The following is a 71,678-nucleotide window of genomic DNA, read 5'->3' on the forward strand; positions in this document are numbered from 1 at the left end:
ATGTTCTTATATGTTTTTTTCAGGCATGTTTATTTTGTCAGTAGAGAACGTAGACACTACACAGCTTTTAGTCTGTGTAGACTAGCACTCCCCTGGGAAATCAAAACTGAACTGAGAGGTCTGTGCCTGTCAGGTAAGCCTAATATTTTGGCACTGGCCTGTGAGTTGACATGTCCAGTTTATTTGTATTAAACATGCATTGGTTGTAAATAATAAATTGACATAAATGTGTAGAAGTGAGAAAAATGACAAAAGAGGTCATCTTTTCATAAATATTTCAGGGTAGCCTCATCATGTTCCACCATCTTTAGTCCATTTGACTACATGGTAGCGTCAAAGCCCTTCAAGAAGTAAGTCTTGCTGAGATGTAGCCATGAGAGGAGAACAATAACTTTTGTTTGAGTGCTCAAAAGGACATTATTGTCACATTATTGTGTTGGTGGAGTGAGGAGCAAACAACACTATTTCTAGAAATGGTAAATGGACTCATTCTTATATAATGCTGCTCTACTTCAGTGTCCTCTATACAACATGTCTCATTCACACACAGTCATGCAAACACTTTTTTCTAAGCCCTCTAAATGACATTCACACTCCAACAAACACATCAGCAGCCGGTCGGTGTTCAGTATCTTGCCCAAGGATACTGTCAGAGGACATTATAACCTTTTACTCACTACTTGATTAGTCTTTTCACCAAGTACTTTTTTACTCTTATTTGAGTAACTTTTTTGAAGACTAATATTTTAATGTAATGCTACTCTTACTTGAGTACAATTTTTGGATACTCGACCAACCTCTGGATACTGTGGCATACAGACTGGAGCAGCCAGCGATCGAACCATCATCATTGTTATTAGTAGATGACCTCCTGCCACAACCACCGCAAAGAAACCCATCATCTATAGGTCTTATAGCATCAGCTGGACTTGAGACATGACGTATCAGGGAAACTGGATATGTGAAATCATTGAAAGTGCCTTAAACGTATTATTTATAATGTGCAGCGGGGACATCGATGTACATGTAGATGTCACAGTCAAGGTAACAGCCTTCATGTAACATTACAAAACACGTGAACAAGATACAGAAGTTCATTTAGCAACGAAAAGAAGAAAACAATGCAACACAAAATAAAGTTAATACATTTCAACATTTCCCAATTGCTAGCCTCGGCAGCCGGGGATCAGTCCACCAGGGCCTCCGCTCCTGGCCGCGCTCGGCACACAATGCACCTGACCCCTATGGCGCCTCCTGCGGGTGGTGGGCCTACAGGAGGATGGGCCCATGTACCTTTTTTGGGCTGCGCCCAGCCGGACCCCATGGACTTAGGCCCGGCCACCAGACTGTTGCCCTCGGGCACCCTCCCTGGGCCTGGCTCCAGGCTGGCGCTCCGGTAACCATATCCCAGGCAGGGTGAACTTAGCCTTTCACTCAGAGGGGTCTTCTGAATCGCTCTTTGTCATGAGCAATGTCTTTGCCATGGGAGAACCTACCAAGGGGCAAAAGCCCCCGGACAACATAGCCCCTGGGATCCCTGGGACACAGAAAACCCTCCACCACAATAAGGTAAGGTAAGAGATAGGGATAGGGTGAGGAGTTTAGCAATCCAGGAGGGGCTCAGAGTAGAGCCGCTGCTCCTCCACATCAAAAGGAGCCAGTTGAGGTGGTCAGGGCATGTGATAAGGATGCCTCCTGGGTGAGCTATTCCAGGCATGTCCCACCAGGAGGAGGCACAGGACATGCTTGAGAGATTATATCTCTTGGCTGGCCTAGGAACGCCTTGGTGTTCCCCCTGGACAAGCTGGACAAAGTGGCTGGGGAGAGGGAGGTCTGGGCTTCTCTGCTTAGGCTGCTGCCCCCGCGACCCGGCCCCAGAGAAGTGGTCAAGAAGAAGATGGATGGATGGATGGGCATTCGAACATTACTTCACCTGTTCAGATTCAGTTACATATGGAAAAGGAGTGGGAAGAAGTGACACTTATTTAACCCCACCCCTTCACCATGAGTTATCTCCCTGCTGTTACAGAATTTCTATTTACAGTTCTTTGAGTGCCATGTTTCTTTCTGCTGCAGCACATATCTAATGACAGACAGGCTGCTAATATCAAAGAGAGCTGGTTTAATTAACCACCTAAGTTACCATTAAGTAGACACCACAGTATTCACTGCTGTTGGCACATTGATGACATGCAATGCCAAACTTTCAGACGTGTTATAACAAGATGTTGCTGATTAAAAGTCAAGAGATTAGCAAATTAAAAGATTAACGTGTCACTAACCTGCCACGCCCTGTCAGGTTAGTGAGAGCGAGGCTAAGCAGCAGTCCAAAGCTCTTCAGTTTGACTGTGCAAGCAGACGCCTTGCAGTCATTTCTGCAGAACTTCCATACAAACACACTTGGGGTTTTTTCCTTCAAGCTGGCAGAGGCCATGGGACAAGAAGAAAGTCACAATGAGGAGATGGACTTGGCAAGGATTCATGAGCTGTGTGTCATTTTCATGAAGGAGTGTCCGAGTGGTGCCCTGCACCTGCATGAGTTCAAGAAGATCTTTGGAGTTCCAAGCAGCTCTGTAGAGGAGTCCCTTTTCATAGAAACAATATTCAACTCGTTCGACACAAACAAGGTAAAAAGACAGAACAATTTGTCTTTGTAAAAATAAATGTACAACTTCACTGTAAATGTACCTTTTTGTTATTTTTAAACAGGATAACACACTGGATTTCCTCGAGTATGTGGCAGCACTTCACTTGATCTTACGAGGTAATCTTGAAGATCGGCTCAAGTGGTCCTTCAAGATGTATGACAGTGATGGAAACGCCAGGCTGGACAGGACGGAGGTGAAACGGCTTGTCAGGGTAAGATAAACTGTGTGATTCAAAGTTTTCTTTTCATTTTGAACAGTATGTTAAGAGTGAAGATTTGTAGAAAAGGAGGATCATCTGTGTGTAATCTGTCTTAACTGTGAGAAGTTACCTGGTTTCATAACACAGATCTTTTCAAGACAGCTTAAAGTACTACTCCTGTGCACCAGATTAGGCCCAGGGGTCATGTAATGCAGCCTCACGGGACATTAGATGAACACATAATGAGGCCATTCTGGGAGGCTGCTGTTGTAATTTACTAGAAGCTTCTAAATTTGGAGACATAAATGCTGGTCATTTATGGTAAAAGAAAACTTTAAACACTTTTTATTGTTTTCTTCTTGAAATAACAAATCTTAGTAATTCTAAGTCATTCGTTTGTTAACTGATGTTAAAACAATCTTATTTGTGAGCAAACAGACCAAGTGTGTATACAGCTAGCCTTTTTTAGTGTTTGTGTGCGTGTGTGTGTGTGTGTGTGTGTGTGTGTGTGTCAGACCACAACACAATATGCTATCTGCACCTGGATCTTTTTTCAGCTATGCATCATATTTAGCAAATCACAAAGAAACAAAACGTTGGCAGAGTCGACCCTGTCAGAACAGAATAAACTTTCCTGTCAGCATATTGGAGGACAACACACTGTATATTTCGGAGATTAGATCTAAATTGAATGTGAGTGTGCTTGATCATCATTTCATGTGTCTCATGCAGATTCTTTACAAAATCAAACTCCACAAGACTCACATAAGCATGACTCCATCCCAAATCTGTGACCGAATCTTCCAGCTGGTTGACCAGAATAATGATGGTGAGTGTAAACCACTGCACTATGTTGTGAATATGCTGTGATTGTTCTGAATATCTTAGACATGAGACGTAACATGTCTCATGGTCTCATGTCACTGTAGTTTGTTCCTATACTGACTTCATATATGTTCTGTTTTCATTTCAATGCATCCAAAATAGTAAATCACCACAACCTAATATGAGTTTATCGTTAACTACCCACTTTTAGTTTTAAGTATTTAGATGTTCCAGTTGTCTCTTCTAAGGAGGAAGCAGGTGTAGTAAAATATGAATCTAATCATAAACTCTGAGGTGATGGAGTCTTGGAGCTTCTTCTGAGAGCCTCTTTAATCATCTCTGAGTATATCGTCATCACTGGAGCTCTGATACTTGGATTCACTGTGGCAAAAAGAGCAGAGCTTCAATCTTCATGCAGTGGACTGTGTAATATGAATGCATCATTGTGGGCCATATAAAGCAAGGATTTTTAAATGAGCTTTGTTCACTCTGTCACTGTCATAGACAGAATAAAGATCTGATTAAAAAATATGTACATTTCTTTATACTGCCATAATTTATATTAGATATTGAAATCTGAGTATTCAGCTCTAACCTGACAGGACAAACTGTAGGTGACAGACACTGAACATTAGCAACGAGAGAACATGGCTCGCTGATGGATCTGTGGTGGTGACTCAGACAGTAATACACTGAAAAAAATATGTTGTTGGATTTACTTAATTCAATGGTGGACATTTGTTGCACACAGATGTTTTGCTTTGGCAGCAACTTAAACAATTGAGTTAAATTAACACAATTTATTCATGTTCAATAAACCTGTGCAATTTGTGTTGATAAAATGTGACTTAAACATGTTTTGATGAAGTAATTTGAGCTCTTGGAATATTTTAATCCTTCACAATTTTCTCACGTTATCCCAACACGATTCAATAACTTTGACCCAATACTACTTGGTCACTTAAATACTACATGTTATCTTCAAATTACATTTTGCTATTATATTCTAGTATCAAATACACAATTTTCAAATGGAGGCCTTATAACAGATTGTATTGTTCTCTTCCAAGATGGTTGCTGGCACCAGTAACCTTTCAAAACAACATGTCTAATTTCACTGCAGTAGGTAAAGAATTAAACTGACATCTACTCCTCTACTGAATCTATATAAATCAACAGTTAAATAATGTCAGTTCTTCCGTGTTCTCTGGAATCAATCGCAGCAAAGAAATTAGACTGTTTCTTTTGAAAAATGTTGGGAAAGAACAATACAAAACATTCTATTTAAGGCCTCTGACATCAAGATTCAGTTAAACAACAATTATAACTAAACAATTTGAGGTAATGTTAGTTTCCATTAACATTAAATTAGGTTACTGAATTGGCAAACACCTTCCTATTAACACTACCCATTTTACCCCAATAACTAAAGAAATTAGCACTTGCAGGTCAAAAACTTTATTCAAGAGATGCAAAAATAACATTGATACAGTGACTGTCAAAAATTACAGCACTGATCATACTGTGACATCTTGGTTCAAAACAGCACACTTAGAAATATTCAACGTTCTTTACTTCAACTGAATGAAACTGAAAATACCATTTCACACGACCCATATGGGATATTTAGACTGTATAACTGTTCACGCTACATCTCTTCACTAGTAAAAGAAAGAAAAAATACAAAGAGAAATTTAAAAATGCTGCCAAACAGACAAACAGAACTTGTACAGAGCAAAAGGAAAAACAAACAACAACAAAAAACAGCTCGTCCTCATGGCAGTTGCAGAGTATATAAAAATGAACCCTGCGATCCGTTCCTGGAATTGAGCTTCAAAAATGCAGCAGAACAAGTGTGAGATTTAAATGTCTTCTCACCTAGAGCTGGTCACCTCACATGCATAACAGTGAGCTTCGTTGCAGGAGCAGTTTTGTCTTAGTTGTGAGCTTTTCTTGAGAGCTGAGTTGCATCCAACTCCATTACCACCCATTGAATCACCTCAAAAGTGTAGCAGAGTTGTGATGGGTAACTCATGTTGAAGGAATAAAAAAGGTCCAAACAGCATGGCTACTGCAAAGGTCACGTTATCCAGATCTTGAAGAACAACATCAGAAAAGTCATTGCCTGCCGCATCTCTGGAGACAGATGTTCATTGTGGTTTTCTCAATCTGTGCAGTGGCCTCAGTCAAGTCCTGGTTAAACACAAAACATTTCTTTAAGATTCCTTTTTAAACTCATCTCTTTTGAATCTACCAGTTCTAATGTTAGAGTAATTTAAACCAATGCAAGCAACATAGTAAATAGCTATAGCCAAAGAGTGGCCTGCCATGCTGCCATTCATGGTCTAACAGAGTTTCTAAGAGAGGGTGAAAAACATAATAATTTCAAATGCTTTACATTAGTTTTTGTTAGAAAGACACCGGCCCATCAGAAATCCAGGCTATGTCACTCAGAAGATGTTAGAATTTAGACTTTCAGCCCCACAATTTGGTTAGCTGTTGGTCAGTTGGTCTTTTTTTTTTTTTTTCTTTCAAACAAAAGCTAATGTAAATACTGGTGGGATTTTCCTTTGTTCATTAGAATGACAAATTTAAAGTTTTTTCACACTGATGTGACCCCTAATACAGGGGTGGGGGTGGGGCCTCAAGGGCCGGCGGCCGAGTTCACTACCAGGCCTCATGTGAACTTCAAATTATTAAAGAGGACTACTGGTCCTAACCAGTCCAATGAGGATCAAGTGGATAACTAAATGCATTTTTAAAGGTTGCAAATCCACAATCTACTCATAAAACACTCACCATGAACTCCTGCACCAAGATGTTGCAATTGTCTTTCACACAGATGCGGAGCACTTTGATGAGGGACTCCGAGCATTAATGTCATCCTTGACTATTATAACAAAGAAAACAGAGATTTGTGAACTTTTCAGTAGCACAGAAGAAAATGATCCCAGACAAAAACTCTTGACTTTTTAAACCAGTCAACATGCAACACCAGCATCTACAAAGCAATATCAAAAGTTCCTGTTTGACATCAACTTTATGGATATATAGTTTCCAGAACATTTATTTTTTAAAAAAGATAAATTTTTCTCAGTGGGCCAGTAAATGCATGACGAAAATTATGGCATCCTTTTAGTGGAATCATTACTCACAGGTAATAGTTGACTGTTTCAATGGATGTAGCATAAAAATTTTACTGACCTAATGCAATACATATACACTTTGTAGTTAAAGAATTTTAAAGTTCTTACTGTCATAATGGCAGCTACATCCTTTAGCTTTGTGCCCTGTTCCCCCGATCACTTTGCAAACACTTTCAGCAGACTGTCAGAGAGAAACTCAGCTCCGTCAGAAACCTTGACTGTAAAGGCATGGTTGGGATGCACTGGAATGCTGCATTTTATCTGAAATGACATAAAATTATTTTGAAATAACAGCAGGCACTGTGCTTGGTTAATCAGTAATGTTTTGTTGAATAAAAACTGTGTTTCCAGATCTTATGGGATTAAAAAAAATCCAAAGATGTTTGTTTCTGATTTGCAACCCAACAACCCACAAGTTACAACCTCATTTCAGTTCAAGTGTGCATTAATGCGAGTCCAGTAATCACCTTTCTGGCAATACATACAGGTATAAGTTAAACCTATGGCAGATTTTGGATTTCTCAGTTGTATTAATAGGGTGAGTATGCATGCACCTAATAATTATAAAAAACCCATTATAATTAAGTTACAGAAACGAAAATAGAATATACTTTCTTACCATAACACCTTGAACCCACAATCCATCAGCTGACTCCTGGTGAAATGCAGAATAGAGGTCGTCTCTCAATGTGCAGCAAAAAAAACAAAAACAAAAACAAAAGGACAGCAGGTGAGGCCAGGAGGGGTAGGGATGTAAGCTAGCATAATGCCGCTGATGATATTAGCTAAAGCTGTTCAATGTCCAAAATCTCACTAACACCATGGTGCAGTAAATACACAATGTAACTGAAGAGTCAGTTGGCAAATCTATTCACACAGAAAACCAAATTATGTTATGAGTGCCTCGTAATTAGGTTTAATGTGATATTACGGCTCTTGTGCCAAAGACAAATTCAAATGAAAAAGCGCCAATTCTTTGACAACAGATAAAACAGCAAATAAGCTAACGGCTCTTTTTTAGCATGTTACATGGCGACACTCTAGACGTTTAACTACATTTGGCTGAAATATGGTAAATATTAATTCAAAAAATCAAGACATACCAAAAACGTAGAGTTGGCTGCTCGACTTGACTGAGATGGATGCCTTTTTTAAACCACGATCCAAAGCCCGCGAGATGAAATCACGCGTGGTTTCACGAGATTTAACGTTGCTATCTTATTGACTTACTTCACCTGAACATGATATGAACAATTTAATACACCCTTTCTGCATATCATGTAGTTTTTACACTATATAGTTACATTTAACTTTAAAACATGAGGCAATTGTGTTAAATACATGCAAGATGCTTACATAAATCCAAGAGATGGCCAGTCCCTTTTTTTCAGTGTAGAGTCTGACGTGGATCCACCCTTAATAAGCTTGTTTTTAGTAACTAAAATCTGTTTTTATGTCAGAACATTTTATTGTTTCAGCAGTTGTTGTGAAGTTGTTCTTCTTAACTAGAAATAATTCTGCCATCGTGCACTCTCCTTGCCCTCTTTCAGTTTTTATTCCTGAGCTGTGCACTCATTCTTATAAATTCAAATAAAATACAGATTTTACTTTTTGATTCAACTTCAGATATCATGTCTGCTTCATTTGTCATTAAATAGCAAGGAGGCAGACCGTACCTGGTCATGAAAGTGGTTGTCGGTCAATTGTCCCATTCATTTTGAGCCTTTAAACTGGGGCACTGTTTCTAGAAAAAGCTGTAATTCTTAAACATTTAATGCAAAAAAAATAAATAAAATAAGACCCCTTGAATTAAAGCTGCAACTCAGTTACATTTTGATTATTTAATGTAAAATTGCCTGTAATGGTGTAACACTGCAAAAATGTGACTTTTCCCCAAACATCATAGAAGCCGTGGTATAAAGTCAACAGTGTGGATCGTGTTTTTGTGCCCAACATGTGAGATAACCTTGTTGGAGTTCATGGAGGGAGCTCAGAAGGACGAATGGGTCATGGACCTACTGAAGCTTGATGTCAACGCCACCGGCTGGGTCATTCAGAACTGCGGCAGACTGGAATCAGCCACATGATGTATTTGGAGGCCGACAGAGTGGTGCTATCTACATACCTGAGGTTTAAAAGTTTGCCTTTGTCTCCACGTTCATCTCCCTGAGGCTGTATACTCTTGATTTGGACATTATACATGAACCTCTTCTGTTGGTAGTGTTCAATCATCAGAGTAATGTAATGAAAGATACTTACAGTCATGTGAAAAAGACATTTCTGATAGGACTCTGTAGAGTTATAGAGTCATTGTTAGCCTGCGGGTCTTCTTTTCTTTTTTTTCCCGCCCGCTCATATGTAGTGTTGCTGTGTGCTGTTCTAAAGTGCATTTAAAACACAGGAGAGCATGGTTCCTGCTTCCTATCAGAGAGCAGCACGGCTCCTCCCAAAAACCCTCAGTGTCTATATGCATTTAAAATTGAGGGTAGGGCACCAGCGCCAGAGGTGGGTTGGAATACACCGACCATCCTCTGGATGCTGTAAAATGTGCCCACCCCCAAGGCCCTATATGTATGTGTTATGTGAGAGTGTGAGTAATGTGGATGTCTAGGTTGCAGAATAAAATTGAGGCACAGGCGGGTCTTCTTTTCACAGCAATAACTTCAAGGAATTATTCACTGTGTGAATTTATCAATCTATCCATTCTCTGTTGAGGGATTTTGACCAACACTTCTTTACAATAGTGTTGATTGAGGTTTGCAAGTAAATAATTTATGCACAGCAGTTCACTCAGACTGAGGTCTGAATTTTAACTGTGCTGAGTCAAAACTTTGACACCTTCTTTTTTAGCCTTTATGTGCTGGTGTGCTTGGATCCGTGTTCTGTTGTATGACCCAGTTTTAGCCAAGCTTTAGCTCTTGGATAGATGGCCTCACATTTGACACTAGAACACTTTGGAACACAGAGTTTTCCATGACTGCAAGTGATCCAAGCCCAAATCATCACCCCTCCACCACTGTGTGCTTGACAGTTGGTATAGACTGTTTCTGCTGTGCTGTTTCTTCTTCGGTGAGGTATGTTATGGTTAAACTTGTCCACTTTAGTGTCATATATGTAAAGGACATTCTGGAAGTCTTCTAGTTTGTTCAGATGCAACTTTTCCCACCTAAGAGTGCTGCCAGAAAGTCTAAGAACATTATTAAAGAAAAGACAATAACAGATAACAATAACACTGTATTATGTCATGCAGGAGTGTGCCAAAGGAGGCAGCGTAACACTGAATGTGAGCATGACTTTTGTTTCTTTGTTGCACTTGGAATCTTTGTCACGTGTAATAATGTATCCATTTAAACTTATTACAACAACTTCTTTTGCCCTTTTACAGCAAAATAAAACATATTTTGTTCACAGCAAGTTGTATTTCTGCCATTTTATCATTTGGCAAGAGAGACTAAAAGAAACTTTCTGATGAAACCAGGCAATACGGTAAAAAACTAACCAAAACAAGGAGCTGAGAGATACTAAAACTGGTATAATTATCTGTGGATTTGTCACTTTATGTACAAATTACACTACATACTGTACATGTGGGAGGACATAGGACAGGACAGGAGATTATTTTGCACCTGGTGCCATCAAACTATCTATCTATATATATATATATATATATATATATTTTTTTTTTACATCATGTTGCATTTTCTTCGTTTTTCATACTGTACTAGTTACTCACTCAGGTCAGCAGTTTGTACACATGTACACATCTACGCTGTGTACATGTGTGTGTTTGTACTCAATTTGTAACCAATGGTTAATAGCCAAAAGAGTTTTACTGATAAATGCAGAGTTAAGCAGATTAAAAAGGTTGCACACCTCTGTGGTCATTTTTAAAATAGCCAGTTGTATGTAGCATTGGATACGTTACAGCATACTGCCTACATTATATGTATGTTTATATGTAATGTAAACGTATTGTTCTTACTGTTAGTCGCAAAAAAACAAAAAATGATTATTAACAACACGCTCCCTTTAAGGGTTGCCATAGTGGATATCCTGCCAACATATCCTGTCCCTCCTCTTTTGTCATACCAAACCTCTGCATGTCCGTCTTTGCTATATCCATGAATCTTCTCTTTGGTCTTCCTTATTTCTTCTTAACTAGTTGCGCCATCCTTTGTCCAGTATGTCCACTATTACTCCTCTGCACCAAACCACCCTAACCTTACCTCTCTTGCTTTTTCTCCAAACCACGTGAATACCAAGGTTGAGCGGTTGGGGGGAGAAAGGCAAGGTGATGACAATTTGAATTTTGTTGTTTTGATTTCTTGAAATACAGAAAGAAATCTGTTGAAATACTTAGAGAAAGCAAAGAGTCATTTTAGTTTTTATCGTTTAAAAAAGGAGAAAAAAAGAAATATCAGATTGAAAGTGGTGCTTGATAAAACTATTGTGGTGACACACTGTTTGCCAACAAAATTAGGGTTCAGCAAAGGGCCGTTTAAACGAAAGCGGAAATGGTATGACGATTATTCTCTTGGTCGCTGGTTTCTCTTTGATAAGGATTGGAGAGTACAGCATGCCTATTCCAGTGTTTAAATTTAAATGTTTAGCTAATGGAAGACTTAACTCCTTTATTGTGGACAAATACATTATTTTTATATGCAATGTGTAACTCGTTAATAATTATACACAGATGGGTACCCTCCGGACTCCCGCAAAGATAACAGAAATGCGCATGCGCATTGTCATCCCAATTGTCTATTGACAAACGTGAGCAATCTGTCCCGTTTCACTTTAGTCGTCAAGAAGAATAAAAATGTAATATTGCAGGATTTGTTTAACGTGGCGATCTTTGAAGTGGATTCTTCATGACTTTGTGAACCCGGTGAGCTGTTGAAAGTAATGTTTTACCGGGTATAAGACGCATGACATAGCGAATTTCTCGTGCGGCCAAGATGAAATTCAGAGCTAACTATGTTAGCATGTAGCTGCATAGCTGACAAGATTAAGTTAGCTGGTTGGATTAGCGTTAGCTATAACTGGTCATTTAAAAAAAAAACCCGACCGACCTGCACGGGGCAGCCCCTAAAGACCTGCTGCTGAACGAAGTGCGAAGCGTTATGAGGTCGGATGACTTGTGGTACGGGACGGTCAGTTGTAAGAATTGCTGATCCCGGTTGCTAACTCAAGCTCGGCTAATGTCGAGCAAACGTTAGAGACGCTACATTTCTTATTTTTCCTCCTGTAACATGGCGATTCTATTATGAATTTAGTGTGTGTATAATTACCATATAAACGCGAGCTTGTGTTTCAACAATGTTTGCCTGCAGTAGCTTAAACCGTGCTCCTAATTTCCATATATTAGGCACACTAGGAGGATTTAAGGATAAAATACCACACATTCCCAGTCTGACCGGGAATGATTCTGCGTTATAGACTTCATGCAGACTTCAGTTGTTCTTCTTGCTTGTGGCTCATTGTTGCTTGAAACTTGTGTTTGTAGGTATAATTCGCAGAAACCTAAAAAGTCCTGAAATTCATGAAAAGCTACACTGTGGCATGAATCGGAAAACCAGTTTGACCTGATATTTCCACCTTGCGTCACGTGGGTTGGACGGTTCAGCGAGCTGAATGAATTTGGCTGATCATGCACCCTGTTGGTGCCCTATGTGAAGCACAGGGCCTCGAGTCGTGGTCAGTTTAAGCCTACATTTAGTCTTGCAGTGGTTTGAGTGGAAGATCAACACCTGTCGGTCTGGGTTTAAGGAAGGACATGCCTTTTGTTGCTCCAAATCAGCTGATGGCCTTTTGGAAAGTTAGAAAGTCTTTACAGTTATATTTAAATCTATCCTTGGTCACCATCCAAACAGCCCCTTGTCTGACTTGGCATAGCTTTATCCTGTTAGCTCAGGTGACCTGAAAACCTTCCTGCACTCCTCAGTCAATCTGATATTCTAGAGTGCTAGTAAATATTTTAAGAGCGGACATTGCGAGCACAGTCTTGTGTTGCCTGTAATGCTGTGACCGCTGACCTTCTAATTCATTTACATTATTATAGGCTTTTGTTGTCAATTATAAACATTTTTTTAGAGAACTTTAGGCTCAGATTAAATGGCGTTTCTGACATAAAGCCCGTTTCATAAGGGAAACCATCTCCACACCCTAGGCAGCAGCTGACTCACTTGCATCACCACAAGGCTTTAATAGTTCTTCTAAAGGTTTACTTAGTGAAATCTTATGACTTGTACTTCTTCCACGTAGTCCTTCCTGAACAAAGGCTGACTTTGAGTCACCCTGGCTCATCCTGAACTAAACAAAAGTGAGTCTGAAGAGGCAAAAGTGCACCACTGTAAGAGAGGTGACGAGTGAATGCAAAGAAATGGTTTTATCCTCATTAGACTGTTTTGTTTTGAGAGTTGTTGGATGCCAAAATCCTTGCTGATATGAAAGAAATGAGATAATTAGCCCAGCATATTGCTTTGGATGATTCACAGTTCCATCTAAGCATTATTTAGCTTCTGCTGAGCCTTAATGCAGGCCCTCATTTTATCCTATCTGAAACAAGATATACTGCTCCTTCCCGTTCACCCCTTCTTCTTCTACTCTTTGTAAACAGAAGTTTGAACAGCAGGTGGGTGGGGCTTTTAGGCTCACCATCAGAGCGGTGTGCCCGAGGTGACCATGGTACAAATATCTGTTCATTGCCGTTATACAGAACCAAGATAAAAAACCAAAACAAAACTGCCTCTTGGGAGTATTTGTACTTACACTGAGCAAATTGTTGAATATGAATATTCACCATAGCAGTGAAAAAAGATGGGATGTAGAGGTGTGTGCCGTAAGATGTGATGAATAATACATGCAGATTTTCTTCTTGTAACACACTGAAGAGAACTGAAAGAGGACACATTGTTACTCTGTGAATATTTACTTTTTGTGTTGATGTTTCAGGTCCAAGAGTAACCATGCTTAAATGGTTTTCTGGTGAAGAGGGAGAGCCCGGCTCTGGAGTAAGTACACATGTGCTCGTTTCCCATTCCTCGAAGGCTCAGTAATCACTGATTATCACCGATAACAAACTATATTCTGAAAGATTACACAAGCATTAAGCCCTTAAAGTGCTAGACTTTGGCACACTGGAACACTGGACTGTTTCCAGATTTTGCCTCCATCACCTTTTCAAAACCACAGCTGCTACAGAGTAACCTTTCTATGTACCTGACAGCATTTTTCACACTGTGATGAATCATTTCATGTCATTTCACGTGGTGTCATTATTATATAAAAGGCATTAAATTAGCTGAAAGGAAACCTGGTGTAAGCTATGCAGTGGGACTGCTGGCTTTGACTTGGCTGCCTGTGAGGGCGCGGAGTCACTGTTAAAGCTTAAAGCTCCTCACATCTGGATCCTCTTTGCTTTATAGCTCATATGTTGACATTCGGATTAGTTCTGACTAACTGATGTAATCAGTGTCAATTTGCAAATCATATTGTACATTTTCTGCACTCTATTATAATATTACAGTACTATTACTGCATTATCATTCTAATACTTCTCACTCATATATATGTTCAGTCTCTGCATACTCTACACAGTTTCTAAACAAAGCAGCATTTTGTGTTGCAAATAAACATGAGGGCACTCACTGCAACATTATCAGTGTTCCTTTCACTGACTCACCACCTCGTCCGTCTCTTCTCAGGGCTTGGGCTCTCCACCCAGCCATGCTGGTGGCGGAGAGATTCCTGTGGAAGAAATGGCAGAGAGGCTGACCCAGACTGAGCAGCTTGTCACTCAGCTGAAGGAGATGATTCGTGAAAAAGATGCAGCTCTTTGCTCCAAAGATGACCAGCTGAAGGTGGGGACAATTTCTTCTACAATATTAGTCCAATAAAGAGCTGTGCATCTGGTAGGACAGTGTTGTCCAGTTGTGCCAAACTGGGATCATATTTCTCTGATTAAACCATGAAAAACATGTGCTAGCTTTTGTTATCATACAGTCAGGTCCATTAGTATTTTGATAATTATATATTTCTTGAAATTTTGCCTAACATCATCAGAGTGGAATTTAAATTAAACCATCAATATATGATTGGAGTGCAAACTTTCAGCTTTATTCAAGGGTTTAACAAAAGTATTGCATTACTGTAGCAGTTATAGCTATTTAGTTATTTTTATACACATACATACATCCTCCATTTCACAGGTTTAAAAGTAATTGGACAATCTTATAAAATTTTTAATGCAAGGATTGCTTTTAATAGTTGGATTCACTCTGCCCAAGACCGAGTTACTGGGTTCCCAACCTGTTAGGCAGGCCTCAGCCTGTGGTGCCTGGATGAATATAGCCTAACCCCCTTGAACTTGTGCGTGAGGTTTAGCAATACCAGCTAGATATAGTTGGGGTCTCCCCAGCACATGGCTTGGAAACAGTCTTTCGGACGAGAGAGTCATTTCCTTACGTATTCAGGTCAGAGAACGGATCCTGACTGTCCTTTATGCTTATGCACCGAATTACACTGTTAGACAGTTGGGTGAAGAGAGGAGCTGAACTGTCGCCTGTTCACCACCTGGGGGTGATTTGGCAGAAGGTGCTGAAAAGGCTAGACACACCCAAACACATAGTGAGGGTGTACTGGGAGTAGAGCAGGGCGATATGACCAAAAATATTTATCACGATATACATTTGAAAACGATATAACTGACGATATAACTGACACTAGACAAAATACTTTATGACTCCACAACTTTATTAGTGCAAAAAAAAACCATCAATGTATTTTCACTTAAACAAGCAGCTGTTTTTTTTATGTCCATTAAAGTTATATAAAAATGTAACAGTGCAAATTCCTCGCTGACAGTTTAACCAAAAGGCATTTCCAGTGGAAACTGGCCAACATATCCTCAGCATAACCATGTATAATATCCACAACACTTAAAAAGAGGTTATACACACACAATACGGTAATATCATGTTGAGGTGCAGTACGTCTACGCCTACGATAGCATAATGCTCCAACAATCCATCGAGCGCTGCGGCTTCGTAGCTCAGCAAAGTCGCACTAAAACATTTGACAGATTTTCGAGCGCCGTGTACATAAAACCGTTTCGAGGTCAGTAAACACAACCAGAGTTCATACATAAGGCGCACGGGATTATAAGGGGCTCTGTCAACTTTCAGAAAATTCAAAGGATGATTTTAAGTGCGCCGTATTTTCCATACAACACGGTAATAACGACGGCCCGCTAGCATGCGCTACCAAAAATAGTGCTTTGTTGTGTATCTGACGGACGAAAGCTAAACCAGTTCCACTTTCACCCTTCTCATTCTCCGTCGCCGCCATGCTCTTTCCGCCATGTGTAAACAAAGGCATGTGCGTTTTACCCATATTCTATCGCGGTATTTCATTTTCTTATCGTTGCCCAACGTTATACCGGTATTACCGTGAACGGTATGATATGGCCCAGCCCTAGCTGGGAGCATGTTGCAGTGGCCTGGGTCCACATGAAGTTTAATTCCCACCTCCAGCAGAACTTTGACATCATTCTGAAGAAGGCTGGGCAGACAGGTGCCTGCTCAAATCTGCTGCTGCAAGGTAAGTGTGAAGCGTAGAGCTGCTATTCCTCTATATTGAGAGGTGGTTTGGGCATCTGACCTGATGCTTTCTGGGTGAGGTGTTTTGTACATGTTCTACTTGGAGGAGGCCCTCAGGTCAACCCCGTACACAGTGGAGAGATTCTCAGCCGGCCTGAAAAAGTCTGTGTTCCTCTGGATAGGCTAGTGGACATGTCTGGGCTTTGATGGATTGGCTGAATGTACCAGTTTATCGATTTAGTTTTTGCTTTCTCTTATTGAATCTTTACAATACAAGTTCAACCTTAGTGCTCAGTTCACTCAATTTCATATCTTTTATCTACTTACTTTCTCGTGGAATGATGAGGGAACAGATGTCTGTAAATCCTAAACTGTTGATACAAGACTTTGGTTAAACACCTCGAGTTGAAGCTGAAAATCTTGAGTTTCATCTTGGTTGTTTGATTAAAAATCCCCTGTGCACACAGAGGCAAATTTGCCATTGTCCAAACACTCAACTGTAACTGTATTAGAATCAGATTAGAAGCAAATTCTGAATGAATGTTTGCAAATTCCACCTCTAAAGGTACAATTGTTAGTTTTAAATAGAGACTGACACGTGCTATTTATAAATGGTGGCCTCAGCTGGGCTGTCAGTGTGTTCTTGAGTAGCGTGCAGATATAGCTAAAAATGTAAACATTGTTCAGTTTTTGATAGAAAATCAAGCAAAAAAAGGGGATGTGGGTACACAGATGGATACATTTTTCAAAGATTAAGTCTATGAGTAAGTTTTTCCAGTGTGCAGGACTCTGCATGGTGTTCCTTGATTTATAAGGACTGTGCTTAAATTATTCAATCCTATGAGTCATCACATAGATTGGGAAATGGAATATTGAGGCAGGCACAATTGGTCAAAACTGTTTTTAAAGCTGCTCTCTGACTTGGATCTTTCAGTGAGAAACATCAACTGTGTTAAATATTAAACAGTCAAGCCTTTCAACCCACAGTAAAGACAGGAATGTGTTTGATTTAGCAACCGCGCTACAGGAGAGTGCAAGCATTTCCTGCATTGTAAACCTTTGCTGTGCTTCCACACACACACACACACACACACACACACACACACACACACACACACACACACACACACACACACACACACACACACACACATCTAAAGCTGCCAAAGTTCACTTTTTATTAACGTGTCCTAAAATATTACAGTTAAACCATCTGGTCTGATGACGTAACGAAGCACTAAACTGGAGTTAAAGTTCTTCTTTGTGTTTTCAGGCTGAGAAGGAGGCCTGTGAAGCCAAACTGTCCAAACTGCGTCTGCAGAACAAGGCCAAGGTGACGTCTCTGACGGCACAGCTCGAGGAGCTGAAGAAGCAGCAGGGGCCGAGCACACCAACACACGGCAAAAAGGTGGAGATGTGCACACACATCCAGAACTGAAGGGTTAAACGTAGAAATGAATAAATACTAAACGTTTTCCAGCGATTCAGTGCACCATTGGCTTTATAAGCTCAGACACAGTCATGCCATGTGGATCCCATTTGAATCATGTTTCTGCTCTGTTTCCATTGGGGTTGTTAAAGTGCTTTCTTCATGTTTAGGGTTCATCAGAAGGAGGAGAGCAAGCCAGTCGAGGCAAGATTGTCCTGCTGAAGAAGAAGGTTGATGAACTAGAACAGCAGCTTGGACAAAGAGATGTGGAACTGGAAACCAAAGTAAAGCATACTTTGATTCTGATGCCTACCAGATAAAGGGAAATGAGATATTTCCCACTGATGTTACTTGGAGTATTGTTGGAACACACATATGTGCTAGTCTTGGCCTAACTAGCCTTACCCTGTGTCCCCACCACGTCCACTTAATTATTTGAAGTTATTTTTTTATAATTACATTTATCTTTCTTAATTTGAATTATAATCACAACAGAAGAACAGCAACGGCAGCTAATTTCAGCAGAGAACAAAGAAATGGCCGCAGGAAACGCAGCTCGTATCGACAGAGATGAATCCAGTACATTTATGGAAAAATGAATCCAGTTTACTCTACTTTTCCTGGCTCCATATTTTTTTCTTCATTTCTTCTTGTAGTTACAGAATAATCATCCTCTCCATGAATATGCGCACCCACAATGGTGCCACTGAGCAAACGGATGTATTCATTTCTTTTTCTGTTGTGACATATCCTGAGGTGTACGTAGGGCTGTGCGATATGACCAAAACCTCATATCCCGATATAAGAATTCTATCGTCCGATAACGATATAAATCACAAAAATGTAACATTTTCTGTCAATTCTGTGAATCTCGACTTGCGTGAAGTGTTTCCAGCTGCGCGTCATGTAGCTGGAGTCCAGTGTTTTAACCAATGCATGAAACGATACATTTTTAGATATAAGTTGTAACGGCTGCCGTTTTCTTTGTGAGTATTTATTACACGGCGTGCTGCGGGGGAAAGCCCGTTCTAATGTTTGAGTCTAAGGTTTATTTTTTAGCACCTGGCGGCTCTTTTTTACTTCTCATCCGTAAATAATCTGCTCTTTCACGTGACTCAGTTTAAGTCTCAACAGGATCTTGAGCTTTATTCTGAAAGGTTTATGTGGAACATAAACAAGCGGACACGCGGTGGTTTTACCGTCGTTGTTGCTAACGACAACGCATAAAAACAAACGCTTGTCCGTCCGTAGTGTGGTGATATTAAATATAAGAGAAAGAGAGAACTTTACTACAGTGACCATCAGAACCATGAAGAAATATTACCGTAAACAGTTTATTTTGCGACACCACGAAACAAACGATAGCGTAAAATCAAACGACAGACGTTTTTATATCGTCATCCAATATATATCGTTATATCGAACAGCCCTAGGTGTACGCTTACACTTTGAAATCTAATTTTTCTGACCAATACTTTGTGTAGATGAAGGAGTTGGAGTCTCAGCGGCAGCGTGGTGAAGAAATGGACGCTATGCTGACAGAGAAGGACAAGAAACTGGCAGAAAAAGAGGCCTACATTGTCCACCTGCAAACAGCGCTGGCTGGAGATCAGCCCATCACACCTGCACCACCACAGAAGGTCATAAATGCTTTGAGCATGTAGAATCATCTCACTGCTTTTTTCTAAATATTGCACGTGTTAATAATAGGCAGACAAAGTTAGAAAAGTAGAAGAAAATGGATTACAGCTGAGTCACAACAGGCGATGTCTTGCATTTTCTCAGAGATGTGGTCACTGTCACTCATGTGTTCTGTCCCCCCAGGCTGAGGACGGCGGGGCGATGCAGGAGCTGCAGTTGCTGGTACAGAGCTTGACTAAGAAAGTGGGGGAAGCAGAGGAGCGCTACAGTTTGCTGCAGGAGCAGACAGACAGCCTCAAAGACCTGCTGGCTACAGAGAAGGAGCAGTACAGCCAAAAGGAGAGCATGTACAAGCAGAATGTAGGTTTTCAAAGAGGACAATACAGCTTCTTTTGTAGAATTTAGCTGTCTCGGGTTCACAATGAGTCGTGTGCTTGTTTATAGATCCAGACATTCAAAGACATCATCATTCAGAAGGACAGCCAGCTGATGGAGATCAACCAGATGCATGAACAGGAGCTCTTCAAGCTAGCAGCCAAGTCAGATGCCAGTGCAGACTTGGAGCAGGTAACACAGACAGTCAGGAGTTCATGCAACTAAAAGAAGTTGGAATTTTTGTGTTGTTTGTGAATCTGTGCTTTCCTTTTCAGCTTCTGAAGGCTCTAAAACAGAAGCTTCATGAGAAAGAGGAAGTGCTGCTGGGTAAAACTCAGGTCATTGATGTTCTCCAGGGAGAGGTGGACGGGAGAGATCAGCAGATAAAGGTTAGCAGACTCGCCGCTCCTGTTTGCGTCTCAATAAAGACGTTGGTGTTTTTCCTTGTTTTCTGTCAAAAAGATCAATTTCCATATTTAATAAATGTCTTTGAGCTTAAACGCAGCTTCAGACTGTTGTAAACACTCGTTTTCAGACCAGAGAAGAAATATCCCTAATGTTGCTTACATGTAGCGAGCTCAGGGGGAGGGGCTAAAACAGCTTGTTTCAGACAGACACTTTTCATTCAGCCTATAGAACATTCTCTATTGTCGTTTCGTAGACATTCTTCAACCTCTCTTGAAATAATGACACCTTGAAACTTATGTGGAACAAATACTTTGTCCACGCAGGAACTCTCAGAGCGGCTGCAGAGGCTACAAGTTGAGCGAGAGAGCCTTGAATCCAAAATGGAGGCAGAGAAGCATGTGATGCGAGCACAACTCCGTGACCTGATGGAGAAGCAGCAGGCAGAGGTGCAGCGAATGACCGAGCAGCATCAAGCACAGCTGGATCAAACCCAACAGGATCTCATGAGGCAGCTGGAGGACCTGAGGAGAGCCCAGGCAGCAGCACCACCTGCCAGTCAGGAGGCATCAGGAAGTGGAAATGTGCTCACAGATTCAGCTTCCATCCAGAGGATAGCTGAGCTGGAAGGTTGGTTCTTCATTTTGATGATTTATCTGAACTCCTTCAGAGGTCAGTTTGTGTCGTTTTCCCATGTACATCCTGGGAATTTTTAGTTTGTTCACAAAATGCAGCAGAACATGAGGACATTTTCAAATTCTTTCAGTGCTTCAAACCTTTTCTTTTGTTATTTTTGCAGCACAAGCAAAGCAGAAAACAGATGAAGCCAGCAGATCAGAGGCCAAGTTCCTAAAAATGAAAGCTTGGTCTAAAAGTCGAATCAGACAGCTGGAGGAGGAACTGAAGAGAAGCCAGGTGAGGGTTTCAAGTTGTCCAAGTCGGATGAACAAAGCATTTTGTGCTTTTGTGCTGTGCTTATGGCAAAGATCCCAAATTCACTGCCAGTGCAGTAAAAGGGGAAAAAAAACCCCAGTGGAAGACCGTCATGGCGTGACCTTCACAGAACAAGAAAAGTGAGGTCAGGCTGTATTGAATAAAGATGTCCAGATATCAGGTTTCAGGCTTGTACAACTCTGTTTTGGTCAAACATACATGAAACATAAAGACATAAGGGCTGTTCAAAACGTTTGCACAGCACTGCTGAAGAAAATAACTCCTGCAGTCAAGAGAAGCCACTAATTGTTGAGCTATGAATGATAAAACCAGCAGTTATTCAAGTATAAATGTTACAATTGTATGCAATCTTTATCAATAAAACATAGAAATGTAGATGTTTATGGTGTACTATACTACAGCGCTCCCTCGTTTAGCGCGGGAGTTACGTTCTAAAAATAACCCGCGACAGGTAAAATACGCAAAGTAGCCAACTTTATGTTTTTTACAATTATTATAGCTGTTTTAAACCCCTCACTACACACTTTATACGCTTTTCTCAGACAGGCATGAACATTTTCACACTTTTCTCTCTTGTTTAAACACAAACTTCAAACCTTCATAGAAAAATAAGTCCAGTGTTATAGAACGAAACCAACAGCAGCTGCCTTTGACGGTCCAAAGCGTTTCGTCGAGATTGTTTTTGTTGGGGAGAAAACTTACAAACAAAAAGTCCAGCACTTCAGAGCCACACTGCTGGCGATCAGAGATTTATGTAGATTTGACAAACTGAACGCGTTCTGTAAAGTACAGGAGACACAGCACGGAGGAGAGTGATTGACAGTGGTCTACAGCCAATCAGGACGCAGAACATAAAGCGCTGTAAAAAATAAATAAATAAATAAATTAAAAACCATGGAAAATTGCACAAAAAAATCCGGGAAACAGCGAAGCCGCGACAGGAGAACCAGCGAGGGACCACTGTTTGTAGATTTAGAGTTCATTTCACAGTGTTAAATCATGTAACACTGTGTCTTACAGGATATGACACTGTTCTGAGTTGTAGGGAGAGAGATCGCTTTCTCTTTGGCGTTGTTAAAACGATACCTGTTTTTAGATTTGAGCTCGTTACTGCTCGCGCTGCTCGTCATGACCATAAAGCTGATGCAGCATCCGTCACGTTATCCGTTTTCCTTTTATATCAGCCGATCGTCTGCAGGACGCCGTTTTCAATTTGTTATCCAGAGTGAAAATCGAAAACGCGTCAAAATGCTGAAAGTCCTTTGGTAAGCAAAGCTGCCAAGTAAACAGACACGTTTGACTCTATTTAGGCTGGAGTTGCTCCCCCAGACCTGACTGCCCTGCGGAGTCGCATCACTGCACTCGAGGAGGAGAGAGAAGAAAACCTCTGGAAGGTGGAGCAATACGAGGAGGTTAAAGCAAAAAACGGTAATAAAATTAAACTTTCTGGAAAATGCTTTAGGGAAATCCTCAGTTCAAAAATGAACATTATTTTTGTTCGATGTTATCGTTAGAAATGCTGGAGGCAAAGTTGGTGGTGTATGAGGAGCAACAGAGGACACTACAGGCAGACTTGGAGCAGTTCACCAAGAGGGCTGCCTCTCAGGTCCAGCACCCAAACGCTTTCTTAAACCTGCTGCTTTTGTTTTACATTTAATACTCACGGATGGTCTCTTATCCCTTTTTGCACCTGCTGAACGTAGGCAAGTGAATCAGGCAGCGCTGATGACACTCAGAGCCAGGTGCTGGAGTGGCAGGAGATGGTAGCTGAGGTGGTCAGTGCCAGAGACCGGGCCAGGGAGGAGAAGGCTGCCTTGTCCCTCCGTATCAGCCACATGGAGGAGGAAAGAGAGGGTAAGACTTTTACTGGAGGATGAGTCAAACTCATTTAGATCAAACTAGCTAATGATGGTGGGATCAGTTATAGCTAGGAGGTAGAAGCAGGGTGAACATCAGAGTCACAGTTAATCTGCTCATAAATCCTCAGCCAGTGTGAAATAACGACACACGTCTGCTGACATTCATATATGTGAGGAACCTAAAAACAAAACTTTTTCATAAATGCAAGAAAAGACTCGCAGTACTTAATACGACAGTAGTAAAACCTGTTCTTTAATACTTTAAAGTTGTTCTGTATTTCTGTTCCTCAAAATTCGACTTTAATTATTTAGTCATTCTTAAACCCGTTAGTATATCAGAGTACACATCCTCTGTTAGCATCTAAAAAGGAACTTAGTGTTACTATAAAACACAAACTCTGATGTCTACATTTTTGGCATTTTGTTTGTTAACACAAATGTGGATCACGGGGTTCTGTCAGAGTCAAGTTACCTTAGTGGTAGCTGTGGTTTTGGGGAAACTTTAGTTCAGTTCAGATGCAGCGACCCACAGTCTCCATTTCCACTTGGGTCGAAAGTGCAGACTTAGAACTATACACCAGTTTTTAAATTGTGGTGATAGGGCACGTAAAACCAGAGTTAAGATAAAAACTACAGTGGTGTTTACTGTGGGAAAGAACGGTAAAAATGTCATTTTCCAAGGAGAGCGCTAGCAAACACTCTCTGCTTGCGAGCAAAATGTAAAAAAAAAAAAAGTAAAAACACCCCTTTTCTATTGGTGTTAAAGTGTACCATGTTGACCAATCAAAAAAACTTATATGGCAACATGTGGCACTTGGTTGTTTAGGAAGAGGGGGAAGTTTTAGGAGAGAGAGCGAGTTTTCACATGTGAGAGATTTGTGATGTTTAGCGTGTTCGGAGGCTATAGTTAGTGTGTACTTAGTGTGTAGTGTAGTCGTTGTTTTGTTTTGTGTGTCAGTTCTACTAGTGAATGTCACAGTTGCTCCAAAAAAGCCTCCAAAGGTAGATTGCTGAAAAGAATGATGCCAAACAGGCAAGATAAACCGTGTTTAAAGGTGAAATATAGACGTAAAATCAAAAGTAGTCAAAAACAGCCAGTTATACCCTGGACCCCAGAGGGTTAATGTTTGATCAACTCTGAGTCAACTTCAGTCTGGAGAGGACTGGACTAATTGGAATTATTTCAAATATATTTCACACACTTTGTTTTTCTCATAGAGCTAGCTTGTTTTACCATTTTCGTCATGTGTTGTTTGACTGAACAGTACTTTGTTTTCTTCATTTTTCCCCATCCTCACTGTTGTCATTGGCGAGATTTGGTTTACTCTGTGCTGCCTCCCATCTCATGGACCTCCACCCCCTCCCCACTCTCCCTGTCCAGCCCCTGCTCCAGGGATGGGAGCAGCCACCCAGAACAGTTTCCCATCAGTTTTGTGCATGCAGGCTCCTCCAAACCTCCAGTGCAGCTCGTGCACACTGTACTGCCTGGAGTTTCCCTGAATTTTGCATTTGCTGGTGGAAACGACAGGCAGTACAGTGTCATGCTGCACGTTCGAGTCTGCTGTTTAGTTTAGTCTCTTCCTTTCTCTGTCCCGTGTTGTTCTTTTCCATTCTTTACCCTTTTGTTTTCTTCTGTCTTTCTGTTTCTTCTTCTCAACTTTTGATTTCTGGTGTGCTAAGATATCTGAAATCACCAACAATAATGAACTGGTCTCAAATATAATTAAAGAAAATTGCTGCTCTATTGTGGTGGGATGGTAGGTTTGCACTAACCCTATTAAAAAGACTAATGCATATAACCTCATCAGAGCTACAAGGCTGACACCAGAGCCTATCCTCCATACAGACAGACACACCTGGCTTAGTAGAGCTATGCACAAGTGCCCTCAGATACTCGGTCATTGTGTAGGTATTTGTGCTTTTCAATTTGGGGATTTGGATATTTGTTTTGTTTTTGTTTTCTGTTTGTTTGTTGTTGTTTTTAAATGTGAAAATATGCATGCCACCTCTGCTTCAGATGGCACATTTCATACTCAGAAATGTGAAACATCTGTGAAACATCTGTATTACTGCTCAGCAACATAGTCCCACTCAGCTTGTCAGAGACAGACATAGCAGGTATTATCTTTAAGTGAGTGATCCTAAAATGTTAGTTAGCTTTTAAAATATGCACAAGCCTCATTATTACAGGCTGGATTTTTGTCAGCCACAAGAATCAAGCTTCAGTTAAGCTCATTATTGTAAATCTGGAAACGTTTATTACAAAACGTATCAGGTTTTTTTTTTGGTTTTAACACGGGAGTATATATTTTTTAATGCAGTTTTATCACATGATACTGCTGTTATAAAATCCAAAGCGCTGCTTGAATAATCTAGAATGTTATCACAGTGGTAAACATGCAAATGAGAGTCTTCTTTAATCCTAGTTAGATGAAGCCAACATCATACTCAAAGAAAAATGGCTGATGGTCTCTTACGTACTAATTGTTCCTCCTGATTTTGATTAGTGGTGTCACAGCGTATTAGTTTCATGAATCAATCAAGTGTAGTTGACAATAATGACGTGATCTCAAATAATAAGGGTCAACCTCATAAATCAATAAAAACCCCTGCAAAAAAGGTAATTTGAGTTTTGTCGAGCCGCGTGTTCCACTTCACTGACATTTCATCCATGTGTGACAGAAAACCAAAATCAATTTTAGGAAAACAATTTGTGCTTTTTCATACTGAGTTTAAAGAGAGTTCATCTGAGTCTTGCTCACTGGTGTAATGTTGGTCATTTTATTCAGATAGAGCGCATGCTTCAATAGTAACTTTAACTCATGATGAGCTGCAAATACTCCTTTGTCAGCGGGTCTTCTGTGATTTGCTGTGATGTTGGTTTCATATTCATGTATTTGAATTAAGAAGTATCAAACTTGATGCTTATTAGCGGCTACAGGGTGAGATCGTTAAGTTCCATGAATTAACTCATTAATGTGAAAAGGTCTTACCAGATTTCAAATTGGCCAATCTCCCATTAAAGACGATCTGCAAGTTGATTTTCTATATACTTGCACATATCAGCTCACCAGTGCAGATTAAAGTCTGCTGCAGACGTTAGTCAGTACTGTGTGGGTCAATGATGCTGTTAAAACGTTGGATTATGATGCACAATGATTTTGACAGCAAAGAGGTCTTTGCTGTGAAATATTAGGGAGTTAAGTTCACTTTTTAAAAAATCCTACCTAGCATATTCACATTGATAGCTCTCTGTGTAGATGACTACTTAACATTATGGATTAAATGATGAATTTGATGTTTTTCACAGCTTTTCACTAGAAACAAAGCCGACCTGAGACCAGCTGATTTTTAGTAATAAGACTTCACAGCACTTTTTTGACTTGATGCATAATCATGCATAATGCTCACGTTTCTGCTGAACTTGCATGTGCTTTACTGTAATCTGCTCTGCTGTAGTCAGTGTGGGTGAAATGCCCAGCATGTGGCAGACTGGCTCTATTCTGCTGCAGAGGGTCATGATTGTTTTGGCTACGCTGTTAAAATTAGGTTGATACATTTTAGTTTAAATCTGCTTGTGCACTGAACCCACACTGACCGCGGTTAACACACAGAACTCCTTTCCTTTTCCTGCCCCACCCTTTGCTACGAGCTGCCCCCCTTTTTCCTCCCAACGTGTCAAAAATTGGCCTGTCGTCACAAAACAGATGGGAACATGTTTAGTTGTAATCATTTTGACGTTGCCCTTCTTGAATCCTTTGCTGCTAAATGAAAATACAAGTCAAAGCACCATCAGAGTCCCCTCAGATATGCACCTGCCTGGTGTTTCTGTCTGCTCTTCATTTCGAAGACAGAGTGATGAAGCACTCGCTTTGAATGTGACTCATAAAGATGGGTTTTCTCCTTCCTCCCTGTTTCCCACTTGTTTAAATGTGTGTTTCTTTGCTATGCAAATTAGGTGTGCATGGCTCTGACCAGAATGCTGCTTTTGAAGTGTTTCTCAGGTTCACTACCTTATGCAAATACACAAGTGCATAAACACCTGGAGTAACTTTCCATTTCTCCATCCTCAGTTCTTGTCATTGCTGTACTTCTCTTGCAGTCTTACTGTCGCTCTCGTTGCCTATACTATTGGATTAAACTGTTTTTTTGTCACAGAGTATGTTTGTGGTGTTGAAAGTGTCTCACCAAACCACCAGCATCATTCATGCCATCATACTTCTTGTCAACTCTCCATCTCTGTCATCCTGTCTTCAAAAACATTATCCTGTTCCACACTATGATAATTCTGTCTAGTCCACTTTAAACTCACTTCCCATCCGTAAATACACCCTCAATCCAACCCATCATTCCCCTTTCCCTGTGGCACAAAACTGATTGAGGATGACTGGTTCTTTCCTGGCTGCTCCGATCCAGCACTGGTCACTCGGCAGCAGGAGTTGGAGGAGGAGTTGGCTCAAGCTCGGGGGCTCGACCAGCACAGGGCCAAGAAGCTGGCGCTTCCATCCCAGCGAAGTCTGCAGGTAGGCGGCTCTTATTATAGACGTTTCTGTGGCTGTATCATGGTTATACCAGCACAGCCTCAGACATTTGCTGAAGAATGAGCGGGGCTAACTGTACAGCTTAATATCAACCAGTCTGCAGTTATTTTCAGAAGCTGAGTCTTGCAACATTTTCTTTATGAAATAAATCCTGTTCAGATCAAATCCTGCAGCTCAGGGCAGACCTTCTAGAAAAAACGGTTTCACAACAGCCTTTTTAAAATCCTTTTTGCGATTGTTATTTTGAAGTGTTTTTCATGTTAACATTAATACGAGGTTTTACAGGGAGCTGAACACTACATGCATGGAATCATCAGCAAAATGAGCGTTATCCTTTAGAAAGGCAAACAAAAATAATAGTTTTAGTTTATTTAACTGCAATTAAACACCAAAAGATATTCACTGGTCTGAGTTTCATTGAGAATAGCATAATCTCCCCTTTTCACCCAGTTTCTTCACATTTTGCTCTTGATGTCAGTGAGAGCAGGTATCCCTAATGTGAGCAGCACACAGACCTCAGCAATAAGCCGGAGGAGAGGAAAAGGAGCTAAAATAAATAATTGAGGGTAACAAGGTCTGCTGTAAATACGGATCAGTTTTTCAACTATGGATTGTGCTTGACTAGTCTCTACTAGTGTCTAAAAATGTATATATAGTTAAAAAAATGGATGGATGGATACCAGTTTTCTATTTTTGGTTAATAACAGAGAACAAGAAGCTTACTTTATTCAAAGAGGAAGAATAATCTCGCTACCTGCCTGCTTGATCTTGTTTGCCTCGTACACAGTAGACTTGCAAAAACAGTTTGCCTTTTTTTCCTAAATGCTTAAAATCTAATCCCCTGCTACAACAAACTTTTGCACTGGCAGGAGGACTTTGAGCTCCATGGGCAGGCCCCGTTTCAGGATCCTCGAAGTATCTCAGAGAGTACCACTCCAATGGAAGGGGAGAACATGGGAGGTTGGTGGCCCGAGTACAGTACTCCTGACACAGGTGTGAGACCCGCTGGACAGTTTCCACTGGCATGCACACAGTCACCTGCACATTACTTTGGGAGGCCTGAGCTGTCTTTGTGTTTTCACCATGACTTAGTTTATTAAGCACTGGATTGTTGGTGCTGGTTGGTTTATTCTGTTTGTCGTCTAACCTCCGACTGCTGTGACTGTAGGAACAGGGATTAGCTTGCTTTTATTTCTGCTTACACAGAAAGCTACAGTTAAGTTCATTCCCGCCTTATGAAGAAAAACCTGACATTGAGCACCTTCACTTTTATATTTTGCTTCTCATTCATGTGACTCAGTTTCCAGTGTTTTGGGGACATGTGCATGCTGGTTGAGCTGGCTAGTGTTTGTGTCTTAATGAACTGATTGTGACATGATATAAATGTAGGTGGCAAGATGCTTTCCATCTGTGGTAAGTTTTATTTTTATATTTTGGTCGTGTGCATGATCACCTCCTTTTCTTTAATTCTTCTCCATCCTGTCTTCTGCACTGTTGCTGTCATAAAACCAAAAAATACACCAGCTTTTGGGGAAAAAAAAGATCACCCAAAAGTAAAAGCACTATAATGAAGATTAAAATTAATGACTGAGGACTTTTGGAAAACTGACTGGTGTCTTTTTTGGTTGTTTGTGGATAGGCACTGAAATTCTATTTGAAATTCTATTTCACACCCTGCAGTAAATGAAGTTGTCAGTGAATTATTCTATACTCTTAGGAGATGCAGTTTTCTTAAATTTTAAATTTTGGATTTCTGGATTCTTCTTTTTTATAAGAAGAAAATCCTCCTTTTTCCAAGGGATGCACCAATCTAACTGTTTCCAGTTCTCACATGGTACGGACCCCTGGGCTGATGGTACTGATCTGATGCCAGTATTTAATGAAGCTGTACTCGTTACTGTTTGTGTAGACCCGTTTAGAGGGTAAGACCGCTGTATTCTGTTGGTCTGAATTACCAACCAAAAGTCGAGTTCTTGGTTTTATTTCTGTTGTCAAAGCCAAACTAAAACCATTTTAGCTAACTTTTAAATACCTTGTTGCCATACATTGCAATCAATCTAAGTCAGTCTGTGCTGATGAGCACAACTCATTGGCGACTCATCTCTTTGTAATAAGAGATTCAATCTGCTGTTTTTCAGCTGGTTGTATATAAAAGCGAGGTCAGTGCGCGCCTGTGCTCTTTTGCAGGAACTTTTTCACTATTTGGAATTTCTCAGCAACAGATTTGTTAACCTTGCATAGACTGGCAACTTGGGGCGACCGTGGCTCAGGGGGTTGGGAAGCGTATCTGTAACTGGAAGGTTGCCGGTTCGATCCCCGGGCTCTCTGTCCTGGTCGTTGTGTCCTCGGGCAAGACACTTTACCTTACTGCCTACTGGTGTTGGCCAGAGGGGCCGATGGCGCGATATGGCAGCCTCGCTTCTGTCAGTCTGCCCCAGGGCAGCTGTGGCTACAACTGTAGCTGCCTTCACCAGTGTATGAATGTGAGAGTGAATGAATAGTGGCATTGTATTATTATTATTATTATTATTATTATTATTATTAACCTGTCAGGGATGCTTCCTGCCTCTGCAATCAGCCCTTTGCTAGAGAGACTCAGTTCAGCTTGATGTTTGGTCAAGATCAGATATATTGGTCTGGGGCATCCCTTCTTTTTCCCAGCTTTCCCACTAAAGCAGAGTTTTTAAATTTAGTTAGCAACGATGGGTTAGGCTTTGAATTGTTTCAAATATTTGATCAGAAATTTAAAAAAGGAAAAAATAAGTGAATGAAAACAGTATTTCTATAAATGTCAAAAATGCATTGATTAAAATATTGCATTTCCTTTTAGAGTTTGCTCTGCTGCTAAAATTAGAGCGGTGGAATTTACCCTGTGAATCATTACAGCTAACTGTACCTTACCAGCCTGTTTTTGTATACCTAGTGTTTATTCTCCCTCCTATTGATTCCAGATGGCCTGCGGTCTGTTGTGGAGGAGCTGGAGCTGGAAAGAAACCAACTACAGGAGCAGATACTGAGCCTGGAGGAGCGCTGCCAGGACCTGGAGGATCGACTGCAGCTGCAGGCCCGTATAGAGGCATTACAGGTAGCTCCATCCAACAACACACCATATGTGCTATCCCAGGGTTAACTGACAGCAGCATTTGTATAACATACCAACTGTTGAGTAAACGATGAGTGAACTGCATGGAATGGGATTTTGTAACAAAACCTTCTAACACAGGTGACGTTTGATGTAGATGAAGATGAGCAGCCAAATTGGGTCTCTCAGGTGTGTTGGGTCACTCATGTCTGTGTGCGTTAGAGAGCACCTCTGGCGGTGATGGCTAATGGTGTGGTGTGCTTATTTAACCTTGGATACGTTTGTCAAGTAACGTTCAAAGCACAAAGCTCACAGATTGTCTGTATTCACACTGCTGATCTTTTGACATTTACAAAGTTCCTTTGCATCACGTGCGTGGTCCACACAAATAGATGACTGATGATAGCAGTAACAGATTTCATGTTCTGCTGTTTTCAGCAGGTCTGCTGTCATCCACGTTTGTGTGCAGTGCAGATGTCTTCATCCAGTGACGATCTTTGTGTTATTTATTGATGTTTGGTTTTCTGCCGCTGCAGAACGAGTCAGACAAACTGCAGAGCCAACTTGCAAGTGTCAGAAGTCAACAAAGCAGAGAGGCAGAGAAGCATCAGCTGCTGGTTAACAGTCTCAATGAACAGCTCAAAGGGTAAGTTAACTATTCAAACCATAACCCTTCACTGTGATTACAGTGCTACATCGAAATTCTTCATCTGTTCATTGACCAAGAAATGTTTACTTATGTTTATTTGACATGCAAAAGGAACTGAAGTGTTCATCTGACTGTATGTGATATGTGCTGTAATTGTTAGAAGTAAAGTGTTATATAAATTATTTGAGGTCAATGCACGGTAAATTAGGTAGCTGCAGGGTTGCATAACCAATAATTCAAAAATGTAATATCACCAACAAAGTGTATAAACGACATTAAAGCATCCAGAATAACCTGTACTTAGTTTTGGCTGCAATGAGTCGGATAGTAAAACAAGGACTGTTAAACCAACAGGTTCGGTACTCAGTGGGTCATTCAGGCTGCCTACAAACTGAACGCAAATGTGAGTCGAGGCTCACTCGCCCATTTTACCCGTTCTCTGTAAAGACTAAAGATGGTCGTGTGGGTAAAATCTGTAAATAAAGGCTGTCTGTCGCTTAAATCTCCTTTCTTTCCCATTCCGATGCTCAGGTTGAACTTCAGCAGGTTGTCTTGACCACGCCTACGAAATGTGAAATGTGACTGGCTGATTAGATATTTGCATTATGAGCAGCTGAACAGATAGAACTAATAAAGTAGTAAACAACCGTACATATTTTTGATGTTCATCAAATGATTCAGTAATATTGGTAATTTGCAGTACCCTTAAACTTAGGATTAAATTAATGTAGTGTATTAATTACAAACGCCAGTTGCTTTGCGAGCTCGAGAACTGGGCGAAACAAGTTGTTTTTTGTTTTTTTCTTTCTTCAAGACTGCTTTGCCTTGATATTTCCCGCCTTAGTAATTCCACAAAGGCTACGTTCACACTGCAGGTCTTAATGCTCAGTTCCGATTTTTTGATCAAATCCGATTTTTTTTTGTCTGCTCGTTCACACTACAACTAAAATGCGACAGCAAACGCGCTCTAGTGTGAGCGCTCAAAGCGGCCCGCATGCGCAAAAGAAGACGTCACACACAACGCGCTCTGTTTAGACCCAAAGCAAACAATATTGTTTGACTGATGGCCCTTAATATAAAGACTTCGGACTTTACGTTTCCCAATTTTTGCTTTAAGTTATTTTGTTATTTACATAATAATGTAAATAACCTAATAATTATCCTTATTGCTGTTTTAGAGGAGCGGTGCTTCAAAGGATAGTTGCAGATTTCTGTCAGAATCTGCAGATTATACAGTACAAATAAAATGTTCACGTTGTCTTCCCAGCAGTTTCACCGTATGGCCAGGAAGCATTCGCGATGTCTTCTCCGGTGCTGATAATTAGTGTGTCTTCTGTCGGTGACGTAAAAGACGGATTTAATGCGACATGACCATCAAACAGCAGTCGCTTTCTAAAACATCGGATATGTATCGGATTCAGTACCACATACGAAAGTGACCCAGGTCGGATTTGAAAATATCGGATTTGTGCCGTTCACACTGTCATACCATGATCGGATATGGGTCGCATAGGGTCAAAAAAATCGGATTTGATGCGCTTTCGCCTGCAGTGTGAACGTAGCCTAAGTGCTTTGACAAATACTTTTAGTACCACCGTTACAGATGGTGTCCACAGTCAGTTTTAGCCGATAAAGCTCAACCACCAACAAGTGTTTTTAACAAAAGATAGTAAATGTAAAAGGAGGTGTTTCTGGGTTATGTTCAACATTGTTATTCGAGAGGATTTTATTACACCAAACCATTAAGTGGCTACTTGATTAAATTGGGGTCAGATGGTTCAGACAAATTTTGGTCAACAAGCTAGCTCTTACTTCACATCATCTAATTTAGTCTAATTTATGGCTATTAATGAGAGGATTTCACTTTTTAACAATAAGCTAGTGCACTGAATGTTCAAATAGAGTGTAATCCATTTTTGTAGTACATGTTTTGCCATGTCGGCAATCATAAAGTTATTAGTTTGGAAAAGGACTGCTGTGAACATGCACTCACTAAATGATTGTGGAAAACATGGTTGTTTAGACTGGGCGGGTTGTGGGTTGCAGACATCTAAAGAGTCAAGATGAGTGAATGAGTTTTTCATTGGGGTTAAAGACTTTATTTTTATGGTTACGTTTTGGCTAGAGTATGGCTTTGGTCTTTTGTGATGGTTTAGATCACAAGACATTAATATATGAACCGTAAGATTTTAATTATTTTCAAGACTTCCTTCAATCGATTGTCACTTTTTTCTTTAGGCTGACTGACACACAGGAGTGCCTGCAAAGTTCCCTGATTGAGAAGGAGAATACTTTGGCCAAGACATCTGAGAAACTTGAGCTCATCAGCAGCCTTCGACAATCACTGAGTGAAAAAGACATTCAGTGCAAAGAGCTGTCTGACAAGCTCCTTCAGACGGAGCACACTGTAAGAGCTGGGCTCCTTTTTTCGTTGTGTTATGATTTGCCATTTTTCAGTCTTTAAATGTGTTGTTTTGTTTTTTTCAGTTTGAGACCATTTCCATGAAATACGCTACATCAGAGAAACAATGCTCTGAGTTGAAAGCAGAAGTTATGGATCTCACACAAAAGCTGAGTGTGCTGAAAGAGAAGGTATGCTTGAAAAGATAAAGATTTTTTAAGATTTTCGTTGTTTTGCCTGTAAAGATTAAGAAAAAGGTGCCAATGGTGTTTTTCCTCCCTAATTTTCTTTAGATGCAAAAACAAGATGTCACCATTGAAACATTACAAACTGACCTTGATCAGACAAACGAGGAGCTGGACAAACTGAACACCTCGCATTTGGAGGAACGAGCCCAGCTCATTTATGACCTTCAAAGCTGTGAGCGGGAAATCGATAACCTTAAAGATGCTCTGCTGGAAAAGGATAAAGAGATATCAACTCTTGTTGGGAACATGGCTGAGTATGCAGAGCAGGTCACAGCACTGAAACAAGAGATCAAACTCAAAGAGGAGAGCCTGGTACAAGTAGAAAATGCACTGAGTAAGGCAGAGAGGGAGGCTAATATAATGAAAGAATCACAGAGTTCAGACCAGCAGGCCCTTAATAATAAGATCACAGAGCTGGTGGAGAAACTTAAGGAAGCTGAGATGGAGATGGTCAAGGCCGGAGATGAACGAGAGTCTAAAGGAGTTGAGGTGGAACACTTAATCAAGCAGGCTGAAAAGGATAAGACGACTATTCAGGACCTTCGAGGAGAAATCCAGAAGCAGAATGTGAGCCATCATAATCATCTTTCTGAATGTGAAACGCACATCACTTCACTAAAGGAACAGCTGGCAATATCTGCACAGAAACTACAGGAGTCAGAAGGACTTGTTTTGCAGCTTAAGGATAGAAATGCAAGTAATGAGAAACTACAGCAAGAGCTTAATGACAAAGAGCAGACGTATGAAAAGGAGCTCAAGTCTTTCAAGGAAGAACAGAATAAGCTTTTGGCACAGGTGGAGAAGTATAACAATGACTTTCAGACCTTATCAAAGCAATTAGACGAGCAAGTTCTGAGTGAAGAGAATGTCAAGCAAGTAATGCAAGAGAAAGTGGAAAAGATGGCATCACTCGAAAACCAGCTAAAGGACGAGAGGCAGAAATTCAACACTGAAAATGAGAAACTGTGCAATGAACTTCAAAGCAGATCTGAAAATATCTCCAAGCTTGAAAATCTCTTAAAAAGCATGACGACTGAAAAAGAGCAGCTCCAAGAAAACCTGAAGGGGCTGAATGAGGAGCTTGAACTCGAACGTAGGAATTTAAAAGAGCTAAATGAAAAGGTTACATCTGCTCTTGAATTCAACAGCAGTCTGGAGAATCAAGTGCAAGTCCTTACAAAAGAGAGAGACGGGCTTGAATTGGAAGTAACTGAGCATGTCAAAAATATTTCACAGGCTACAGCCGAGATGGATTCCTTGCATGTCAAAATATCTGAATTGGAAATGCAACACTCACAAAGTAACACAATTATTCAAGGGCTACAAAAAGATAAAGAGGAGCTAACTACTCGAACTCTTGAGCTAAATAGAGTTCTTGAGCAAAGCACACATTCAACCTCTGAGATCATGTTGGCAAAAACAAATGAATGTAGTTCGCTCCAGCAGCTACTCAGGGAAAGAGAGGAGACAGTGACCCAGCAGCAGGAAGAGGTGCAAAGCTTGACGTCTAAGATAGACAAAATGCAGCGCGACATCGCCGAAAAAGGGCAGACTGTCACTGAACTTCAAGCACGAATAGAGGCCCAACAAAATGAGCAAGCACAGCTTATGGAAACTCTGTCTCTGCTTCAGGAACAACAAAGTAGTCTGAAGTCTGGGTTATTGGAGAAGGATGCAATGTATAAACAGAAGCAGGAGGAGTTCCAGAGTTTGCAGAAGGAAACTGAAAACCAGAAAAATATTGCGTCCAGGCTACAAGCTGAGGCGGAATCGCTCATTGAGGAACGCTCACAACTCAGAGAGCAACTGGGAGAGAGAGACGAAATGTTGAAAAAGTCAACTCAGGAATGTCAGAAGCACAAAGATGAACTGAATAACAAAAACACAACTATCAGGTCTCTAAGTGACCGAGTCAGTGTCATGGAGGAAAATGCTAGAAAGCTTGAGTGTGAAGCTGATCAGAGCAAAACAGAATTGGCTAGTTTAAAAAGCCACACCCAAGCTTTGTCCGAGGAGAACCGCCAGCTTCGTGCTGCATGTGAATCCAAAGAAAAGGAGCTTGCACAACGAAGGCAGCTTCTGTCTGACCTTGATGGGCAGCTTAAAGCGACCCTTGACCAGAACTCCAGCTTTAGCATGAAGATTAGCAGTCTAACAGAAAATAATCAAAGACTACAGGAAGAGTTGGCACAGAACATGAAATCAGTTTCCGAACTTACTGCTGAGAGACTTGTTCTCCAAGAAAAAACTTCGGACCTTGAAATTCAGATCTCAGATAGTCAAAAAACAGTTGCTAGCCTGTTGAAGGAGAAAGAGGAGCTCGCTGCAGCAACAGATGAATTAAAAAAGGTCCTCAAGGAAAGCAAACAGGCAATCTCTGTAGGTCTACTCGAGAAAACAAACGAATGTGCTAATCTGTTGAAAAATCTGAGGGAGAAAGAGCAACAGCTTCAGAGTTTACAAGAGCAGGTCGATCAGCTGAGCATGTCCTTGGTTGAAAAAGACCAAACTGTGTCAGAGCAGACTTCACAGATAATGGCCCAGCAGGACCAGCTGCTGCAGCTTCAGGATACTGTATCTATGCTTCAGGAGCAGGGATCAGTTTTAAAGTCAGGACTAATGGAAAAAGATGTCATGCTGCAGCAGAAAGTTGAGGAATGTAGTGTATCTCTGAATGAAGTCAAGCTACAGAAAGAGCTCGCATCACAGATGCAGGTTGAGGTAGAGTTGCTCAGGAAAGAATGTGTGGAGGCCAAACAACAACTACAGCAGAAAGAACAAACACTGAAAGAAGCAACACACGAATTTCAGAACCACAAAGATGAGCTGAATAAACGAAATGAATCTGTCATTTCGCTCAGTGCTCAGCTTGGGGCCATGAATGAGAGCGCTTCAGAGATGGAGGTGGAAATTACTAACCTGAAGGCATCTGTGCAGAAACTCACTGCAGAAAATTGTCAGCTGATCCAGGACGAGGGCCAGAGGAAAGCAGAGGTAACTGATTTTCATGACAACATTCAAGCCCTCAGTGAACAGAATGTTCGATTGAAATCTGAACTTCAGAAAGCAGTGGCAGAGCTGGCCAAAGCAAACGAAGAAGCTGCAAATCTCAACTTGGAAATCCAAGGAATAAATGACGCCCTGAAACAGCAGGAGAATTCGATCCAGCAGCTCAACAGTGAGATTGCTGAGCGGGGGGAGCTGCTGAAAGAGAAAGAAGGCACCATTTTGGAGCTTGAAGATTCTGTGTGTACACTCAGAGGCCAAGTTGACAGTCTGACATCAGAGTCTTCCATACTAAAGAATACTTTGGAGAAAAAGGAGGAGTCAAGTCTTGAATATCAAAGTACTTCTTCCGCTGCCTTTGATAGTCTGACTTCACATCTACAAGCCAAAGAGGCAGAATGTGAGAGCTTGAAAGAAAAGATATCACACCTTGAGGAATCTGTCTCAAAGCTCAACAGCAACCTGGAAGTACAGACATCTGAAGTGACAAACCTCAAAATGGCCTTGGAAGAAAAAGAAGCAGCTCTTTTGGAACAAGCGAAAGCTCTCCAGGACTTCCAGAAAAGAGGAGACGAAGCATTGCTGTTCAAAACTCAGTTCATGGAAAGTACAGAGTTGGCATCACAGCTGCAAAGTCAAATGCAGTTACTGTCCACTGAGTCTGAAAAATGTAGAAAGACAGCAGAAGAAACCCAAAGTGCCTTCAATAACCTGCAGGAGAAATATGCTGCCACCTTAGAAGAGTTACAAGACTCGAGGAAGCAACTCTCTCAAAGGACAGATGAGGTGTCTGAGCTCCGGATGTCATTGCATGATTCTAATAACGAATATCAGACTGCAAAGACCACCGTAGAGACACTGAAAAGTAACTTGCATGTGATCCAGGAGAAACTGGGGAAAGCTGAGGATTTGAACTCCAGTCTTTCAAAGGAAAAAGATGACGCATTTGCTTCGCATCAAGCGAGCGTGTCATTGTTGACTGTCGAAATAGAAAGACTCAAATCACAGCATCTTCAGGTCGTGGCACAGATGAATGCACTGACAGAAAACCTCGAGCAGAGAGAAATGGCTCTCCACGCAATCAATAGTCAGTACAGCGCCCAGGCCAAACATGCATCTCAGCTGGTTTCAGAAATGCAGAAGTTGGAAGAGCAGAATAAGAGCCTGAATGAGGAGATAGGATTGTCAAAGGAAGAGAATCAGAAACTTCACATTGCTCTCAGTAATGAAAACACACATTTGAAAGAGGAATTTAGGAAACTTTTTGCAGAGAAAGAAGAGCTAGAAAGAAGACGTCAACAAACGCTGGCGGAGCTGCAGGTTCAAATGGAGCAGAAATCCAGCAGCGTGAATGAACTCGTGGAGAGAATGACGTCCGAGAAGCAGAGCCTTCAAGCAAAGGTTAGTGCCAAAGATGAAGAAATTTCTCAGTTGAACGAAAACATTCAAAAAATAGAACAAATTCTGCAGGATTCAGAGAAAGAGTGGCTTTTAGTTCTGGATAGAGAAAAGCAGGAAAAGAACCTTCTTGCAGAACAATTGAAAAGTGTTGAAAATGAGATGAAATCTAAAGATGTTAAAGTAAATGCTTTGAAACAGGACATGGACAGCTTGCAGGAGAAACTAGCAGAGGCTTCCTCTGCCATTAGGGAGGGCTCTAATCAACTGAGCACGAAAGAGCTGGAGGCATCCGCATCCAGAATTCAGCTTGAGAATGTGTTAGCATCTATCCAGGAAAAGGAGAACGAGAACCATATTTTGCAGCAGGCTCTCAAAGCTGTGGAAGACGAGTTACAAAGACTGGTAGTGAGAAAAACGGACAAAGTTTCCTCTCTATTGAAATCTTCTGCTTTGAATGACGAAAAAGCCTCTTTGGAGGACATGATAAAATGGTTACAAGAAAGTCATCAAAGTGAGGTAGATGCTTTGCAAACCGAGTTGGCTAAAACTGTTGCAGAATTGGAAAAAACACAGACTGTACTTAATCAGAGAGAGCAGAATAGTTGCGAGAAAGGTCAACAAATAGCTCTTTTGCAAGAGGCTGTGGAGCATTTACAGACTCAGCTTAATGCCGAGTTAGTAAGAGTGAAAGAAGCTACTGTTAAACACTCTTCTTTATATGATGAATTGCAAACAAAAGATGAGCAAATAAGCTGCATGAGCATTCAGATCAGTCAACAGAAGGAATTGCTTGCTGGCCTTACTCAGCAGATAAAGGAAAAAGATGCATCCATTGCCCAGGTCATGGAGTCCGCCTCAAATGAGAGAATGAAACTTGGTGAGGAAAATGACTCGCTCTCGGCACAATTAAAGAGCATGGAGAGAGCACATGAAGAGATTTTGCAACAGTTAGAAGAACAGATTTCGCACAGTTCAAGTGAAACTGAGAAAAATAATTTAGAGAAGCTCATGCTAATTAAGGAAAAGGATGAGCTACAAAGTGAACTCACAAAAGTATCGAAAGAAAAAGATGCAGTGAAGAAGAAGCTGCAAGCTGTGCTTATTGTGAGAAAAGATCTGTTAAGGAGGATTGAAGAATATGAAAACCAAAAAGAAGAGAGCGTAAGCAGTAAAACTGAGGTTTCACTGTTGCATGAACAATTGCAGGAAGCCAAAAGTCAAGCTCAAGCTACAGCAGAATTGCATAAAGAAAATATTTCCCAACTTGAAAAGAAAACTCTCGAGAAAGAGGGAGAATTTCTTAAGTATAACACCGAAAGCAAAACACTTTTGGAACAGCTAGAGTCAGAAAAACAGAGTTTGCAAACCATCTTAAATGATAAAGAAGCTCATTTGTCAAAAACATTACAAATGCTCAGTGAGAAAGACTCACTAGTCGAGCAGCTGCAGTCCAGTGCTGTCGAGAAGGAAGAGATATTTGAGCAGAACAGGAAGGGCTTGATGCAGAAATTAGAAGAGCTTCAAAATGAAATCAAGACATGCAAAGATGAGTTAAAGGACAAGTCTTCCTCTGCTGCTAGTGCTGTTGACTTAGAAAATGAGCTTGCACAGGTAAAGTCAGAAAAGGTGACCTTACAGAAGAAAGCCCAGGCCGCCTTGCTGGCACGCAAAGAATCAATAAAGAAAGCTCAAGAAAATGAAAAGAAATTAACTCAAGAGCTCGCTGAACTAAAAGATGACTACAAGGCGCTCTTGGAGCAACACTGCCAGCAGACGAACGAGCTAAACGCAGTGCAGTTAAGCTTGGATGAGAAGACCAGAGAAACGGAGGAACTCAACAAAACCTCCTTTTGTTATCTGGATGAATTGCAAACTCTGAGACAGCTCGTCGAGGAGAGAGACAAAACTCTTCAACATTTAAAGATGTCTTTGGCTGAGAAAGAGAGCCAATGCCATTCTCTCTCAAGCCTGCAAACAGAACTTGAAGCTACTAAATCCGGATTAGAGGCTATTTCTCTTGAGATGGCCAATAAAGAAGAGTCTCTCATAGCCATGGAGCAAAGAGCAGATTCTTTGAAATCAAGACTGCACATCGTAGAGAACGAATTAAGAGAGAAAATTGAAGAGGTTGACAAATATCGGGATGCAGTCAGAGTTGCTGAGGTTAAGACCCAACAGGAGAAACAGTCTTTATTTGATAAAAACAAGGCTTTAGAGACTCAACTGTGCATCCTAAAATCGTCACTAGAGGAACATATGCATGCAAGTGAAGAGAAGCATCAAACCTTATTGAAAGAAAAGGAGGCTGTTTTGGAGCAAAGTAATCAGATGAAAGCAGAACTTGAAACAAAAGCTGATTTAGTTTCGCAGAAATCCTTTGAAGTTTTGACCCTTCAGAAGACATTAGAACAAACAGAGCAGCAGCTCACTGAGGACAACCGATCTTTGGCTAAGGAGCTTAAACATCTGCAGCAGCAGTTTACTGAAACACAGAGGAATATGGATTCGCTGAAGCAGGAAAAAGAACATTTTGTCCAATTATTTAATGAACTGAGGGATGAGGTGACCTCCCTGAGAAAGCAATCGAAGGAGTCAGAGAAGGTAAAAGAGCAGCTGCTGAAGAAGCACGATGCACCCGTTGAACAAGAGGGTCATAACAAAGAAGGGGTCTGTTTTTCTTGCAAATGTGCAGAAATCTTTGAAGCAAAACTAAAGGAGCGAGATGATGCCTTGTTAGTTTCTCAAGCTCAAGTTTCAGAAAAGGAGGAACTAATTGCTGCCCTTGAAATTCAGCTACAACAGCAAAGCAAAATGCTTGAAACCACTACTGAAAAGATGAGAAGAGAGGGTGGTGAGCTTCAGAAATCTCCTGATGAGGGTGCCAGGATGAATGATCCGGATAACCAAAACAAAGTTACCCTTCTAACAAGGAAACTTCAAGCAGCTTTGGTTTCTAGGAAAGAACTCATGAAGGAAAATGCAGCGCTCAAGGAAGAAGTAGAAAATCTGTCAGCCAAACACGAAGCAAAAGAAACAGAGTACTTTGCTCTGCAATCATCTCTTTTAAAGTTCAAACAAGAAAATACGGACCTGGAAAGTTCTGTGTCACGTTTCTCCGAAGAGAAGGACAAAATGAGCACTGAAGTCGACCGCATCCTTAACGAGAATCGCAACCTATCTGCAGCCTGCGAAAGTTTGAAACTAACTATAGAAAGCATCACTCAGCAGAAACAAGCCTTCTCGTGCCAGCTCGAATCGCTCAAAGATTCTCAAACAGAGGAGCTGACCAAGTGGAAGTCGAAACACGCAGAGCTCAAGCAAGAGTACGAGTCGCTTTTGCAAGCGTATGAAAATGTCAGCAGTGAAATGGACAAGATGAGACAGCTTTTGGAGGGAGCTAAAAGAGACAGGCAGGAAGCCCTCCGAAAAGTACACAAGCACGAAAGTGAGATGGAGATCCTGGGGAAGCAAGTCCGAGAGATGGAGGAAGAAAATAAAAGAATGAAAGAAAAAGTGGAGGAAGTTTCCAAAGAGAAAAGGCAGAGAATCGAGGAGCTGGAGGAGCAGAATGAGAAAATCAAGAAACAGGTAATGGAGGTGATGTGTGATCTAAATGATAAAAACCAACAACTGGAGGCAGAGACTGCCCCATTTCAGGACTCATTCGAGGCTCTGAGAGTGAAACTTACTGAGATGGAAGCTGAAAATATCCAGCTAGCAGAAAGGCTGGAAGAAGCTACCTGTTTGCTGGAAAAGAAGAACCTGGAATCCAATACATACACAAGCAACATGCAGAACAAACTTGACGAAGCACTCAGTTTGAATAGTTCACTGACTGCTCAGATTGAAGCTCAGAAAACTGAACTTGTTGCTCAAATGGAAATCAACAACTTGGTGCAGAGGGAGAAGCAGACTCTTTCAGAGAGAATTGAGAACATACAGAATGACTATGAGTCGCAGTTGGGAATAAAAGATGACGCAGTTAAGGACCTCAAAGACATTATCACCAGGCACCGCCAAGAGACTATTAACCTGAATGAGAAGGTGAGAATTTTGGAGGATGACAAGTCACTTCTGCAAGAGGAACTTGAGAACGCTCAAGAGATCTCAGACAAGGTGAAGAGTGAAAACGAATATTTGGAGACTGTAATCCTCAAGAACTCGGAAAGGATCGACGAACTCACCGAGTCCGTCGGTGCCCTGCAGTCCCAAACTGCGCAGCTTTCCACTCAACTTGCAGCTAGCAAGGAGATGAACGATCAGATTCGTCACGAAAAAGAACAGGAGCAGCTCAAGTTGGTCAAAGAGTTTGAGGAGAAACTCAAGACAGTTCAGAGAGGCAACGAGGGTTCGAAGAACGTGAAGAAAGAGCTGCAAGAGCTGCTCAAAGAAAAGCATCAGGAGATAAATCAGCTGCAGCAAAACTGCATCAAATACCAGGAACTGATTTTAGATTTGGAGAGCTCTTTGAAGAGCTCACAATCAACGTGTGAGCACTTGGAGAAAGAACTGAAGAAAAACTTAGAGAAGATTGCAGATTTAGAGGAGAGAGGTAAACAAGCTGAAGCTGAGCTAATTATGCACAAGAGTCATCTCCGGGAAGCCAAAGAAAAGATTGAGAGTGCCGAGTCTGAAAGAGACCAGCTGGCTCTTCAAGTGTCACAGCAAAATAAACAGTCTGAAAATCAGAAATCACATCTGACACCTCAAAATGTAGAAGAAGCAAAAATCAACTCTTACATAGAGAATCAGTTTTTGTTACAGCGGCAGATAGATGATCTCAAGGATTTGAAAGAGAAAGAAAGTCAAACAGTTGATGAGCTGAGGCAGCAGCTAGACTCTCGAGATCTGCAGATAAATACTCTAAAGAGAGCGGCTGAGACTCAAGAAGCAAAGCTGTCTGCGTTAGCTTCCACACCACACGGGGCTAATGCTACCAAACTTTGGAATGATTTGTACCAAAAAACCTTACATGAGAAGGACAATCAGCTCCTTGAGCAAGGTTTCATCATTAAAAGATTCCTGGAAGATATGAGAATGAAAGACAAAGAGGTGAATGAGTTACGGGTGACCAAGTCGAGACTGGAGAGGACGCTGAATGAATACTCTGTAGCTGCCGCTGCGCATCAGAGGCAGCTGTTTGTTATGAGCGCAAGCAATGCTGAACTCAGTGAGAGCGCAGAGCTCATGACTGTGCAGGTGAAGGAGCTCAGCGCTCAGGTGGAAAGAACAGAGCAAGAGAAAAACGCAGTGAAACGACAGCTGGCTGACAAAGAAGACGTGATCTCCCAAATGCAGCTCAGTCTACAGCAAGTGGAGAAGATAAACGCTGACATGGAAGCTCAGATATTCCTTTTGCAGTCTCAAAATGACAAAACTCAAGCTGACTTTGAGAAGCAGGAGGGAATTTGTCTGCAGCTCAAAACGCTCCTTCAGAGCAAAGATGCTGAGATCTCCTCTCTACTGTCCTGCAAAGATGGACAAATGTCAGGCTATCTGGAGCAACTGCAGGCTAACTATCGTAACCAGGTGTCCGTTTATGAGGACAGGCTGACGTCTTCACGATACCAAAAGGAAAAGACAGACAAGGAGTTGAGAGCGCTTGAGGCCAAGGTCCGAAGTCTGCAAATTAAAGTAAACAGATCTATCCAGGAAAAGGAGCAGATGGAAGCAAAGATGGAGTCGTTCAAGAACTCAATGGTGTCTTTGCAGAGCGAACGGGAACGGCTGATGTCAGAATACAGAATACTGGAAGCAAAGAGTCAGTTGGGGTTAAAGGGCAAAGAGGGCTCTCCCGATGGGGAAGGTGGGGCAGCCAAAGGCCTTAAACACGAAATTAGAAAACTGTTACATCAGATGGATGATCTCAATTCTGAGAACGCGATGCTCAGGGCTCAACTGGTCCGATACAGGGAGGATTTAAATCAGGTTTTGTCCCTTAAGGACAACCAGTTGAAAGTATTGCTAAAGAAGCAACAGGAGGTGATCAAAAACCTCGAAACCCAAAAAGCTGCGGCTGAAAAGCAACACAGAGAGGCTCAGCTGGACGTCCAGAAGGAAGAAGAAGCAAGCAATGCATTAAAGGAAGAGAATTCTAAACTTAAAGCTCGTGCGTCCAAGCTGGAGGAGGAACTGTTAACTCTGAGAAAAGACAGTGAGTCAACAAACTGGGGCAAGGTGATTGCTGACTTGCAGGAAGCTGTTACAGCCAAAGCATCTGAATGTAATGACCTTCAACAAAAACTTCTTTCTCAGAAGCTCTCAACTGATGAGCTCCAGGGGAAAATGCAGCAGCTGGAAGATGAAACGGACAAAAAATTATCAGAAGCTGAGGAAAAGTACAACAGTGAGCTGGATGCCTTTGAGCGCGAGGTGGAGCTGATGAGGAATGAGCGAGAAACTGCCGATCAGAGGGTGGCAGAGCTCGCAAAAGACCTACTAGAAATAGAGCAGCAGTTATCAGAGGCTAAATCGCAAAGCAAAGATACCAAGGCTCAGAATGAATCCCTGTGCAAGGCAATGGCTGCTTTGCAGAATGACAGAGACCAGCTCATCGAGGACTTCAAGGTCCTCAGGCAGAGATACGATGAAGAACTCAGAGAGACTCGGGCAGCCTTAAACAAGGTGGAGCGCAGTTTGCAGGACACCACGTCAGATTTGGCCATGTTTGCCAAAGAGAGGGACATCCTTACTCGCAAATTAAAAGCCTTTGAGAGTAAAGACGCACACGCAGAGCTGAACAAGCTGCTGGACGAGCTGACGGAGGTCTTGCCAGAAAAGGAAAGAGAACTAAAAAAAGTCATTTTGGAAAACAACACTTACAGCAGGCAACTGTCAGCATTCTCCAGATCCATGGCCAGTCTCCAAAACGATCGTGAACGGCTGATGGACGAATTGGCTGGGGCTAAAAGAGTGGTTGAGTCCAGGCAAGGGTCGAGCCCAGAGACTGTCGGTACGGCGAGCGTGGAAAAGTCAAAGGGAAGTGGTGTCAGTGCCTTGGAGACTGAGTCAGATGGGCTGGTAAGTCAAGTTTGGCTGTTGCTTGCACTTCCTTTTCTCTGCTGTGGTTCTGTGGTTCAAACAGCATGCAGGGTCAGCTTAGATGTGTTTTTGGTTTCACATCCCATCGGTATGACTTGCATACTTTTTTTCGTTTTTTTTGTTAAATACTCACGCTGTGGTGTCTGTTTAAAACTTCACTTCAATAACATAAATGTTAAATGCATTGTTTGTCTTTGTGAATGATGCATTTTCTTTCTGTTTACTGTCATCGCAGGGGATACATCAGAAGATGGACGAACTGCAACAAATGGCACACAAAGAAGTGAGAAGCCAGCAGGAAGCAACAGTGGATCAGAGGTAAAGGAAGGAAAACGGTTTCCTATTCAAGTTTTAAAAGTATTCCCAAAGCTGCCCGGCTCAAAGGTTTTTCCATACAGCAGAAACAGGAAATGTGTGTTACTGTATTTGCTAGTAAGCTAAGTAAGTTCCTCCATCTATGTGAAGGCTTGAAAGCTTGACTGCAGCACTGTTATGCACACAGCTTAAATTCATTTTACTTCAATTTTTAACACATTTTTTGTTATGTAGATCTGATGCTGAGCCGAAGGACCTGCCAGTTAAAGTAAGTTACACTTCTCAGTCGTCCTCCTTTGTTGGGAGGCTGTGACTCACGGATGCACTTGTGCAGCTTTTGACCTTCACGGTCACAGTGAATTTAATCATAATAATAATAATAATGGATTGCATTAATATAGCGCTTTTCGAGACCCTCAAAGCGCTTTACAATTCCACTATTCATTCACTCTCACATTCACACACTGGTGGAGGCAGCTACGGTTGTAGCCACAGCTGCCCTGGGGCAGACTGACAGAGGCGAGGCTGCCATATCGCGCCATCGGCCCCTCTGGCCAACACCAGTAGGCGGTAGGTGAAGTGTCTTGCCCAAGGACACAACGACCGAGACTAATCATAAACAGATATCTGCATATGAATATGTAGAATCTGTAGACATTGCTCTTTATTCACGAGTCATATTTAAGCTTTAGTAGAGAGGAGAGCAAAGCAGGGAAAACTCTTGGCTAATGTCTGACTGTGATTTGACTTTGTATGTTTTGAAAAATGTATCTGCATATGTAAACAAACAATAACCAGCACACAGAACAGGAAATCCTACCTAAGTTAAACTGTTTAGATATCCTGGTTGATAAACCAGTTTTTCTCTCTTTGGTAGTTGTGACACCAAACGATCCCATTTCTTCCTTCCGACACAGCAGGAAAGCGGTCTGGAGGAGGTGGTGAGTCGATTGGATGCAGAGAGGAGGCAGCTTCACAGAGATCTGCAGCGCTGTATGTATGAGATTCAGCAGCGAGACCAGTACTTCCAGCAGCTCAACACAAAGGTATGAAAACGCTTCAGGTGACTGTCCTTTAAAGCCAAACCCATCAGAGTTCAGCTAGCCCTTTGTAAGCAGGCAAAAACGTCCTGAGGATACAGACAGTGTAGGCAAGCTGTCTAATTAAACTACACTACAATAAACTTCAAATGTTCAAGGTTTGATTTCATGATTTTTGTTTCCCATTTCCTACAAAATAATATACAAATATAAAAGCAACTGAATGCTGAATAACTCTAAATGTACAAAACAGTCAAACAGCTATCTGCCCCTCCTCTTTGGGTTATCAATACTCACAGTTGCAGGAGGCAGTGGAGGAGAAAGCTGCTGTTACAGCTCAGCTAAGGGCTGTTTCCCAGACTCTGAGGGACACCCAGAATCGATGTCATTGGCTGGAAAGCCAAGGCCGGGTGCAGGTAAAGCTCTATATACATGTGCTTTAAAAACTCAAATCCGAGCTGCCACTGAATCCAGTTGCGTTGTCTCTGTATGCTCTTGTGTGTTTATACCTGTAATCCTGCACTCGTTCCTACCAGGGTTTACTTCACACTGAAGTTGCACCAGGGGCTCCACAGGAGAAGAGCAACGACTCCATGTTAAGTGAAAGTGCTGAAGCCAGTCAGCTGAGAGAAAGGTGAAAAAAACAAACAGCCTTCAGTTTGGATCCCTGCAAAAATCTCCACATTGTCCTGGAGAGATCCGTACGGTCGGTTGAAGTCGTAGACATGCTAACATTATCCCTGGGTGTGGTTGTCTTTAAGGCTGCTGGAGGTGGAGCTGAGTCTGGCAGATGAGAGAGCCAGGAGAGAGACGGCCGAGGAGGCTCTGCGTCTTGCTGAGGACAGAGTAAAGAGGTTGGAGCCAGATGCAGTCACTCAGCCGTACACCTGACTCTTATTCGTCAACACAGCAGATCTTTAATGAGTTTTTTTGTTGTGCAGTGCTGCCTCCAGTCTGTCCAGGGACAGTCACAGAGACTTCAGCATCGAGATGGAAGCTGAAGAGGAGTGGGAAGCTTTAACTCTCAACCCAAACCAGCCTCTCATAACTCGAAAGGTACTCGGTACACTTTATTTTCCTTTGATTTGCTTACTGTACAGATCCAGCGTGAATCTATGACACAGCTTTTTCGAGTTGGCTTTTGCAGAACGGTGTGTTTGACAGCGTAACCTTACTGCTGTCGTGGAGTAGTCATATAAATCGATGACGTGAGAAAACAAGTTCATAGTGGCTGTTTAGGTCTGTGCAGCGATAATGAAACACAAAGATCAGTGAAAAGTGAGCCTGACAGGTGTGAGTGTGACAGACTTTTTATTATGAAAGAAAAGTATGGAAACTTATTTGTATGTAGCTATGTAATGTATGGATGTGCTGTGGAAAACATGAATCCCATTCCCGGTTGCTTAGTTTTAATGTTAGACAAAGATAACCTGAGTAAATACAAAATGCAGTTTTTAAAAGGTGATTACATTTATTATCCTACCCGACCCTGTGAACTCGTACCCACCATAAAACTAATAAAAAAAGTAACCAGAGTTATAGTTTTGAAGTGGCCTGCTTAAAGTCCGGACTCAAATTCAGTTGGGATGTTTTGCCGTGACCATAAACCGGCCATTATGCTCCGAACTCTCCAGTGTGGTTTGAGGATGAGTACAAATTCCTCCACAGCGATGTGAAAACTGTCACTTATTGCACATGCAAAACAAATAAGAAAATGGAGTACATATGGATCAAACTGTCTGAGACTGAGAATTTTTAGAACGTCATTGAGATCAAATAAAGAGTTTTAGATACATTTTTCTTTGCTCTACTTTGCCTACAGTGGCCCATTACAGAAAAGGCTTAATGACGAGGACTCTTGCCCCCAATAAGTCTTGTTAGTCTTTTAATTAGGGTCACCATATATTCGGGCCAGTGCACTAAAGCCGTGTTTGGAGCTTCTCCAGTGCAAATGTAAGCATTTCTTTGATTGCTTCTGTTTCTCCTCGCAGATGAAAGGAGGGATGGTGGCGTGTCGACGGTGGCTCCGAGGCCGGAGCCTTTACTTCTCCAGGCTGCTGACGAGTCGCACTCGCTCTCGATATTTCTTTCTGGCTTACTTGTTCACCGTACATGTGCTCGTTCTCATGTGCCTCACTGGAACCCTGTAGGCAAAGTCGTTCCTGGACTAAACACAAACTGGCTGAAGGGTACATATGAAAGCTAACAGAGATTTCAGTGAATAACTTTGTGCATACACAGTAAAACCTGAAACTGACACGTTGTTCTCTTTTAAATGTAATGGTAATGGGGGGGCGGGGACGACAGTTTGTTTGCATCTGATTTAAGTTTTCTTATGTTTGTAAGTAGACCAAGCCTTAAAGCCGTTGGTTTTGCTTGCCTTCAATTTCTTTTCTTTCATTTTTTAAGAGCCACACTGGACAGGAGACGAGAAAAGAGTTTGTTTGATGTGACCCTCGGGGAAAAGCTGCACAGTTTGCAGAAAGCCATATACACCCGTACTTAACACTAAGAAATCTCCTGCACACACCAGCTGCTGCTTTTCTTGTTTGCCTGAGTTCGTGTGTTGCACATGATCACATAATCAAAATGCTGAGTTTAAACTATGCACTGAAACTCCAAATGTGTATGTAATCATTTTGTGGAAGCTCCGAAGCACTACACCTCTCCCATTCTGTTCCCTTTAAACTGTAAAGCCAAAGGTGTCTGTATTGTTACTTTGGCGAGCACCCTCATGCCTGTAAAAGCTAGTGGGAGACATAATATTCTCGAGTATCATGGTGTGCCATTGAAATTGTACTGCAACGCAGTAGCAGGTACGAGTTGTTTGTATTTAAGTGTATTTATGTCTGCATCCACACATGCACGCTGTACAGTATGTCACATTTCTGTACATATGATTTTTATCCTGTCTGCTTGATGTTTATTGACTGTAAATTTCTTCTTGATTGTTCAGAGGTTAAAAACAGGTTGGTAAGAATTTTTTTTTCTAAAATAACTTCGACTAACAAGCCAGAATTCTCTTTGTGTAGGTTCAACTAAAAAAACACAAACAGTGCAAATGAGCGTCAGGATCTGTTTTCTGGCTTGTTAGTTGATGCATTTTTGTTGAAAAATGCAGTTCTGCACATGTTTGTGTTATAAGTATCTGTATATAAAGGGTTCAATCAACGAACAGTGACCGAAATCTATTTATAAAAAGGTAAACTACTGAAAAATGTTCAGATGGCATATTTTCTCTACTGCCTCTATTTTTAAACGTTAGCAAAGCAGTTGGCCTTGAGGCTCATGAGGCTTGACGTCGTGCAATACTGTGTCGGGGAGAACCTTTTCTGATCGCCTTTCACCATCTAGAACGGACTTTAATAAAGCTCATTGAAGTTTTCTGCCCACATGAATTGTTTTTTACTAAATCTGTGGTGATTTGACCACTGCAATAACAAAAGGTGGAGTTAACAATCAAGACAGAGTAATAAACGCCAAAGCCCTCACTGCATGCGTCCTCTTAACAATAGCAGAAGTATCAATTCTAACATTTCCAGTCAGTGCTGTTGTTTGAGTGTTGAGTACTGTACATGTCAAAGTCCACTTTGTAGCTTGTATATCTTCTGGTTTCACATTAGAGGCTCTCCTGCGTCTTTAAGGACTCACTAAATCAGCCCAAAGACTGTATATGAAAGATGGACATGGCCACTGACACCATCCAAATTAAGGATAGTCGAACGTCAAAGAGCAAAACATTCAAATTGTGGCAGTCTTGAGAACAGATCCCACTTTGCTTTGAAGTAGCAAGATGCAGTCTGAGCACTGCCTCTGGTCTTTGGTGTTGTTTTGGACCCTAATGTGACATTTCAACATTTTATTGAAATAAACAGAGTAAAGGCACGCTGTCTTCTAACAGGTAAGGAGTAAAATATCTAATAATATTTATGATGTGCAGTCTTTACCATTTCCTCTACAAAGAAACATGACAGTACCAGTCTTACAGTACGACTCTGGATACTGTAGCTCCTGTGAAAACTAAGGTCTCTAATCAGAAGTACCTGACTCCGTGGTATAATTCTCAAACACATACCCTAAAGCAGATGCCTCGTAATCTGGAGAGGAAATGGCGTGTCACAAATTTAGAGGATCATCATTTAGCCTGGAGAAATAGTTTGCTGCTTTATAAGAAAGCCCTCCGCAAAGCCAGAACATCTTACTATTCATCACTGATTGAAGAAAATAAGAACAACCCCAGGTTTCTCTTCAGCACTGTAGCCAGGCTGACAAACAGTCAGAGCTCTGTTGAGCCAACAATCCCTTTAACGTTAACTAGTAATGACTTCATGAACTTCTTCACAAATAAAATTTTTATCATTAGAGAAAAAATTACCAATAACCATCCCACAGATGTAATATTATCTACAGCTACTCTTAGTACCATTGATGTTAAGTTAGACTCTTTTTCTCCAATTGATCTTTCTGAGTTAACTTCAATAATTACTTCCTCCAAACTATCAACGTGTCTTTTAGACCCCATTCATACAAAACTGCTCAAAGAAGTCCTGCCATTAATTAATTCTTCGATCTTAAATATGATCAACCCATCTCTAATAATCGGCTATGTACCACAGGCCTTCAAGCTGGCTGTAGTTAAACCTTTACTCAAAAAGCATCTCTGGACCCAGCAGTCTTAGCTAATTATAGGCCAATCTCCAACCTTCCTTTCATATCAAACAGCTAACAGATCATCTGCAGAGGCTTATTTGAAGAGTTTCAGTCAGGTTTCAGAGCTCATCACAGCACAGAAACAGCTTTAGTGAAGGTTACAAATGATCTTCTTATGGCCTCTGACAGTGGACTCATCTCTGTGCTTGTCCTGCTAGACCTCAGTGCAGCGTTCGATACTGTCGACCATAATATCCTATTAGAGCGATTAGAACATGCTGTAGGTATTACAGGTACTGCGCTGCAGTGGTTTGTATCATATCTATCTAATAGACTCCAGTTTGTGCATGTAAATGGAGAGTCCTCTTCACACACTGAGGTTAATTATGGAGTTCCACAGGGTTCAGTGCTAGGACCAATTCTGTTTACATTATACATGCTTCCCTTAGGCAGCATCATTAGAAGACATAGCATACATTTACACTGCTATGCTGATGACACCCAGCTCTATCTGTCCATGAAGCCAGATAACACACACCAATGAGTTAAACTGCAGGAATATCTTAAAGACATAAAGACCTGGATGGCCGCTAACTTTCTGCTTCTTCATTCAGATCAAACTGAGGTTATTGTACTCGGCCCTGAAAATCTTAGAAATATGGTATCTAACCAGATTCTTACTCTGGATGGCATTACCTTGGCCTCCAGTAACACTGTGAGGAACCTTGGAGTCATTTTTGACCAGGACATGTCCTTCAACGCACATATTAAACAAATATGTAAGACTGCTTTCTTCCATTTGTGCAACATCTCTAAAATTAGAAATATCCTGTCTCAGAGTGACGCTGAAAAACTAGTTCATGCATTTATTACTTCCAGGCTGGACGACTGTAATTCATTATTATCAGGATGTCCAAAAAACTCACTGAAAAGCCTTCAGCTGATCCAAAATGCTGCAGCAAGAGTACTGACAGGGACTAGAAAGAGAGAGCAGATTTCTCCTGTTTTGGCTTCCCTTCATTGGCTTCCTGTTAAGTCCAGAATTGAATTCAAAATCCTGCTCCTCACATACAAGCTCTTAAATAATCAGGCCCCATCTTATCTTAATGACCTTGTAGTACCATATCACCCTATTAGAGCACTTTGCTCTCGCTCTGCAGGCCTACTTGTTGTTCCTAGAGTATTTAAAAGTAGAATGGGAGGCAGAGCCTTCAGTTTTCAGGCCCCTCTTCTGTGGAACCAGCTTCCAGTTTGGATTCAGGAGACAGACACTATCTCTACTTTCAAGATTAGGCTTCAAACTTTCCTTTTTGCTAAAGCATATAGTTAGGGCTGGACCAGGTGACCCTGAATCCTCCCTTAGTTATGCTGCAATGGACGTAGGCTGCCGGGGGATTCCCATGATGCATTGGGTTTTTCCTTTCCAGTCACCTTTCTCACTCACTATGTATTAACAGACCTCTCTGCACTGAATCATACGTGTTATTAACCTCTGTCTCTCTTCCACAGCATGTCTTTTATCCTGTCTTCCTTCTCTCACCCCAACCGGTCGCAGCAGATGGCCCCGCCCCTCCCTGAGCCTGGTTCTGCCGGAGGTTTCTTCCTGTTAAAAGGGAGTTTTTCCTTCCCACTGTCGCCAAAGTGCTTGCTCATAGGGGGTCATATGATTGTTGGGTTTTTCTCTGTATCTATGAAGCGCCTTGAGGCGACTTTTGTTGTGATTTGGCGCTATATAAATAAAATTGAATTGAATTGAATTACAGATCCTATACTCAGTTACTGTATAGGCTGGTAATGTATGCTAGGTGCAAGCCTCTGCTGGCCAACCAGGAACAATGCTTCACTGAAACTTAATTCACTGCTGATAAGGAGCAGATCCACAGTCTGAGAGTAGGAATAATTTAAAGGCAGCATCTTACTGCACAGAGCAGGCTGCCAGTCTACTACTGCTACTAAAACAACTAAGTGACACTGTTTAGAATTACTTGCCATACTTTATCTAATCCATGCTTTTTACATGCTAGAGGATCAAAATCGGCCATAATAGCTCATGTAATGTCTTATCACATGCTAGATTTTCTAAAGCCTGGGAACAAAGTCAAGAAGTGGAGGGGTCAATATATTTAAAGGTTAAAATCTTTTAACTATCAGGCTTCTCTTGTCTGGAACCACCACCTGCTTTGGGTTCAGGAGGCAGAGTCCCTCTCTTCTAATGAGGGTTGGCTCATGGATGAAATTTCGAGTTAATAAGTCGAAATTTCGAGAAAATAACTCGAAATTTCGAGTTATGGATACTAGCTTTTTTGTTTTTATTTAGTGGCGGAAACAGGCTTCCACAGAAAGACGACTGCTGTGAAGCCCACCGACTGGTTTTTGAATGCACATTTTGAAACCTTATTTGCCCCCCATGTTAGGTTTTCAGTCAGATGTGACAATGTTTGGCTAAGAGTGGAGTGCCGCGTTATCATCCACCACTAGCTAACTTGATTAACCAGCTGCACTGATAAAACGTGCACGCAGTTGAAGCACAGGCTTCTTGAGGCTGCTGAGGCTTAGCACACACCAGCTGGCTACAGCTGCCTGTGTTAGGATTCCTGTAACGGGTTTGTTCATGTAGACATTTAACATGGAGTCCATGGGGACTTTTGGAGCCAGCTCGAAGGGGCCAAACTGCAAGTTTTGGCACTTCAGTGTTGAATTTGTTTTTCAACTCTGGAGGTTGGTATTACTCACTGTTGCCAAATGCTTGCTCACGGTATCACCTGATTGCTGTGGTTATGTCTCTAACATTGTACTGTGTGCAATGAAATGACTGTGGCTGTGGGGCTATAAAAAAAAGTCATTTGAAATTATCTCAAAGTAAACTGATTACTATAGTTGTTTATTAATTAGTTCATTTAACCAAAACACATAAAATAAAATAACTGAAAATATGTCTAAAAGAATTGAAAACTATTCAGACTCTTTATGTAACCTGTTCAACTGCTCATGAAAACAAATCAGCCAATCACACAGCAGTAACTCAGTGCATCCTGACAAGTAGACATGGTTAAAAGTTCAGACTGAGCATCAGTGTGAGGAAGAAATGGTATTTAAATGGTTGTTCAGACATGGTTTGGTCCCACGTGTTGGTCTGAGTACTTGAAGCTGCTCATCTGTTGGGATTTTCCCACACGACTATCTGTAGGGTTTACAGAGAATGGGCTGAAAACCAGACAGTAACTCAAACAGCCACTCATTATTCCCAAGGTACCATACTGATGAGCTACAGCAGCAGCAGCAGAGCTCTCTGTGCGGCTCTCCTGCAGGATGCTGAGGTACAGTTCACGTGGACCCAGCAACACTGGACAGCAGAGGTTTGGGGAAATATTACCTGGTCTGAGTCTTGATTCCCGCAGTGACAGAGAGGTGGCTGGATCAGAACTTGGTGTGAACATTCATTCTATCTCACACTGCATTAGCAGTCAGGCTGCTGACAATAAAGAATTCAAGCAGTTCTTGAAGAAAAAGACTTAACAGTAGTACTAGCAAGATGTACCTGATAAGGTGGATGGTGAATGTAACATTTAACAGCAATGGCTTGCAGACTTCTTCATTTACGTTTTTGATGTTTGATGTAATGTGAACATAAGGCCACTAGATGGCAAAGTCTGTTAAGGTGCGGAACAACCCTTTTATGTAACTGCGCTGTACTTTGGTATTATCTGAGATAACCACGAAGGGACGGATGAGAGAGGTGGGTTCTGTATCTTGTCCTTATATGTGCCATTGTTCATGAATTTGGCCCATTTTCCTCATTCTATTGGAGTTATTTCAGCTGTGGAATACAATACTGTGGCTAATTTATTGCCTGGAAGGCCTGTCCAGTCTCATAAATATTCATGGAGAATTCTCCCTTTCTTCCCTTTTGTGACAGGATCTCATCTTTTAAACTGCGATGTCCTGTTTAAGTCACGGGGCCAGATATGTGATTGGGTGGACCACACTGAGAACCAAGTTTTCTCAGTGCGACCGCTATTGTGCTCTTCTATACAACACTGATCACAGAGGGATTACACTTCTTTGCCTTCCTGCAGATTTTTCATTACTGAAGAGACACATTTCTTAGTAATACTACGTTTGTCTTTTTATGTGAAATGTGGCCCGTCTGAGGTAGACGTTTCATTTTGATACTGATGACGATGACTCATTCATTTCCACGTTTAAAGACTGGACGGTGAAATTTCACAGTCAGACTGACACAAAGTCAGCTCGGTTTGAATCTCGTGGCTTCTGGAGGAAACCGCTCCGACCATGTTCTAATAAAAGAAGGAAATCTGCATCTCGGTTTTGCTCCTGCAGCCTTCTCCTCCCTATCTCTGTCTTTCTCAGCCAGAGTGAAAACAGTCCTCCAGTTGCCGGTGACCCACTTGCCTACAGCACCAGAGGAAGAGAACCGGAGGAGTAGGAGAAAAGGGGCGGGGAGGAGGTAGAGGTGAAAACATGTGGGAGACTGCTATGATTAATGTGCTTTCAGAGCTGGAGTGAGTGAGAGAGTGAGAAAGCGCAAGAGAAAGAGTGAGAGAGAGAGAGCAGAACAAGGGCACCTGTGATACGTGGTGATGGTGGAGAGAGAACAAGTAGGCTTTGGTGAGGTACGCTCAACAAATAAATGATCCTATCTTCATTTTAATGCATCCATGTGAAACTGTGAAGCATAAAAGTAATTCAAGGTTCTTTATTCGTCACATGCATAGTTATACAGGTATAACACACAGTGAAATGAAACCTGACACCATTATATATAATATATAGATTAGGTGAATGTGCAGTAGTGGCATGTATGCAGCAAGCAGGTGAATTCTGTACATTAAGTGAATTAAATAACAATAAACAATCTGACCATTTTACAGAATAGACAATATTACAACCAAATTCCCCCTTGTGGGACAATTAAAGGATTATTCTATTCTATTCTATTCTATTCTATTCTATATGAACATATTTATAATTAAAGGAATTTGAAATGTACATTGTGCCTCTGAGTTTAGAGTGTCTGGAAGAGAGTCCTGAGTCCTGTCTCAGTTACTTATGGATGTGAGAGGGCGGGTGTGTGTGTTTAGGGCACGGATGGCTTGGGGATAGAAGCTCCTCTTGAGTCTCTCTGTCCTTGCCCGGATGATGTGGAACCTTCTACCAGATTGCAGAAGTTGGAACAGTTTGTTGCCAGGATGGGACGGGTCCTTCAGTATCTGCGCTGCTCTAGTCCGGCATCTCCTGGTGTAGGTGTCCTGAAGCGGGGGGAGAGCAATCCTGCAGCAGCGTTCTGCTGTACGGATCACTCTCTGGAGAGCTTTTTGGTCCTTCACACAACTGTTCCCAAACCACGATGTGATGTTCTGTGTGAGGATGCTCTCCACAGCGCCTGTATACAAAGTCCTGAGGATCTTTGGAGAGACCCTGAACTTCCTCAGTTGTCAGAGGTGATACAGGCGCTGCCTAGCCTTTTTGGTCTGGACCTGAATGTGGGCAGCCCATGTCAGGTCTGAGCAGATGTGGACACTGAGATACTTGAAGGACTGCACCCTCTCCACTAGAGCTCCATTGATGATAATGGGCTTGTAGTCTCTGTGCTGACTCCTTCTGAAGTCCACCAACGTTCAGCTGGAGATGGTTATCCTGGCACCATGATGCCAGATTCTTCACTTCATGTAGGCCGCCTCATCATTGTTGGAGATGGCGCCCAACACCACTGTGTCGTCAGCGAACTTCACAATGGTGTTGGAGCCGTGAGTGGTGACACAGTCTGAAGTGCAGAGGGAGTAGAGCAGTGGTGAGAGGACACACCCCTGTGGTGCTCCTGTGTTGATGGTGATGCTGTTACCTCACCAATTCAGCAGGAATTATACCTGCAAAGTCAGAGTGATAGCTTAACATCAGGCGATTTTCTTTCTTGGATAAGAACTCCACTTTGCCTGTTTTCCCTGTGTGTTTTCTGATGACCATTAAGGCAGAAATGTGAATGCCCCAATGACTCTACAGGTACGACAGTGATTTATAATATACCCTGGTTTTATCCTCTTGATACCAGAAGATCAATGGCACCACAAAGAAAGGGGTCGATTCAATTCTGATTCTTCCAAATGTTAATAAAACCTTTGACGAACAGTACGCTAACCTGGAGCATCACTTCTTCAGAGACTTCAAATTTAAAGCTTCGCAGTGGTTCCATATTCAATTCACTTCAATTTGTATATATATATAATTACAACAACAGTTGCCTCAAAGCACTTTAGTAAGGTAGACCCTACAGTAATTCAGAGAGAACAGAGAAAACTGCAACAATCATTTGACCCCCGATGAGCAAGTGATTTGGCGACAGTGGGAAGGAAAAACTCCTTTTTAACAGGAAGAAACCTCTTCTAGAACCAGGCTCAGGGAGGGGCGGCCAAAGATACGTGGTGTAAGAGAGCCAAAAATGAACATTAACTAATGATTAATCACCATGATTAATCACTTAGGGTGTGAATGTGTATAAACACATTCTACTTTTAAATAGGAACAACAAGTAAGCCTGCAGTGCGAGAGCGAAGTGCTCTGATAGATGGGCCGGATTATTTAAGACCTTGTATGTGAGGAGCAGGATTTAAAATACAATTCAATAAACTGTGCTCTCTGTTTCTAGTCACCATCAGTATCCTTGCTGCAGAATTTTGGATCAACTGATCAATTGCTGTTTGGATTTAGAGGCCATGAAAATAACTGTGACATGGTGAATGGCTTTGGATAATTACTGGATCCTGACCCTACTACTGTCTGTCTGAGCTGTTAGACTCCTCATTGCACCACATTTGGGTTTGGGCTATTAAGCTTTTCACTTTTTTGTATTTCTGTTTAACCGAGCTCCTTCTTTTGTCTAACTGAATTTTTAAAAATAAATTCTTAAAGTTTAAATTAAATTAAATCAAAGATTTAAAAATCATGTTTATTCTATTGTACAAGTAAGTTGTGTTTTTCTGTACTGGGGCGATCGTGGCTCAAGAGTTGGGAGTTCGCCTTGTAATTGGAAGGTTGCCGGTTCGAGCCCCGGCTTGGACAGTCTTGGTCGTTGTGTCCTTGGGCAAGACACTTCACCCGTTGCCTACTGGTGGTGGTCAGAGGGCCCGGTGGCGCCAGTGTTCGGCAGCCTCGCCTCTGTCAGTGCGCCCCAGGGTGGCTGTGGCTACAATGTAGCTGCCATCACGTGTGTGTGAATGGGTGGATGACTGGATATCTAAAGCGCTTTGGGGTCCTTAGGGACGAGTAAAGCGCTATATAAATACAGGCCATTTACCATTTACTGTTGAGTGTGCTACAGCAACACGATATGAGGAGTTTGAAGAGTTTACACAGAAGGAAAGTGTCTCGTGTAGATGTCTGGACATACGTTTTCAGGATGTCTTTTGTGTCACCTGAGATGACTTTTCATCTTTGCCTTTTTAACCAAATCTCAATGATGTTAAGATGTCTAGGGAAATCTTTTTCAGTATGTTTCTGCTGTGAGTCATCATCGTCCACTACTTTTATTTCCTGGCTAAATAAACAGTTGCTGTAGCCTTTATGTTTTGAGGATTGAGTGATCTTTGAAGCTTACAACAAAGAAAAAACTTGTGCCTCAGAATCCTCGGTTCATGCTGACAATTCAACCAGGATAAGCTTATGGAACAGTTTTAATGATTTACGTTAAATAACTGCTCCTCTGACCAACATCGTTAAAGTGTTCTACAGTTTGAAGACGGTTTTGTCAAATGGATTCGAAGTGATCCAGACCAGGGTCAATTCAAGATTCAAAGCATTTATTGTCATGCAAAGAAAAAACATTTCTCTGTACAATGAAATACTTTCTCTGCTGTCCGCACACAGAAGCCGGTTAATATGTACAAATAGATTAAATGTGGAAACAGTACAAACTCATACAACAACTTTCATTATTTTATTCAATATTACACCAAATATTTTTCACAAATCAAATCCGCGTTGTAAATGTAGCATCTGCCGATTCAGCACCTTTAGCTATATTCATAAAATAACCGAGTGAAAATGTCATTTAAACTTTATCATCATTATTATTCCTTTATATATACAAAAATGGATTTTTCTAAATGTCATTAATATCTCCTTCAAAATGTTTTATTTTTTTTAGAATTTCAACATTTTCAACAGAATAGATAATAGATGATTTGAATAGTTTTAATGATTTTATTACCTATTAAGTTGTTTCCGTTCTAAATTGTTTACTTTCATTGACCTTTAGTCGGGTGTTGTCAGGTTTGTTGAGTTTAAAAAGTCAAGATTAACTGTGGACCATTTCACAGCTCGAGTCATCTGACTGTAACACTTGATCTAGGCTAGCAGTACTGTGTTAACACTACAGTGAAGTGTACTGGTGACAGGTCTTTCTGGTATGCCGTGTAAGCCCACTATAATAATTAGCACATGACAATAATCTCCTCCTAGTTTTCTATTTGATTTTTGTAAATGAAATAAATATAAATGATCAAAAAGTATCAGGATAGAAAACCATCGGATAAAAAATCCAGCATAAAAAGTTCAGTTTCACTGCAGCAGTTCAGACACTGCTGGGTGGTTTGGTAACTTAGATGTAGCAAATCTTAAGGTTCAAACCACCCAAGGAGAAGATTAAAGCTTGGAGACTCCTCACCAGTCAGAACTGAAGGAGCCTATTGGAGAAAAGGTAAGGTGAAGGATCTCGAATAACCTCGAGCGAGTCCAGTTTCTTTTATTTAGGATTTGGACACGCTGTGACGTGGAAGACGACTCCAAAGTCATGTTTTGTCTTCAAACCATGAGCACTATAAGTGTTTGTAATGCTTTCCTTTTTTCTTTTCCTCATTAGTGTATTGGTGACTGGAGGGGTCTTTCAAAAAATCTACTCTCTCTCTACATAATGCATCATCGTTTTATGAGTACGATTACACCGTTATAATCGTTGTCATGTTTTGTCAGTTATTACAAGCTAAATTTGAAAGCCAAGCTTTTAAACATCAACTAACCTTTTTTAAATAGATTTTTAAAAAACTATAATTTATGCTCCTAGAGAAGAATCCCACACACGACTCCTGTGATGTAAGCAGATCAGTCATCAGTGTAATTCAGACAATAACGTCCCTGCGGGGGAAACTTAATTCGCAGGCAGTCAATCAAAGCAATCAACCACATATCAAGCTGGAAAAAACAACAACAGGAGTACTAGGACATCCTCTGTCTAATGAACAAATGAGACCTGCATATTAACTAATAATGAAATGATAATGCAGAAATACCAGGCTGATTTTTACTAGTTTTGAAGTAACACATTAATGCAATTTATGAACCAATCAGTCAGGATAAAGGGAGTTTTAAATGTGCATCTGATATGTTTGCTGGCACAGACCTATTGCTGGAACGACCAAGACAATTCTACTACAACAGCAAAAGCATTAGACACCAGGCTGAACTCTTTGGGTAATCTCGTGCACGAGGGAGAGAACTGACTGTTCCTGACGCTTGAACCCCAGTCACTCTCAGTATGCTCCCCCATAGCACTGCTCTTTATTGTGGTTGCATGAATATGCATGAGTATATTAACATATGACATCTTACACAGGCATGCATATAAAGTACCAGTCTGTATGTACGTGTAGGTGTGTGTGCGTGTGTGTGTGTGTGTGTGTGTGTGTGTGTGTGTCACAGATGTGACCCTGTGAAGACTCCCCAGACCTGCTGGCTCCAGGGAGTCCAGCAGTTCACTTACACTCAAACAGATATAGGCGTGTTTGCTATACCACATATCAAAAGAGAAGATACAACCTCTCTCATGACCCTAGGAAGCGTGTGATCCTCTGAAGAGGAGTGAACGTACTCCCCTCTTCACGGTACACAGGGTTGTTGCAGACCTCCTAGGATGAGACATTCTTTCCATCTACAAACGATTATATACTTCAAAGCATAAATGAGTATATGTTTCCAAGCATAAATGACAATCCAACAATATAACCCTAACAGCATCATATTTGATGATAATGGTAATGACAGTGATGCTGACACCATGGAGCACCTTTGGGCCCACGCTGTAAATGTCAGGGGTGAGTGAGAGTGCTTGTGTTGTTTGGACTCTGTAGGACTGTACCGCACCGCTCCCGCTTGCCTCCTATTCTCTTTTTAGCCCAACATTTTTTCCAGTGTGCCCTATATAATGTCCCACTTTGCAATTAGGTCTGCTTCTGCTGTACAGAGAGGAACAGCTAGATGGAGATTTCGTCTGTGCTGCAGATTGTCGTGCGTGTGTGTGTCTGTCAGGTCATCTGTGATCCAGCCTCGCGCTGTTCTAAACTTTCAGACTGCCTTTAGTTGCATGTGAAATTGGGTTCGCTTGCAGACATGTCCTGACAGACACCCCGCCTGCCATTCTCTCGAGAGCTGGTCATGCCTCTCTCAACTCTTCCTCTTTCTCTTCTGCTTCCCTTTGTGTACCTCCTCTACTACAAGTCACCAGTCCCATTATACACAGAAACCTGTGATCCAGTCATCTAAATAACTCTCCATTCTGACCTTGGTTTTCTATTACGTCCTGTATAAGAAGCTGTGCTCCTCTAACAGTTGGTTTATTACAAATACTGAAATGGCCCACTAAAGCATCTTAGCAGAGATCTAATGCTACATGCATGACCTCCCTCTCAGTGTGGTTAATTAGTTACCATAGCAACATGGTCTTCTCTGGCTATGAGCTCAAGACCCCCAACTCATCCAACCGTACATCATATAGCATGTCCAGATGTCTGCTCTTTGTCCTCGGTGCTTGAAGAAATTTATACACAGATGAAAACGTAAACGTGCTGACAGCAGTGATTTTAGAGATAAGATCTGAGAAAAGCAGGACTATTATACACTGCTTTATATCTTTGCAGCACAGTTGCTTGCTCCCAAGGTATTTCAAACATACAGTGATTAATCTTATGCCAGAAAAAAGCAGAGATTTTTGCATATTTTCTCAAAGAAATTGTTTTTTACATAAATCCTAGGCTGGGTAGTAGGTTAGAGCAATAACACAAGGGGACGCAAATACAATTTAGGTTCAGGTGGGGCAAACTGGGGACGACACTTTGTAGAATAATTACACACAGGCACTGTGACATTCCTATGATTTTGTCAACTGGTTTGAAGCCTCAAATTTGCTAATTTGTCCATCCACACAACAACACTCACCAGTCACTCAATGCAACACTTATAATAATGCAAAATGTTTTGCATTAATACAGTTTAAATGAGTGAATGATAAACAAATTCATCCCTGTGCAGTTTGCAGTTATAAAAATTAGAAATCAGCCATACACATGAAAAAGGTTTTGGTGCATTGGACATTTAAACATGAAAGTCTAACTATATTTCCTAAATAATAATAATAATAATTTTAATAACAATAACAAAAGAGTCAGTTCTTTGGCTGTTGCAATGAAAAACATGTCTTAGGACATTGGGTAGACTGTTCTACTTGAAGAGGTGAGGTGAAGTACTTTACACATGGTATGATTATTAATCCAGGTAAAGAACTCCAACAGTGGCCTCTGTGAAAATCGCTTTTATTAAATACCAAAGTTGTAAGGCGTTAGAGAGCACAGTCAAGCTTAAAACTCAATGAGCTCTGCAACAGTTTTTTTAAAATGTGTGTGTGAGAGAGAGCTAGTGTGAGACGCTGGGGCAAACAAAAGCTTACTTGACCTAGGAAATGAAGCACAATGTAAATGCATGGGCAATTTCCATTGTGCGAAGAGAAGGCAAGGAGAAGGAAAAGGTGCAGCCGATAAGAGACTAATGAGAAAAAGGAAACAATGAATAGAAAGGACAGAAGCAAAAATGTTGAAAGGCACATGAAGAACGAAGCTTCAAAATAAAGTACGAAGAAAAAGGAAAGAGGAACAAAGAAGAAACTCAAACAAACAGCCGGGGGTGTTACAAGAAGCCAATGAAAAGGGAAAACGCTCGTTAAACAACAAGAAGGAAATACGACGAAATCCAAGAATGAATATCCAAAATCACAGAGACTAGAAAACAGATTTATAACTGAAACAATGGATTACAAAGACCATATCAGAACGTGGCATCAGCCATCTTACCTACAGTACCTTCTTCCATCTTTCATCAGCAGAAAAGTTGTTTGAAAGAGAATTTAAGCATCCCTACATTTTTTAAATTCATAGTTTTATTCTCATCTCATGGTTATAGTACAAAGAGTTGTTGTACAACGTTCTGCAAACACTACAATACATGTACTTTAACTGCACTCATACAAAATGAGTGCGTCTGATGACTAAACCCAACTGTAGTGACACATAAGCACTTTTACTTAAGTACTTGGCAGTTAATTATACAGCATATTTAAAACGTTGCTTTCAGTTGTATATCAGAGTCATCTGAAGAGTGAGCTGCCTGCATGCACCACACAGAGCTGGTGGTGACCCTGTAGAGCCTGCACTGGTGTGAAAACACACAGAACACGAAGCAAACGAAGGCCACAGGCTGGAAACTGAGATATAAAGTTGATCTTTATGTCACAAGTGTTGCTGGAGCTTCCACACCTGTGCACTGTTCTGACATCAGCTGCTGTAAACTGGGCCGACTGGATGAATTTCAAAAGTATCCACAGCTGGAGAGCCAGTCAGAGGCAATTCCTGCAATTATTTTTTCCTTGACTGTTTATGTGCACAAAGGAAATTTGAAAAGGCTGAACCTGTAATGAAATATTGCTTCCTGAAATTGTAATTCTGCTTTTGGCTTGTGTTCAGTAAAGCAATGCAAATGTAAAAAGGAGGAAATCTGAACTCTGCAGTTATCAGCTGGTGTTCGGTAGCAATCAGACAATGCATGAGATCGGCTGATCTGCTGCATTTCTGGCAGTGCTTTATTCAGGTGTCTGAAAGAACTAATAATTTGCTCAATTATTTCTTTATGTGTCACAAAAATATCTGCTATTGTCAGAAAAGGTCATTTTAGTCTATGTTGTGAACATTTTACTGACATGCAGTGTCTTCAAAGTGACTTGTTAGATGCCATAATTAACTTTGGATTTGCTTCCTTTGAAGTGGAATCACTTTTCCAAATGACCTGTTATTACCACAATTTCTCAGACTCATCGCTGCCATGTGCACTGTAATGTCCTCTACTTAGAATAACAACTATAAAGTGGCATAATGGGCAGCACTGCTGGCTCACAGCAAGACGATCCCTAATTTCTGGCAAGGAGCCTGCTGTGTGAAGTTTGCATGTGCCTGTCTGAGCGTCCTCACACAATTCAACAACACGCACGTTGGATTAATGCGTGGTTCTAAATTAGCCGCAGGTCCGGTTGTTGTGCAATTATAGGAGATCAAAGCAAAAGAAAATACCTGGATGGACAGAGCTGGACAGACAGCACATGCACACAGACTGCCAAGTAATCTAACCTGACAAACAAAAAGAAGCTGTCAGCTAGGAAATCAAATCACTGTTCTGACCTGCACATCATTTGTTTAATCTATGTAAGAAACACCAAGCAAGGTAAAGAAAGGTAAAGAAAGGCAGAACAGAATAGCAAACATCAGATCAGCAGGAGTTATCCAATTAGACCATTGGTAAACACCATTGGTCTCAGACGATCTTGGAGGTGAACCTGCTGGATGTGGAGGTCCTGGGCTGGTGTGGTTACACGAGGTCTGCGGTTGTGAGGCCGGTTGGATGTGCTGCCATATTCTCTGAAACGCCTGTGGAGACGGCTTATGGTTGAGAAATGAACATTCAATGCACGGGCGACAGATCTGGTTGACATTCCTGCTGTCAGCATGCCAATTGCACGCTCCCTCATTGCTTGTGGCATCTGTGGCATTTTGCTGTGAGACAAAACTGCACATTCCAGGGTGGCCTTTTGTTGTGGGCAGTCTGAGGTACACCTGTGCACTACTCATGATGTCAGATCAGCATCCTGATGTGGCACACCTGTGAGGTGGGATGGATTATCTCAATATAGCAGATGTGCCCACTACCACACATTTGGACTGATTTGTGACCACTGTTTGGGAGGGATGGTTATATTGTGTATCTGGAATGAATTTTAGGTCTCTACGTCCATCCCATGGGGAATGGGAGCAGTAACAAAGGTGTTGCGTTTATATTTTTGTTGAGTGTATATATATATATATATATATATATATATGCAGCTGGATAGCATAGTGGTTAGACTACACGCCTTTGGAACAGAGCGTCTGTATCCAGTAAGGGTCCTAAGGCTAGACCCCTATGCTAAGCGAGCCTACCGCAGACATGAGCGAGACAAATAAATATGAAGGCATGCCGGCTCGGACGTCACCCGGATCAACAAGGTCCGCGTCAGGTGTTGAGGAACCAGGGCACCCTGACGAAAAGTGGGCTACTGGAACAAGAAGGCATCGGTGGGCAAGAGACGAAAACAGGGCGTTGTTGGAATGCTACTACGCAAGTAACCTCGGCGGAAGGGGCTACATGAATAGGATGAGGGACCTATGGATTCTTCGATACCCAACATCCACAATGACGGCGAAACAACTAGCAGCTCAGTGTTCCAACATTCGAAAGAAGGGACTGCTCTCACAGCTAGAGATTGACGAGGTACAACACAAATGCTACGGCAAGGAGGAGTCAGGACGCCAGGTCAGGGGGGCGATATCATCACCCCCACCCGAGATTGGGTACATAGCCCCAAGTGCGATAGGAGAAGGATCGTTGAGTGCGAAGGGAACTGACTTGAAAAATAGGATCATGGCCAAGCTTGAAACCTGGATCCCCCGTAGCCGGTTACCAAGATTACGTGAAGTACCCTCAGAAGGTCTGCTAGATGATGTTAATGCAGCACTACGGGCAATACCTACAACCACGATTACCGACACTAACAAGCTGATCTACAATACGGCAGCAGTGATCAGTGAGATGCTTGGCTACAAGTTGAACAGCGACAAGGGGCAGTACCCTCCATGGAGAAGGAGGCTAGAGGGCAAGATCAAAGTAGCACGGAGGGAGGTTAGCCAACTAACGGAGTTGCAGCAAGGTGCGACAAATAAGGTGCCTAAGAAATACAGCAAGCTGTCCATACCTGAGGCCTTGGAAACTGCCAAGCAAAGACTCACAGCCTTGGCCAGCCGCTTAAGGAGGTACACCAGAGAGATAGAAGGCAGGAGAATAAACCAGCTGTTCTCCACAGAACCAGCAAAGGTGTACTCTCAGTGGCAAGGGAACAATAAGAGAACAGCACCACCAAGGCTGGAGACGGAGCAATACTGGAAGAGCATATGGGAGAAGGATGCAACCCATAACGGCAATGCTCAGTGGCTAGAGGATCTGAGGGCAGACCACAGCGACCTCCCTGAACAGGGTCCAGTAACCATCACAGTGGCAGATATCCAAGAAAGGGTCTCCAGTATGAAGAGTTGGACAGCACCAGGGCCCGACATGGTTCACGCCTACTGGCTGAAGAAGCTGACTGCACTCCACGAGCGTCTGGCAGCACAAATGAACCAGCTGCTAGTTAACGAGAGACACCCGGAATGGCTAACTGAAGGCCGGACGGTCCTGATCCCCAAGGACCCCAAGAAGGGACCGGTCCCCTCCAACTACCGACCAATAACCTGCCTCAGTACTACATGGAAGCTCCTGTCAGGCATCATATCGGCTAAGATGAACAGGCACATGGGTCAATACATGAGCGGGACACAGAAAGGAATTGGCAAGAATACCAGAGGCGCAAAACACCAGCTACTGGTAGACAGAACAATCAGCCGAGACTGCAAGACCAGACTGACCAACCTGTGCACTGCCTGGATTGATTACAAGAAGGCCTATGACTCAATGCCCCACAGCTGGATACTGGAATGCCTAGAATTGTACAAGATCAATGGGACCCTAAGAGCCTTCATCAGGAACTCAGTGGGGATGTGGCGTACAACACTAGAGGCCAACTCCAAGCCCATAGCACAAGTCACCATCAAGTGCGGGATCTACCAAGGAGATGCTCTGTCCCCACTGCTGTTCTGCATAGGCCTGAACCCCCTCAGTGAGATCATTAACAAGACTGGCTACGGATACCGACTACGGAACGGAGCAGTTGTCAGCCACCTCCTGTACATGGATGACATCAAGCTGTATGCCAAGAGTGAACGAGACATCGATTCACTGATCCACACTACCAGGCTATACAGCAATGACATTGGAATGTTGTTCGGACTGGAGAAGTGTAGTCGGATGGTATCAAAGAGAGGGAAGGTAGTCAGAACTGAGGGGATTGAACTACCAGAAGGCAACATTGCAGACATGGAGGACAGTTACAAGTACCTGGGGATCCCGCAGGCAAATGGGAACCATGAAGAGGCCGCTAGAAAGGCTGCAACCACCAAGTACCTGCAGAGGGTCAGGCAAGTCCTGAGGAGTCAGCTGAATGGTAAGAACAAGATCCGGGCCATCAACACGTACGCCCTGCCCATGATCAGGTACCCTGCTGGGGTAATAGGCTGGCCAAAGGAGGAGATAGAAGCCACTGACATAAAGACAAGAAAGCTCCTTACCATGCATGGAGGGTTTCACCCCAAGTCCAGCACCCTGAGGCTGTACGCTAAGCGGAAGGAAGGGGGCCGGGGACTGGTGAGTGTCAGCACCACAGTCCAGGATGAGACAAGGAACATCCAAGAATACATTGGGAAGATGGCCCCAACTGACCGAGTGCTCAGTGAATACCTCAGGCAGCAGAAACCCAAGAAAGAGGAGGGAAACGAGGAACCATCATGGAAGGACAGGCCCCTGCACGGTATGTACCACTGGCAGATAGAGGAGGTGGCTGATATCCAGAAATCCTACCAGTGGCTGGACAAAGCTGGACTGAAAGACAGCACAGAGGCACTAATCATGGCAGCACAAGAACAAGCTCTGAGTACAAGATCCATAGAGGCTGGGGTCTATCACACCAGGCAAGACCCCAGGTGCAGGCTGTGTAAAGATGCCCCAGAGACAATCCAGCACATAACAGCAGGGTGCAAGATGCTAGCAGGCAAGGCATACATGGAACGCCATAACCAAGTGGCCGGCATAGTGTACAGGAACATCTGTGCCGAGTATAACCTGGAAGTCCCGAGGTCAAAATGGGAGATGCCCCCAAGGGTGGTGGAGAATGACCGAGCTAAGATCCTGTGGGACTTCCAGATACAGATGGACAAAATGGTAATCGTGGTAATCGGAGCACTAGGTGCGGTGACTCCCAAGCTAGGCGAGTGGCTTCAGCAGATCCCGGGAATAACATCGGAGATCTCTGTCCAGAAGAGCGCAGTCCTGGGAACAGCTAAGATACTGCGCAGGACCCTCAAGCTCCCAGGCCTCTGGTAGAGGACCCGAGCTTGAAGGATAAACCACCCGCAGGGGCGTGCTGGGTGTTTTATATATATATATATATATATATATATATATATATATATATATATATATATATATATATATAATGTTCTTCCTCTACACCCCCCCCCCAATTTTTGCACATGTCGAAGAGCGTGTCAGGCTACATTTCACTGATTTCACTGTGTGTTATACTTGTATAACTATGCATGTGACAAATAAAGAACCTTGAACCTTGAGATGGATGGGCCCGTGGCTGGATTGGTAAAGGGCAGAGAGCTCCAGTCCGACTCAGACGCCAGCAAGGTGGAGGTGGAGTACTGGTTTGGGCTGGTATCATCAAAGATGAGCTTGTGGGGCCTTTTCGGGTTGAGGATGGAGTCAAGCTCAACTCCCAGTCCTACTGCCAGTTTCTGGAAGACACCTTCTTCAAGCAGTGGTACAGGAAGAAGTCTGCTTCCTTCAAGAAAAACATGATTTTCATGCAGGACAATGCTCCATCACACGTGTCCAAGTACTCCACAGCGTGGCTGGCAAGAAAGGGTATAAAAGAAGGAAAACTAATGACATGGCCTCCTTGTTCACCTGATCTGAACCCCATTTAGAACCTGTGGTCCATCATCAAATGTGAGATTTACAAGGAGGGAGAACAGTACACCTCTCTGAACAGTGTCTGGGAGGCTGTGGTTGCTGCTGCACGCAATGTTGATGGTGAACAGATCAAAACACTGACAGAATCCATGGATGGCAGGCTTTTGAGTGTCCTTGCAAAGAAAGGTGGCTATATTGGTCGCTGATTTGTTTTTGTTTTGTTTTTGAATGTCAGAAATGTATATTTGTGAATGTGGAGATGTTATATTGGTTTCACTGGTAAAAATAAATAATTGAAATGGATATATATTTGTTTTTTGTTAAGTTGCCTAATACTTATGCACAGTAATAGTCACCTGCACACACAGATATCCCCCTAAAACAGCTAAAACTAAAAACAAACTAAAAACTACTTCCAAAAACATTCAGCTTTGATATTAATGAGTTTTTTGGGTTCATTGAGAACATGGTTGTTGTTCAATAATAAAATTATTCCTCAAAAATACAACTTGCCTAATAATTCTGCACTCCCTGTATTTCTATTGGTCAAGTGAATGTATGTCACACCCCAGTGCAGTTCAACCATCTGGTCTTTAAGTCTGTCATCATTAGCCGTGTCCGGGTCCAAAGTCCGCTGCAGGTCCCAAAGTCAAACGAACACTGTGGCACACTGAGAGTTAAAAACTGTCCTAATTCTTTCATCTTTAATAAAATGATCAGTGTTGCTGCTTTACCAGGTGGAACAATTGAGTTTAACATCCAGGCATTCGGCAATAAGTTGGACTCGTTCCTGGTGGGTGATGGGCTCCGCCAGGGCTGCCCTTTGTCACTGATTCTGTTCATAATTTTTATGGTCAGGATTTGTAGGCACAGCCAAGTGGCGGAGAGCTTTCACTTCGGTGGCTCTCATCTCTGCTTTTTGCGGATGATGTGGTTCTGTTGGCTTAGATTAGATTAGATTAGATTAGATAGAACTTTATTAATCCCTCGGGTGGGTTCCTCTGGGAAATTCGATTTCCAAAAAAGCACATTTTTCATCAGATGATCGCCTCCAGCTCGCACTGGAGCGGTTCGCAGCCAAGTGTGAAGCATGAGAATGAGGATCAGCACCTCCAAATCTGAGGCCATGGTTCTCAGCCGGAAAAGGATGGAGTGACCACTCCGGGTCGGGGATGAGTTCCTGCCCCAAGTGGAGGAGTTCAAGTATCTTGGGGTTTTGTTCACGAATGACGGGACAAGGGAGACGGAGATCGACAGACGGATTGGTGCTGCACTGGTCCATCGTGGTGAAGAGGGATCTGAGTGTAAAAGCGAAGCTCTCAATTTACCGTTTGAGCTACGTCCCTACTCTCACCTATGGCCACGAGCTGTGGGTAGTGACCGAAAGAACAAGATCACGGATACAAGCGGTGGAAATGAGCTTCCTCCGAAGGGTGGCTGGCCTCTCCCTTAGAGATAGGGTGAGAAGTTCGGCCATCCGGGAGGGGCTCAGAGTAGAGCCGCTGCTCCTCCACATCGAAAGGAGCCAGCTGAGGTGGTTCGGGCATCTGACAAGGATGCCCCCTGGGCGCCTCCTGGGTGAGGTGTTCCGGGCATGTCCCACTGGGAGGAGGCCCCGGGGCAGACCCAGGACACGCTGGAGAGATTATATCTCTCAGCTGGCCTGGGAATGCCTTGGTGTTTCCCCGGATAAGCTGGAGGAGGTGGCTGGGGAGAGGGGGGTCAGGGCTTCTCTGCTTAGGCTGCTGCCCCCATGACCCGGCTAAAGCGGAAGAAGATGGATGGATGGATGGATGGATCCAGGCATCCATGAAAACAGGATTTATTAAATGTAACAGAGTTAGAGGTTAGCAGGAAGTTAGGTCACTAGTTTCCACCTAAACATGATATAGCATGTTCTGACTGAGAGATTTCTGAAAAATTCAAACGTACAGCTCTGCTATCACTTCCAACATAAATGAAGACAGAAAACTAAACAGCAGTGACGTTTGTAGGGTTACTGAAGTTGGGCTAGCTGGTATATAATGATGTGCAACGCGATCGCTAGCTACACAGCTATGTTAGCATAACATAAACACAGTGAAGCTGGAGGATGAACGCTAACTTTTTTCCACTCATGAAAGTTAACGTAACTCCATGAGTTCAAGATGCTGAGGTGTCACCCCTTGTTCACCATGCTTGAAATTTGGTAGTGGACAGTTGTGCTGACATGGCACTGTGTATTATAGCCAAAACTCTC

The 71,678-nt window shown here is 42.0% G+C and overlaps 2 protein-coding genes and 1 long non-coding RNA gene across 4 annotated transcripts; 2 read left to right on the plus strand and 1 right to left on the minus strand.

Annotated features, from left to right (window-relative positions):
- Positions 1-2,334: 2,334 nt before the first annotated feature.
- Positions 2,335-8,839, plus strand: guca1g (guanylate cyclase activator 1g). 2 transcript variants are annotated; one of them, XM_004571839.5, is made up of 4 exons: positions 2,335-2,627; positions 2,710-2,859; positions 3,580-3,676; positions 8,725-8,839. In XM_004571839.5, exons 1-4 carry the CDS (start codon positions 2,433-2,435, stop codon positions 8,736-8,738), a joined length of 456 nt encoding a protein of 151 aa, XP_004571896.3. In that variant the 5' UTR covers positions 2,335-2,432; the 3' UTR covers positions 8,739-8,839. The 2 variants fall into 2 exon arrangements, with proteins under 2 accessions (XP_004571896.3, XP_076742936.1); XM_076886821.1 differs by lacking the exon at positions 8,725-8,839 and having other exon boundaries at positions 3,580-4,362.
- LOC143419561 (uncharacterized) lies at positions 4,858-8,215 on the minus strand. The gene is made up of 4 exons (XR_013099564.1): positions 7,438-8,215; positions 6,927-7,079; positions 6,472-6,562; positions 4,858-5,865 (listed from the first exon to the last, which is right to left on the minus strand). It is a non-coding gene; the product is annotated as an uncharacterized LOC143419561 (long non-coding RNA).
- A 2,730-nt stretch (positions 8,840-11,569) lies between the features above and the next one.
- LOC101467868 (uncharacterized) lies at positions 11,570-50,193 on the plus strand. Its single transcript, XM_076886827.1, has 29 exons — positions 11,570-11,703; positions 13,770-13,828; positions 14,522-14,677; positions 17,688-17,822; positions 18,014-18,127; positions 19,328-19,483; positions 19,668-19,844; positions 19,929-20,051; positions 20,135-20,248; positions 20,591-20,894; positions 21,064-21,179; positions 22,529-22,646; positions 22,733-22,824; positions 22,922-23,072; positions 27,494-27,600; positions 28,488-28,611; positions 30,570-30,703; positions 31,237-31,346; positions 33,588-33,756; positions 33,837-33,941; positions 34,044-45,425; positions 45,682-45,764; positions 45,996-46,029; positions 46,679-46,807; positions 47,101-47,217; positions 47,338-47,435; positions 47,563-47,655; positions 47,743-47,857; positions 48,793-50,193. The coding sequence occupies exons 2-29, from the start codon at positions 13,784-13,786 to the stop codon at positions 48,949-48,951; spliced, it is 14,760 nt and encodes a 4,919-aa protein (XP_076742942.1). The 5' UTR covers positions 11,570-11,703; positions 13,770-13,783; the 3' UTR covers positions 48,952-50,193.
- The last annotated feature ends 21,485 nt before the right edge of the window (positions 50,194-71,678 follow it).

Source organism: Maylandia zebra, linkage group LG1 (genome assembly GCF_041146795.1).
Source record: "Maylandia zebra isolate NMK-2024a linkage group LG1, Mzebra_GT3a, whole genome shotgun sequence".
In the NCBI taxonomy this organism is placed as follows: domain Eukaryota; kingdom Metazoa; phylum Chordata; class Actinopteri; order Cichliformes; family Cichlidae; genus Maylandia; species Maylandia zebra.

Coding starts and splice junctions, on each gene's coding strand:
- guca1g (XM_076886821.1), top strand. CDS start 2,433: ATGGGACAAGAAGAAAGTCACAATGAGGAGATGGACTTGGCAAGGATT. Junction 2,628..2,709: donor ACTCGTTCGACACAAACAAG/GTAAAAAGACAG, acceptor ATTTTTAAACAG/GATAACACACTGGATTTCCT. Junction 2,860..3,579: donor AGGTGAAACGGCTTGTCAGG/GTAAGATAAACT, acceptor TGTCTCATGCAG/ATTCTTTACAAAATCAAACT.
- LOC101467868 (XM_076886827.1), top strand. CDS start 13,784: ATGCTTAAATGGTTTTCTGGTGAAGAGGGAGAGCCCGGCTCTGGA. Junction 21,180..22,528: donor AGGAACTGAAGAGAAGCCAG/GTGAGGGTTTCA, acceptor GACTCTATTTAG/GCTGGAGTTGCTCCCCCAGA. Junction 28,612..30,569: donor GTACAGTACTCCTGACACAG/GTGTGAGACCCG, acceptor TATTGATTCCAG/ATGGCCTGCGGTCTGTTGTG.